This window comes from Cervus elaphus, chromosome 20 (genome assembly GCF_910594005.1).
Source record: "Cervus elaphus chromosome 20, mCerEla1.1, whole genome shotgun sequence".
NCBI classification, from domain to species: domain Eukaryota; kingdom Metazoa; phylum Chordata; class Mammalia; order Artiodactyla; family Cervidae; genus Cervus; species Cervus elaphus.
This window is the reverse complement of record NC_057834.1, coordinates 29,663,610-29,735,698: the sequence shown is the minus strand read 5'-3', so window position 1 is coordinate 29,735,698 and position 72,089 is coordinate 29,663,610. Positions and strand designations below refer to the sequence as shown.

General features: G+C 39.9%; 1 non-coding gene across 1 annotated transcript; it reads right to left on the bottom strand.

Annotated features, from left to right (window-relative positions):
* Window positions 1-48,139: 48,139 nt before the first annotated feature.
* LOC122678418 lies at window positions 48,140-48,246 on the bottom strand. The gene has a single exon (XR_006336093.1). It is a non-coding gene; the product is annotated as a U6 spliceosomal RNA (small nuclear RNA).
* Between the last annotated feature and the right edge of the window lie 23,843 nt (window positions 48,247-72,089).

The window sequence follows — 72,089 nt, the reverse complement described above, 5'->3', positions numbered from 1 at the left end:
CTGAGAATTGACCATTAGGTTTAGAAACATGTGTTTTCATGACCTTGATGAGAATTGCTATGGAGTGCTGATGAAGAAAGCCTTTTTAGAACAAGTTCAAGAGAAAATGGGAAGAGTATGTAGAGATAGCAAGCATAGATAATGAAATAGCCCAAAGGGACAGTGGGGTCAAAAGAGGTTTTCTTTCTTCTTCTTCTTTTTTTTTTTTTAATAGGTGGAAACATAGCAGCATCTTTATCTACTGATGCAATGATTAGAAGAAGTTAATCCCATCTCCTTTTCTGATTATCTCTTTGCTATCCTGATTCTTCCACATCCCCTTACTGAGGCATCCTTGCTTTATCCTTATCTCTTAGGTTGACTATCTGGATAAATGGCCCATGCATTAGACTACCACTTCCTTTTATTTGTTTTTTCAGTTTCTTCTGAGCATTCTCTCTAAATTAGCATCATTAGATAATTTCTCTGCCTATCTCAAAAAGTTTAAGAATGACTGACATCAAATTTTTTCCAAACCAAACTTGGGTCCCCTCAGCCAATGTGCAGTAAAGTTGGCTTACTGATGTTTGGTTTTGATGAAGGAAAGTATAGAATTTATTGCAGAATCTGGAGAGGAGAATGGGTGGTTTATGTTCAAAAGACCTGTTCTCCTCAATAGCTTTCAGGGAATGGTTTTTAAAGGCAACATTTGGGGTGAGGGCTGCAGGGTGTATGGCTTTCTTCTGATTGGTTGGTGGTGAGGTAACAAGGTGATGTTTTAGGACTTTTAATCTTCAGTCTCCTGATTCCAACCAGCCTGGGGTCTAGCATTTGTACTCAGCACATAGTCATTATCCTCCACCTGGGTAGAGGATCTTAGTTCCTGCAGAACAAGTCAAAGATGTGCCAATTGTATGTATATCCTTTGAGGAGGAAGTAGGTGGCTGAACTATAATTTCTTGATATTTTCCCGTGTTTCTGCATTCCCTCACTTCCCTAATTCGTGACTACTTGAGTCTGCTCTTTGGAACTCAGAGAAGGCTTAGCAGACTAAAGGTTCTTTTCCTACAAAAAAAGAAACAGGAGACACAGAGGAGCTTTTGTATCTGGAAGGGCCCTTCAGGGTCTTGTTTAGCTTCACAATCATGAAGGTGAACTGCTTTGTAAACTTTGAAACCATAATACATTTAGTTCATTTTTAAAATGTGATTTAAAAAAATCTATCCAAAGAATCCGGTGTCTACAGCAGACAGTTCTCTCCTCTTATCCCCATGGCCTTTGTCCTGGTGCAGGCTTCATCTCCTCTCATCCAGCCTATTGGAGCAATTTTCTGAATAGACACCCCTGGCTCATATGCTAACTTCTTCTAACCCACTTCCCTCCCACACTACCATCAGAATCCCCTTCCTAAAACCTAGTCTTTGTTGGCTGAAGCTATTAGCAGAGTGCTCATTATCTTCCAAGTATGTACTTTTGCATCTTTTTGCCTTTGTTCATACTTTTCCTTTGTTTGATCTGCCTTTCCTGTTGTTCTTCTGTGCCTGGAATGAGTTTATATTCATTTCTAAATGCCATGTTCCAATGACCCTCTATTGGCGAAGACTTTCTGACTTCTCCATCCAACCCCACATAGAAATCGATTGCTCTTGGCTTTGTACTCCCAGAGCATTTTATAAATAACATTAAAATAAGTTTTGGAAGTATATATCTAATTTTTCCCTTAGACCATTCCACCTATGAAGATAGAGGCTGTGACCAATTGTTTTTGCTTTCACGCTCCCTACTAGAGGGTCCCTTGGACTGCAAGGAGATCAAATGAGTCAGTCCTAAAGGAAATCAACCCTGAATATTCATTGGAAGTTCTGATGCTGAAGCTCCAATTCTTTATCCACCTGATGGAAAGAGCTGTCTCATTAGAAAAGACCCTGATGTTGTTAAATATAGAAGGCAAAAAGAGAAGGGGATGGCAGAGGATGAGATAGTTAGCATCACCAATTCAATGGACATGAATTTGAACAAACTCCAGGAGATAGTGAAAGACAGAGGAGCCTGGTGTGCTGTAGTCCATGGGGACCCAAAGAGTCAGACACGATGTAGCAACTGAACAACAACAACTACAGTTTCTGCCATACAAGGGAGGTTTAGCAAAATGTGTTAAACAGATTCTTATCATGGCCTGAGTTGGCTCTCTTCAGGGGTATTTATTTTACTGTGCTGCTGGTGACTGTTGTGGATACTTCCCTTCTGTTCGCTGTATGTTCCCTCCCTGGAAAGTCTCTTTATATAGAGGTATCTTAGTATATATAGGTTCTTTTCTTCTAGTAGAGACTTTCCCACCACTAACATTCTGGCTTCTTATGTTGTAGCAGCCCCGTCAAAATGCATGAAGATCATTGTTGTCCTTGGGTCCATAGAGAAATGTTTTCAAAGGTTGCAAAGACCAGAGGTAGAATGCCAGTGACTAATGTGAAGGTAAGGAAGATACTTTTAGTGTGATAGACTGCCTGCCCCTTTGCAGGGCAGCAGATACTCATTTACCCTTTCTGCAATTAAGAAAGAGGTTTTCTTTGTCCTTGAAAAGGTCAGCAAATGAAACATCTTTGTCAGAGCTCAGACAGAAAGACATAGAGAGATTCCATCTGTTAGTAAACATGCAATTTCCAAATACAATTCATTATTTGAGCTTGAGTTATTTTTACTACCCTGCCCTTGTTACATTCCAGATAATGGGACTGACTACTCTGGGAGACCTTTAAGACAATGCTGATAATTAGCAAAAAGTCATAGACCCAGCAACCAAAACAGAAACACTTTAGACCCCCAGAATGCCCACTATCCTGGGAAAATCTAAAATTAGGTCTTGTATTTGTGTATTTGAGTTATTATAGATCCCTGGTGCCTCAGTCATTTAGCCACTGTCTGTGTAATTCCTGGGAACTGGGGGAAGTAAGGAAAAGGGAGATGCGCATTAGATGGAACAAAAGGATTTAGAAACCTGAAGAATAATGTGAGTTTTCCAGGAAGACTGTGTTAGAATGTGGTCCAGTCACAGTTTTTCCAGAGTGTTTTTAGCTAGGAATTTGGAAGTTGTTGGCGTCTATTTATCTTTAGAAATGGAAAATTCTTTTGCTGATTTCCTCTTATATCTGGATCATGCATCACTGAATTCTTTTGTGCGACGAGGCAGCCACGTGATGTAACAGAAAACACTGGGTGTGAGTAAGGGGATTTGGGTTTGATAACTAATTCTGCCTCTTTCTTTTTTTAGAACATTTTTAAGGATTTTTCTTTTTTAATGTGGATCATTTTAAAGGTCTTTATTGAATTTGTTACAATATTGCTTCTGCTGTTTATGTTTTGCTTTTTGGCCATGAGGTATGTGGGATCTTAGCTCCCTGGCCAGGGATCAAACCCACACCCCCTGCATTGGAAGGTGCAGTCTTCACCACTCGACTATCAGGAAAGTCCCTCTGCGTTTTTCTTAATGAGTGACTCAAACAAATTACTTAAATGCCATGAAATTCCATTTCGTTTTCTATAAGTGGTAAATGACATGTTTGCCCTCTACAAAAAGTTGTTTTAAGGATCAAAATGCTTCCCTCTTTGGGGTTGTGAAGCACTCTTCTCTCCTGTCATGCTTTTTCTCGTGGGATACCCTCTGTGCATACGAGGTAGCAAGGCCTTGGGCATTACTGTGCCCATCAAATGATAAAGTGCCGGGGTCCAGCCTCGGCAGGCTCCAGGGGGTACCCTCAGGATGAACGGCGTTGGCAAGAGAGAGAGAGAGAGAGAGAAGACACGTGAGACCAGCCTTGATAGAGCCAAGTCTGCGAGGGAGAGAAAGAGAAAGAGAGAGAGAGAGAGAGAGAGAGAGAATGACCAGACGAGGGTGTTTTCAGGGTCTGGCAGAGTCTGGCAATCCTTTATTTTTTACCGTGGCTTTTATACCCTAAGTTAGTACATTTCTAAGGGGAAGATAGTTTGACATTACGTCAGCTTGTCCTTCATGAAACCAGGGTGTTTACTGCATACTTTTTTGTTTATGAGGGTCTTGTACATTATCTTCTGGCCTTGGGGCCTATTAACATTTTATGCAGGTCAGGTGAATGCAAAGCTGTTTTCCTTAATCTATTCTTTAATGAACACAAAGGTCAGTCCTTTTGCAGAAGTTATCAGTTAAATTTATCTAAAAGGTTTACCACACAAAGACTGCAGCTCCAGTGAGGCAGCCCCTGTTTAGCATTCCTGGTTAAAATTAACAATTCTAAACTCTTATTTTTCTAAATCTTTAACTATAACCACTTTTAGAAGAATATTTTTATGTTCTCTAATAGGGCTTCCTCACCCCCGAAGGGCTCTGTGCCTATTAGGGCCTTTATGTGATCAGGTTCTTTATGCTGCTTATGATTAAGGTGTTGTGAGCAGTCATGTACATTAGTACACATTTGCCAAGCAAGGCTAGAATGCCAGCAAAGGGGTCTAAATTGAAACACTCCTTTCATCCTGGATAATCTTATAGGATACCACTGTCTGGCAGACATATTAATTAAAGTTCTAAGTTGATTCTGTTTGGAGAGAAGTTGGGGAAGGCCTTCTACCCGTGTCAGAGAAATTAGGGAGTAGTCTAATATAGCAAGTATCAGAAAGACAGAGATCATCTTTAAGGTGAGCGCCGGGGCAGCTTTTTGAAATTCCTGAAGTCCTGATCTGCCTTGCTTGTCAGGTCTTCTCCTCATGACCTTGTCATGGGTGGGATCTCCTGTGCTGGCTCCCAGAAATAAAGCTTGAGTCACTGATCAGAGAGGCCCCCCTGGGGGTTAGTCTTTCCTTCTGAACACCATATCATTCTGCTTCCCAATTCATCCAGGGGTGCATGAGGGTAGAATGAATTAACCAACACCACTTCCTATGAATCTATTCTCTGTTTTTCATAGGAATCAGCATGATCTTGTTTTGGAAAGGTACTTGTCCTTGGGGATGGGACCCATAAGGACTGAGACACAGATAGTAAAAGCACCTGAAGCACTGAGGCCATAAAGTTGCAGCATAGTCTGAGCACAGGGGGCGTGCATTAAAGTATTAATTGAGAAAGCCTTCACCTGAGAGGTGGACTTTAGGCTAAGTTTGAAAAGAGGTTGTGGAAACTCATAAGCTATGTGACCTAGGGCAAATTACTCAACTTCTCTGAGTATTGAGTTCTTCATAGGAAAAGTTAAAATATGAATATATTCTGATCAGTGTTATCAAGCGGCTTGAAGAGGATAATGTTGGTAACATACTTAGTAAGGAGCATGTATTAAAAGCACAAATGCACAAAGAACATCTACACATAAATTAAGTAGTACAAATAAAATATTAAATTAAGAAGCACAATACACGGGAGCCCTTATAATAATGAGCATCAAACAGCCTAAGTACACTGGGGTAGGTGGCGTGTGCAGGTTGAGCAGGAACTTGGGGCCTAGAAGATCAGTCTACAGAGAGCAGAGCTTTAGGTATTAGTTGAAGTTGAGGAATAGGGAAAAATGAGGGGTGGCAAAACCTTGTGAGCAGGATGACTCAGCCAGATCCTAAGAGCAAGGACCAAGACAAATGATCAATTCTAGGGATGGGATCAATATGGCAGTTAAGAAGCTGTGATGTGTGGGCAGACCCACCAGCCCACATCAGAGAGTGCACTTCTGGGATTTATGTGGGGAGGGAGGAGTGGGATAGAGCTGTTTCAATATTGTCTTGCCTCACTGTGAGCACCTTCCCTTCTGGTGTGGAGCTAAGTGGGCCCAATTGAAGAGAGAGACTGAGGCAAGGAAGTGGGCCCAGTAGGGAGATATTTGTAGCTGGAAGGAATGCTAAGAGCAAAGGGGAGTGTTGCAGCGAGCCATGTAGGAGGGACGAACAAGTCAGTTAGCTTGGCTGGAGAGGAGAAGAGTGTCTCAAGGTGGAGACGTTTGGATTTTATTAAACAGAGTTGGGCAGCATTGTAGTTATAGAGAAAATAGGAAAGAGAGAGACAATGAAAAACCAGGCTTGATGAAAACTATTTTAATGATTATAAGATGGATTAGAATTGTAGGGATGATGAACAATAAGAGACTGCAAACGGTAAGATAAGGGAAGATACTGCCATTAGTTCTAAAGCATGAAAATAAAGCAGCCAGAACCCTGGCTGGATTTGGGGCAGGACTGGTCGTTGGGAGTTAGACTGAGATTCCTTCCTGGCCTATGTTGGTTTTTATTCCATTCCAAGAATATTGTGCAAACAGAGGTTTCCAGAAAGGTCTCCTTTGTATCTATCAATGAATCTGAGGTTTGCAGAACTAGGTAAGCAACATAATGAAGAATCAGAATGAAAGCTCCAGGGATCCTTTGTGGCTCAAGAGGAGAGAGGCCTGAATCAAGCATGAACCCTTCAACTGCTTTGAAACAGGCAGGACTCTCTTAATCAGGATTTCTGCTTAGTAAGATGCTTGAAAATGCAATGGGGGAAAAGAGAAAATTTGGAAAGAAAATGGTATATACAAAGGGGTCCCCATCAGCAAAAGTTAGACAGCGAGGAGATAATTGTGGAATGGGAATGGAAATATGCTTTGGAGTGAAAGATAACAAGGATTACAGCCTCCCTCAGATCATAGGCATCTTGGAAAACTTCTGAGATGCTCTCAACTCCCACACATCACTATTTGTTTTTCCCTAGATGTGGGACAGCTGAAAGCAAGTCAATAATAAATTCTACACACTCATCACATAGAAAAATTCTATTGAAGCAGAACATGACAAAATGTCAGATTCTCAGTAAAGTTAGCTCAGTGTAATAGAAAAGGCAGACAATAATGACTTGAAAATTACTTGAGTTCTAATTTCACCTGTGTCCTTGGTCATGTCACATCACCTTTCTGAATACTAGCCTTTACTTGATCTGTAAAATTAAGTTAGAAGATTTCTAATTTTAACATTTTATAATTCTGAGATTTATAATATTATAGAAGGAAAATATAATGCATTGATATTTTGCTTTCAACATAAAAAAATGAGTGACTTTGTCTTGTTTTACTAAAAAAAAAAGAAAAAAAGGTTTGAGACTCATCACAAGTCCATTAAATGAAAGGATTTTAGCCTATGTCTTTGGGCTCTGGAGTACTATTTTCCTATGACTCACAAGAATATTAAATGAACCAAAGAGATAGGATAATTTAATTATTTTCTTGTTTTCAATTTTTAACTCTGTCTTCTTTATGGAGATATATCTTGATTTAATTTGATTCCAAACTATCCTCAAGAATCTTGGTCAAGTCTAAAGTAGCTGTGGTTTCAGTCTAATTATTTCCAAATTGATTTCTCTTCTTTTTAGCTGCTATGACCCAAGTTCAAGTTATTGGCCTTGATGTTACCATGGTAACGAGAGATGATATCACTGAATCCAGTCCCTGGCAATAACCCCTGTACTAAGGGTTGGAGAGTATTCAAAGAAGATGTGAGCTTCAGGACTAAACACTAGAAGATAAATGTTTTTCCTCTATAATTTTCTACTTTAAAATCAAATGTATTAAATCTATTGCCATGACATCTTTCTTTAAGCAATGTATTTTACAGAAACTCAGTCTTGGTTCTTGCCCTTATCAAAGGGAAGCTGTCTCTGCTTTTTTTTTTTTTTTTTTTACATTTAAAGTGAAACAAGCTATTGACTTGAGAGCCAGAATCTGTACACAGTGCCTACATAACTTGGGTTATCTTATTTAATCCTTACAACAGTCCTAGAAGACAGGCTGTTTTAAAAAGTCATTCTTATTTGCAGATAAAAAATTAAAGTACAGATATTTTAGGTAACATGTCCAAAGTCATATCTAGTAACTTGTGATGCTGAAATTTGAAACCAGGCATTTTGTTTCCACTGACCATAACCCATGTGCTTAGCCACCTATGGTACTGTCTCTGGTGAAGGGAGATGCCCAGCAAGATGGTCTTCAATTCAGCTGTGATTCACCAAGAACTCATACTCCTTTGCACCTTCTTGCTATGTGATATAGTATAGGAGTGACTTAGCAATAGAGAAATATTTTTAAATGCACTCAGAAAACTTCCAAAGAAGTCAAAGAGCCCAGTAATTTGTGTTTTGTGTATAGATTAATGCTTTCCCCAATCAGAAAGCTCTTACCCTAAAACTCTTTGCAAGCAGAAAATAACTGGCAGTCTTCATGGTGTGAGTGTGCGTGAATGTGTGTGTGTGTGCGTGTGTGTGTGTGTGTGTGTGTGTGTGTGTGTGTTATATGAGGAACTGCAACATGAAGAGGGAAGAGAGACTGAGTCTCTTTGGGGGAAATTGAATGCCAGTCACATTTAGAGTAGCCCAATGTGCTTCTCTTCCTCATGCATCAGACAGGAAAAGAGGAGTATAGAATGCACGTGCAGATAGAATGTTGGTATGGGCTTCTAGAGGCATAAGTACAATTCTCAGCTCTGCTATAAGCTATGTGCATAACCAAGGTTAATTCTCTTTGAACCTCAGTAGAGAATGGAATTAGCTGGAATGCAAGTTCCTTTTTATGACTAACGCTCTCCTTTTTCCTTCTAGACACCCTCTCCCTTACAGCAAAGATGATGGGGTGCTTAGTCTTGAGTGAGGATAGGATTGAAAAACTGTGCCTTTTAACCAGCTTCTCTCCTGGCCTCTTCTAAAGTACCTCCCTTGTACTTTGTAGGTCAGGCTCACTCATCCGCTGGTTAATGTTGGTGTGGACCTATTTGCTTCTCAAAATTTTGGTGAAGAGAGCAATGAGCTTAAAAGAGAATTTTGGTTCCAATTTCTAAGTTTGAGTAAGTCCCTTCCTATAACAAGGCTTTTTCCTCTCAACTGTACATAACAGGTTTGACCATATGATACTGTGAATTCTGTAAAGTTTCTCTTGTGATAACTGAATCTGTATTAACAGTACAGGGAGCATGAGATGTATCATTACAAATCTTCCCTTTAGAAGTGTTGAAGAGATGGGTTCTGATACCTTAGCTAACCACCCCAATACTTGGATGTGGGGTGTCAGTGATCTCTTACCTAAGGATACATTTCAGAAAAAGATGCATAATGAGTCATTCTAGAGCCCAGTTATCTTGTATGTGTCTGGTTTGTTTAGGCTACTCACTTATCTTCTTGCCTTTAACTCTTTCAAACTTGTGTTCACCCTCTACATTGCCACCAATCCTCCCTCTGTAAATACTAGTCTCATCATGTTACTTTCATTATTAAAATCTTTCAGTAATTCACCATTATCTATAAGGTGGGCTTCCCTGGGGGCTCAGTCTGTAAAGAATCTGCCTGCAATGCAAGAGACTGCCTGAAATGCAGGAGACCCAGATTCAATCCTTGGGTCAAGAAGATTCCCTGGAGGAGGAAATGGCAATCTACTTCAGTATTCTTGTCTGGACAATCCCATGGACAGAGGAGACTGGTGGGCTACAGTCCATGGGGACACAAGAGTTGGACACAACTTAGTGGCTAAACCACCACCACTGTAAAGTAAATGTATTCATTTTCTTGGGCTGCCATAGGAAAATACCATAGACTGGGTAGCTTAAGGAATAGAAATTTGCTTTCTCACAGTTCTGGATACTGGGAGTCCTAGATCAGGGTGCCAGCATGGTCAACTTCTGGTGAGACCCCCTAAAAATCTTATGGTCACAACAGCCGCATTCCAGGTTAGAGCTTTAGCTTTAGCATACAAATTTTGGGGAGACACAATTCAGTCCTCAGCAGTAGGGTTCAAATTCTTTAACAAAAAAGAGGTGTTTTTTTTTTTTTTTTTTTTTTTTATCAAGAAAAGATCCTTAACTATCTACTTTAATTTAGCTTTATATCCTATCATTTTCTTTTTTGCACTGAAATACTCACCATTTTTGTAATCAACTATTATTTGTCACTTCTCTTGACATGTTACTTAGATTAGTTTTCTTATATGTAGAATGGGAACCCAAATACCCGCATTCCCTGATAGTTAAAAACTTAACAGGAATGTTAGTTGTTAATTTTCAGAGCTGAGTTTAAAGTTCCTTTTAGAGTAGGAATTCTCCTAACTTAAGAACCACATTATTATGGGTGGAATTATTCTGAGGATGAGCCCTAGACATAACTTGGATGGGCTTGAGTGAAACAAGTTTTGGGGGAGTGTGTAATTCCCTCAGTTCTGTCTCATTGCAGCAAAGATTTGAAATGGTGGGCCAGGGTTACAGCCTGGTTACAGCTCAGTTTTATTAAGCAAACACCTCGAGGCATGAGGATGGGCTGACCCCAAAGGAGAGGCCTCAGTCCGTCTTGGCTTCCTCCTTCTATTCCTCTGTCTCCTCCCCGCTGAGCCTGCCTGATGCAAATTGGGCCAACCAAGAAGGGGGTGTGCATGTTTCACCTGAAGTTCTCACTCCAGCCCATAGGTTTTCCTTTGTTTCATTTCTGCAGGCTTTTCCCTTTCTTTGTCTTTTAGCCACTGCCATTTTGGACTCCTTTTTCCTATTCTAACTACCTAACACAAGGATTGCTAAACCTTAAGAAATGAAAAGAATTCTGAGGCATTGAGGATAAAAAATAAAGGAAGAAAAAGGAATTAAAGGAGAGTGAAGAGGTATCAATAGCAGGTATGAAGACCAGTCCTGGGACTGAGGGATTTCCTAGGTTTTCTGTCCCTGATTTTCCAGATTTTCCCCAGATTTCACAGAAAGTTCCCAGATTTTCTGTCCCTACCAATATAGAAAAATCCCAGGCAACTGGGACAAGTTGGTCATCCTAGCACCATGGCAAGAGTTAGTACCTAAAGAGAATGTAGTGTAAGCTCTCACAGTTGGCTTTTTTGCTGTTGTTGTTTTGTAATGCAAGTGTCTTACATATGCTTTGATTGCTGAGGCACCCATTTGAAAGAGGCAACCAGACAACTAGATAAAGGGATGGGCTGTCTTCCCCCACTGAAGTTCCTCTGTTTCAGAGATCTTGATTGATTTCAATGGGTTTTCCAGGTGGCAGAGTGGTAAAGGATCTGCCTGACAATGTCAGGAGGTGAGGGTTGGATTGCTGGGTCAGGAAGATCTCCTGGAGCAGGAAATGGCAACCCGCTCCAGTGTTCTTGCCTGGAAAATTCCTTGGACAGAGGAGTGTGGTGGGCTACAGTCCATGGGGTCAAAAATAGTCAGATGTGACTGAGCATTGATGTGACTGAGCACATTGATTCAATAATTGACCATCTGGACTACTCAGTTTGTTTTTTCCTTCTCATGCTTGAAAAATCAAAGTTTAAAATTCACTAACTATGAACCCACCATCAACCCCAGTCCCAAATTCTCTCTCTCTTTCTCCATGACCTTGCTATGTGGCCTCAGATGTGCTCTGTAATACTCAGGTTTATAAGTAATAAAACTGCCTGTAAAAAAAAAAAAAAGTTTCCTGATGGTTATTGATGGAGAGCATCTTACAGTTATAGTAAGAACTACACAGCTGGCCCAATCACATCACTGATTGCTGATAGGCTGAGACTAGCACAAAACAATTAGCATAGTTGACAGGATTTCATGATTGCCCTTGCAGTTAGCTGAGGAGAATGCCCTTTACCTGTAACTTGCTTACTAACTGCCTAACCCAGGCAGGTAGCTCCATCTGGGAGAAGAGCACTGCTTACTGGGTGTCTGTTGTGCTCCTCTGTGCTTTGACATGTTTTATCTGTCATGTGTTGCCTGTGGTATCCAATCTGCAAAAGTCACAGCTGCCACAATAATCTAACAATCTCCCCAGATCAGCATGATCAAGACCATATGGTCTAAAACTCCTTGATTGACTATTAATGTACGTAAGTGTCCTCTGCCCCTCAGGGACAGGGAGCTAAGGAGGGTGGGTTGGATTGCAAAGCTATTGTCGCTGCCTATGGAGAGGATCTGGGCAAAAGGCATGAGGAGAAGATTCTTATAGGTAAGTAGGATGGGAGACCTCCACCTGCAATGACTGAGTCACATCATATGTCCTGGTGTTACTGAGTCCACTGCACGACAGGCTAATGGATCTGAGAGATGAGGTGTTGACACAAGGAATGTGACTTTATTTAGAAACCTGGCTTACCAAGAAGATGGCAGACTAATGTCTCAAAGTAACCATCTTGTTGGGGTCTGGATGCCAGCTTCTTTTATGATGCAGAGAGAGAAGCAATGAGAAACTAAAGTCAAGAGGGAGAATAGAGAGGGAGAGGCAGTGAGGAAGTAACATGAAAAGAATCTTCAGTCTTGCAAAACATCTCCAGGAAGGACAAGCCTTTGGAAGGAGTGTGTTAATATCTTTTTGTAGTCATTCATGGGTGGGCAAGGTCAGATTATCTCTCTATGAGCTGAAAAAAGGCTCTTTAATTTAATAGGCAAGTAGAGGGCAGGGTCCTTTGAGGTAGCCCATTATGTATGATGTAATAACAAAAGCAATGGAAAGGAAGTCAAAGAAACAGTTCCAACATGGAGTCAGAATTGGCTTCTTTGAGACACCAGCCCAGAACCTAAGGCAGCATGAAAATGTAACAGAGGTCTCTGGTTTCTGTGTCATGACTTCACTCTCCTTTCACTCTTCATCTCCTGATCCGATGGGATATGGTGGGCCCAATTCCCGGTGTGACATTACTGTATACCTCAGTAGTGCAGATAAGCCCCAATCCTGGGAATCCTGAGAAAGGAAACTGGCCACCTGTAAAGAGGGCTCATAGTGACATCATCCAAGATTTTCCAGTAACTATTTAAGGTAAAGGTAACAGGATAAAATCAGAAATCAGAAACTAATATCAAAATCTGCATTAATTGAAATTTGGACCTTTCTTAAAGATTTTATGTAGCAGGAAATAGAGGGGGAATTAGCTGGCTATTTTGGGGTAGTGGTGGTGGTGATTTGTTTGTTATGAGCTTTGAATTGTTATTCACAACTGCCAGAATGCATCAACTGGCCAGTATCTCTAAAGCCTCTAAATTTCATAACTTCAAAAAATCCACCTAGGCTACAGTCTCTGAGATACCAGAGATCTTTAGCGCCCACCACAAACCCCACCCCTTGCCACCCCCCAACCCTGGCCCGGCCTTCCCTTGAACTGTACAAAACTAAGAAACACACCTCAAGAGGCAAGCCTGATGCTAAGGGAAAAGCTGATGGTGTTATCAAGACCTCTAGGTGGAGGAGGAAGAAAAATGAAAGTCGCTCAGTCATGTCTAACTCTTTGTGACCCCATGGACTATAAGATCCATGGAATTCTCCAGGCCAGAATACTGGAGTGGGTAGCCTTCCCCTTCTCCAGGGGATCTTCCCAACCCAGGGACTGAAACCAGGTTTTCCACATTGCAGGCAGATTCTTTACCACCTGAGACACAAGGGAAGCCCAAATATACTGGAGTGGGTAGCCTTTCCCTTCTCCAGCAGATCTTCCTGACCCAGGAATCAAACCAGGGTCTTCTGCATTGCAGGAGGATTCTTTACCAAGTGAGCTATCAGGGGATGAGGGAAATGAGAAAGCAAAGCCCCTATGAGCCACTAATATTTGTGCCAGAGCCCTGCCTCTCCTCACTTGGATATTTATTGCCTGGCCTCTGCCGATCCTTTCATAACAGTAATCACTGCTAAAGCTCACAGGGAACGAAAAACTTAAAGATGAAGCCCATCTTCTATTGCACAAAATTGGCATGAACCAATGTGGTTCAATTTGGCTTATCATTTCTATATTCATAGTGACCCCTTCTTCGTTTCCAACCCTGAAGAGGCCCCAGTTGACCTTGTGTTCACAGAATCATTTTTACAGGGTACTCCCCTAATCACAGAGAAGCCCTAGTGTATTTTATTGGGACTGCCAAAACCACCCCAAAAGCACTAAAACTCCTAAGAGAAAGCTTACATTTTTTTCTCAGTTCCTTGAGAATGTAAATCTTATCATGTTTTTGAGATGTAAACACCCCAGGAAGTAATTAAAACTCTCTTGAAATTGAAGGGAAAAAGAGGGAAAGAGGTCTTTTAAAATACAAAATGCTAAAAGGGCTCTCTTGCCCAAATCCTAAACCAAAGTCTCCTTAAGATTGGTCAAGAACAGATAACAAATCTTAAAAGTCTTTTGCATTAACAGGACACCATTGAAAGCATTGATTATATTACCAAGACTTTGCTTGGATTATCATTTTTCAGGGAGACATGCATAGACCAAGATATGACCAGACAGCTTTAAGGATCTAAGGTTGACTTCATGGAGTCATAAAGCCCCTTGGAAAAGCAGCCTGGTTCATTGCTTACAGGGTTCCCAGCAGTCTTACCAGGTGAATGAGGAAGGTCACTTCCAGGCAGGTGCAAAAAACTCAGGATATTTGGGGGACCCTGAGAATAGAGAAATTTATCTGGGTATTGTGGATGAGTCTGATAGCAATCCTTATACTGGCTTTCTAGTCTCAAGAGGCATTTTAAAGTCTAATCTGAAAAATATCAACAAAGCAGAATAAAAGAGCCTATATGGTCAAAGGCTATTCTTGCTGTTCAGTTCCTTTCAGTTGCTCAGTCGTGTCCGACTCTTTGTGACCCCATGGACTGCAGCACGCCAGGCCTCCCTGTCCATCACCAACTCCCAGAGTTTACTCAAACTCATGTCCATTGAGTTGGTGATGCCATCCAACCATCTCTTCCTCTGTCGTCCCCTTCTCCTCTCACCTTCAGTCTTTCCCAGCATCAGGGTCTTTTCAAATGAGTCAGTTCTTTGCATCAGGTGGCCAAAGTATTAAAGATTCACCTTGCTGTACTTATGTAAATAAACAGGCCAATTTTATTGGAAGCTAAACTTATTTTGCAAACAAAGTAGTCCTACTATGGCTATCTTTGATAGAAATACATTTAGAGACAAAACTTGTGTTTCAATAGAAATTATAAGGCACATTTGTGGATATCAGATTCTACTTCTGGTCATTGTCTTAATGACAATGTTGTCTACCTATAAATGAGACTGGATCCTGAATTCTTCTAGTTCCCTGCAGTATTTCACTACCACTGTCCAAACTAATTTTTCTCATTTTTGACTTAGAATTATTAAAAAGCTAAAACTGTCTTTTCTCCAGAGTCATGCAAGGTAAACTTGAACAATGTGATATAAACTTCAGAGCACCCTCCACAATAGCGCATCTGTGAACAATATTTATGGCTATTGCCGTGTGGACCTCTCAGAAAAATCACCAGAGACATTCAAACTGCAAATCAGAAAAATCTATCAAGCTGTCATTTCTTGTCCTCACTCCATCTGAAAATTATTCAACTCAGACATCTAAAAATCTTCTTGACTCCCTGCCTTCAGAACTCAGAAGCTGGGATTATGTTCTGCTCCAATCATCTAACCATTGTTTTCCTTTTATTTCCATAGAAACCCCTCTTATTAAATAATCTGAAGCCGGGACTTCCTTGGTGATCCAGTGGCTAAGACTCTGAGCTCCCAATGCAGGGAGCCTGGGTTTAGTCCCTGGTCAGGGAACTGGATCCCACACGCTGCAATCAAGAGTTTGCATGCCTTAACTAAAGATCTTGCATACAGCGAGGAAGATCGAAGATCCTGTGTGCTGCAGCTAAGACCTGGCACAACCATATAAATAAATATTTTAAAATAACTTGAAGCAAATACATTGTGTGTCTAATTTTGGGAGGCCACCTGCATCACTGCCTCCTGAAATGAGATACAACCTTAACAAAACTAGTTATTCTTGTAACTAAGAGACTGGTTCAATGAAATAAGGAGTCATCCACCAACTCAGGACTGGTTCTGGTTCAGACCTACTTATACCAGAAGATCCAAGATGTTAAAATAGTCCACAATGTTACTCAAATCTTTGATAGATTTCTAGGGCCCCTAAAATCACTAAGTTAGTTTTCATGGCTGAATATTTTCAAGTTTGGAACAGACTGGATTTCAGGCTATTGCCTGTATAACTATTACAGAATTTGCTGTTGTAATCTATTTAGATGTGTATTTTCTGAGTTATAGCATACCTTACTCTTCTTGACTTTCAATGTATCAACTACCCAGGCAGTTAGTGTACTCACCATTGACCCTGATGTTTTGGCATCACAGGGTGAATTGTAGTTTAAGTCCTAACAGGTGTGTGTGTGCATGTGTGTGTAATGCAAGTGCCTGATTAAGCTTTAACTGCCTAGGCATTCATTTCAAAAAGGCATTCATTAAAAAAAAAAAAAAAAAGGCTATTTCAAATAAACACTTTGTCAACCACTGAGATTTTTTTTTTTTTAAAGAAATCTTGGTTGATTTCATTAACTGTTTAAACTACTTGTTTTTTCTCCTCACATGCTTTAATTCCCAACTTTCATGTTTTAAATTCACCAATAAAGAGTGAGCTGGACCATATTGTAGTTCTGTTTCTAATGTCTTGAGGAACTTCCATATTGCCTTCTGAAGTAGCTGCACCAGATCACATCCCACCAACAGTGTACTTGGGTCCCCTTTTCTCCACATCCTCACCAGCCTTATTAACTGTGGTCCGTTTGGTGATAGCCATTCTGGCAGGTGTGAGGTGGTATCTCAGTATGGTTTTGATTTACGTTTACCACATGATTAGTAATGTTGACCATCTTTTCATATGCTACTGGCCATCTGTGTCTCTTCTTTGGAAAGCATGTCTACTCAGGTCTTCTGCCCATTTTTAATTGGATTGTTTGTTTTTCTGTACTGACTGGTATGAGGTGTTTATATATTTTGGACGTAAATCCTTTCTCAGCCGTATCATTTTCAAACATTTTATCTCGTTCGGTAGGTTGCCCTTCATTTTGCTGATGGCTCCCTTTGCTGTGCAAACCTTTCAATTTTAATTACGTTCCATTTATGTACTTTTGCTTTGTTTCCTTTGCCTTAGGCATGCTTGCTGAGTCACTTCAGCCGTGTCTGACTCTTTGGACTAGATCCCACCAGGCTCCTCTATCCATGGGATTCTCTAGGTAAGAATACTGGAGTGGATTGCCATGCCCTCCTCCAGGAGATATTCCTGACCCAGGGATCAAACCTGAGTCTCTTGCATCTCCTGCTTTGGCGGGCAGGTTCTTTACCACTAGCACCAACTGGGAAGCCCTTAAGAGACAGATCCAAGAAGATTTTGATATGGCTTATGTCAAAGAGTGTTGTGCCTATGTTTGCTTCTAGGATTTTTAGGATTTCTGGTCTTATGTTTAGGTCTTTAATCCATTCTGAGTTTATATTTGTATATGACATGAAAAAATGTTCCAATTTCCTTATTTAACATGTAGTTATCCAGTTTTCCCAGCACCACTTATTGAAGAGACTGTCCTTTCCTGATCCAGGAATTCCACTCCAGGGCATATATCCAAAGAAAACAAAAACTCTAATTTGAAAAGAGGAACTTTTCAAATGTTCATAGCAGCAATATTTACAATAGCAAGTTATATAAGCAACCTGTGTTCACTGACCAGTGAATGGATATAGAGGATATGGTAAATGTATACCATGGATTATTGTAAGAGAAAGTGTTAGTCACTGAGTCATGTCTGACTCTGCAACCCCATGGACTGTAGCCCATCAGGGTCCTCCATCCATGGAATTCTCCAGGCAAGAATACTGGAGTGGGTAGCCATTCCCTTCTCCAGGGTCTCCTGCATTGCAGGCAGATTCTTTATTATCTGAGACGCCAGGGAAGCCCCAATGGATTATTACTCCTAGATAAAAAAGAGTGAAATATTGCCATTTGCAACTACAAAGATAGATCTGGAGGGTATTATGCTTAGTACAGTAAATCGGACACAGAAAGACAGATACTGTGTGGCATCACTTATACATGGAAACCAAAAAAGAAAACAAGTTATTGACTATAACAAAGCAGAAACAAATTCACAGATGGAGAGAATGGGCTTGTGGTTACCAAATAGAGAGAAGGGGAAACGACATCATAGGGGTAAGAAATTAAGAGGTACAAACTATAATATATAAAATAAATAAGCTACAAATATATATATATATATATATATATATATATTATACAGCACAGGAAATATAGTCAACTTTTATAATAATTCTAAATAGAGTACAATCTATAAAAACACTGAATTGCTATGTTGTGTACCTGAAACTAATATAATATTGTAAATCAAGTATACTTCAATTATTAATTAAAAAAGAATGAATCAATGAAACTTTAGGTCTCCAAAATCAACTCAAGTAGAAGCGGAACCCCAAGTCTATGTGCTCTATCTCTCTCTACCTGTGACCCTGTTGTGTGACCCCAAGTCTTGTAAGCAATAAACCTCTATTTTTTTCAATGCTTCCTGATGTTTATCACTTAACAGCATTTTTTCAATCATTATCAGAACCACAAGTGTTGGTCCAACCACAACACTGGTTATTGATAGATTGAGACAATAACTAAAGAGTGAAAAAGATAATAGAGAAGCCTTTAAGAAGAGAGATACCTAATTTCTAATTTTAAGCTCTTAGCTAAACTACAGTTTAACTCCTCTTCCACCAATATTGCCCCAAACTTTCAGTGAAATTTTATATACTCCCACCTTTGAGTCAATAGGATTATGGGAAATGAAAGCACTGGGTTGGTAGAGAAGGCAAAGCGATACAGAAAAGAGAAGTACATGAAAAAGCAATGGATGGACAGCAATAATTTATTTTATTATTGTGTGATCATAGTGAAATAATGAATCTAGGCAATGATTATTAATGGCAGCTAAACTTCTTACATAAAGGGTTGGTGAAAAATTTTGTAATGGATGGAAAAAGTTCACAACCTCCAAACCCAATGGATTTTCTTAGCATCACAAAAAGTAGATTCTAGACATGAGTTCCCAGGATGATGCAGTCAGACATACACAGCATTATGAAGGAAGTGATCCTACGCTTTCAAAAAATAATCAGAATCTAATCATACCTCTGAATCTTTCAACTTACTGGAAACACAGCGACTAAAAGACCTTGTTAACACCACTGAGAAGCAATTAGCTTTAGAGATTCCAAAAGCGGAAAACTGTAATGGGACAAATGACCCAGTTATTCAATAAATAAATGTCACTAAAAAGAAAAAAAAGTAACCCCTAAAACAAAAGAGATTTAAGAAACATTGTCATCAAAAGTGGGGCTTCCTAGGCAGCTCAGTGGCAAAGAATCCACTTGTCAATGCAGGAAATGCAGGAGATGAAGGTTCAATCCCTGGGTTGGGAAGATCCCCTGGAGGAGGAAATGGCAACCAACTCCAGTATTTTTTTTTTTCAAGTTGAAAGCTTACTTATTTATTTATTTTTTAATTGGAGAAAAATTGCTTTACAATGTTGTGATGGTTTCTGCCATACAACAATGCAAATCAGCCATAATTATACGTATATTGCCTCCCTCCCCTCCCCCTATTCCACCCCTCTAGATCATCAAAGTGCCAGGCTGGGCTCTCTGTGTTATATAGCAAATTCTCACTAGTTAGCTATTTTGCACATGGTTGTATGTATATGTTTATGCTACTTTCTCCTTTTGTCCCACTCTTGCCTTCCCCTACTGTGTCCACAAGTCCATTCTCTATATCCATGTCTCCATTCCTTCTTTGCAAATAGGTTCATCAATATCATTATTCTGGATTCTATATATATATATATGTTAATATACAATATCTTTTTTCTCTTTCTGAATTACTTCACTCTGTATAACAGGCTTTAGTGAGGTGGATGAACCATTCCAGTTTCATTATGTGGAAAGTTCATGGACAGAAGAGCCTGGAGGGCTACAGTCCATGGAGTCACAAATTGTTGGACACAGTTGAGCGACTGAGTATGCACACACATACCATCAAAAGTAATGTATGGGCTATTTAAATCTTGGTTGTCATAAACCAACTGTATAAGAAAATTATGATTAGGGAAATTTGGAGAGCACTGGGTACTTAATTACATCATCAAGAAATGTCATTAAGGAATTATCTTTTGATGTAATAATGTTAGTGTGGTATATAAAAGAGAAGTCTTTACCTTTTAGAAATGCTAAATGTTTTATTTAACTAGTACTACGTAACAAATCATCACACACTTAGAGGCTTAAAACAATACACACTTATGATCCCAAAATTTCTGTGGGTCAAATATGAATACAGTTTTGCTGTTTTCTCTGAAAGGCTACATTGAGGGTGTTCACCAGGACTGGAGTCTCACTTCAGTCTCTCCAGGGGTAAGGTCTTATTTCCAAGCTTATATAATTGTTGTCAAAATTCAGTTCCTGGCAAGGAATAAGACTGAGGGTCTTAGTGTCTTACTGGCGGTCAGCTGGAGGCCACCTTTGGTTCCTTGCCATATGGCTCTTTCCACAAAAAGGTTCATGACATGGCAGTTTGCTTCTTCAAAGCCAGCAAGGAATCTCCTAGAAGGATGGATATTGTAGTCTTAAATTATTTACTCATGTACAGTCTCTCACTGTTGCCATGTTCCATTGATTAGAAGTAAGTCATACAAATCCTGACCACACTCAAGGCAAAGGGATTGCATGAGCGTGTGAACACCAGGAAGTAGGAATCAGAGGAGCCACCTCAGAGTCTGTTCACCATGCACCCTGAATAAAAGAAGGTGGAAGGAGAAGGCGATGACAGAGGATGAGGTGGTTGGATGGCATCACCGACTCAATGGACATGAGTTGAGTCAACTCCGGGAGTTGGTGATGGACAGGGAGGCCTGGCGTGCTGCAGTCCATGGGTCGCAAAGAGTCAGACACGATTGAGCGACTGAACTGAACTGATATATATATATATATACACACACATATATATAATATATTTATATGCATGTCTATATTATATGTGCACATATATAATATTATTTCTAGGAATAATCTTACATCTGGGATTTGCTTTAATATGACTCAGTTATGGTAGGAAGTAGGGGATATTGATTACATCAATTTAATCAACAAATTGGCTATTGTTGAAGCTAGGTGATTGATCCCTGACATTCTGTTACTCTTTTCTCTTTCATATGTTTGCTAATTTTCATGATAAAATGCAAGACAATAGCATTATTTGGAAGGAAGAACTCAGAATCAGGAGGGATTAGAAAAAATATAAGTATCTCAAGAATTGTTAGAGATACCAAGGATTCTGAATTTCCTGATAGACTTAAGATAGATATGTCATTTTTTCATAAATGTTAAGACAAGCATTCAGCAAGCTGGAGAACTGAAGGATAATCAGGGGCTGACATTTAGGTTTACAGGCTTAGAGAAATCTATGAAAAGTACCTGGCATTTGAGAGGTGATAATAAAGTCACTCTTGTTACAAGATATTCTACAAGGCGAGCAATAAGGGGCACAGCTACAAAAAAACACAGATCCTCTTGTTCTTGACGGCTTTGTGCTTGTTCTTTTTTCTCTCTCTGTCTGCCAGTCCCCATACCATATGCGTCTTTTATACTCCCTAACACCACCAGGATCTACATGATATTAGACCTATTGTAAAAACTTAGTTTTAATTGAACAGTCCCCATACCATATGCGTCTTTTATACTCCCTAACACCACTAGGATCTACATGATGTTAGTTTAGACCTATTGTAAAAACGTAGTATTAATTGAATATATATAAAAATACCAGAAGGAGTACTCTACCACCCCATAAGTGATATTTAATAGTGCCCCCTCTATCTTTGACTTTCTTACTAAGATGCATGGTATCAGAGTAAAGGGAAGGAGTAAACTCTGGCCCCCACTCTGCCCTCTTGTTCTCTGGAAGAACAGCAGAGGGGATCCAGATGGCCAAGATAGCCTACAGTGCCTTCAGTAAAAATATCCTTTAATTAGTGGCAAAAACCTGGTAGTGGAGAAGGTAATGCTATAGATATTCCTTAGAAATTTGGAGTTAGGGAAGGAGAGTAAAAGTAATGGAACCTTGCTTCATCACAGAAACCGCTCTCAGATTGGCAAAAACACAAGCATGGATAATTAGAGGAAATGCACACCGGAGTGCTTGTTGTTTTTGCCGTGGCCGTCTCTTAACTTGCTGCACTCAGCTCATTAATGGGGTGATGAGAGAGAATACTTTGTCCCAGGGTCCTGCACATCCTGGAACTGATATGCTCCCGGAAATAAACTGATTGCTGAGAAGGTGAGCCAAACAAGAAGGAATCAGCTGCCTTCTGCATGTGACCAGAATCACAAGTGTTTTCCTAAGTTGCGTCACTACTCAACAGTAAGAGCCATAGAGTCACATGATGGGAAACAAACAGGCTGGGTCCCCATTTTCAGAAACAGACATTAAAAGAGCTCAAGGGGGGTGGAACCAGAGACTGTTATGCAGAGTGAAATAAGTCAGAAAGAGAAAAACAACATTGTAGATTAGCACCTATGTGTAGACCCTAGGAAAATGGTATAGCTGATCTTATTCGTAAAGAAGAAATAGAGACACAGACATAGAGAACAAATGTATGGATACTGAGGGGGAAAAGGGGGTGGGATGAATTAGGAGATTGGGAGTGACATATATACACTATTGATACTATGGAAAAAAAATAGATAACTAATGAGAACCAATGCCCTGTGCTGAACTAAATGGAAAGGAAGTCCAAAAAAGAGAATATATGTAATCATACAGCTGATTCACTTTGCTGTAGAGCAAAACCTAACACAACATTGTAAGGCAACTATACTACAACTGAAAAAAAAAAAACAAGGGATCTGGAAATTATTTAGATCCCATTGAAATCCTCATTTGGACTTTTAGATTGATTAATCACATGGGGGAAAAGTGGAAAGAATAGAAACAGAAGTATTTAGTGATTTACTAAAAGAATTATGTGGTGACTTACTGCTTCTGCCAACTAAATATTTCACCTGGGCATATAAGACAATTTGATGGCAATTCCACATAGTCTCATCCTTCATCACACACACACACACACACACACATGCCACACACAGGCACACTTTTAAGGGTGAAAAAATGTGTCCCACCAAAATAATGTCTATCACTTATTGTATGCCTACCACAGATAAAGACGTCACATGTTAGTTCATTTAATCCCTAGATGATACTGCAAAGTAGTAACATCATGATAAATGGTTTCCATTTTACATGAGAAAACAGATATGCTGATTTGGGCATGAGTACCAAGAAAAAATAACTGCCCTGGTGGCTCAGACAGTAAGGAATCTGCCTGCAATGCAGGAGACCTGGGTTTGATCCCTGGGTCAGGAAGATCCCCTGGAGAAGGGAAGGGCAACCCACTCCAGTCTTCTTGCCTGGAGAATTTCATGGACAGAGGAACCTGGTGGGTTACAGTCTATCGGGTTGCAAAAAGTCAGACATAACTCTTTTCACACTTTTACCAAGTGTGAATAACAATTTTCATCAAGAAAAATGACTCATATTTTAAGTGCTTATAAGAATTAACTGAAGGAATTTCAAGAGTGAGATCACTCAGCTAAGAAGCTGAAAATTCTGGACCTGAATACAGGTTTATCTTCCTATGCTATAAAAATGTCTGAGCACTCATGTACCTAGCAAATACAGTGCATAACCTTTTGGGGTGATATTCTGTGCAGTGACTTGATGGATTCTTTTTGCTATTGGTAACTGGATTCGGAGAGGCATCCAGCTGGGGAAAAGAAGAGTTAGCTAATTTGTAGTAAAATACAATTGAATTGTCTATAAACACCTTGGCCATCTCCCCCAGACTGCCCTTCTTCCATATCCCCAGATCATATTGCCCTGCAGTGACAGTGTTTTCCTTTGATATCTCTGGTAATAATTTAACCCGTTTTCACCCTAGGCTGAGTGTGAATACATGGGAGTAGAGTTATTTACAGTAAGCTCTGCTCAGTGGCTCTCCCATCCTGTGAGATTCCTGGGCTTGAACCAGGGAAGACCCGGTGAACCCCTACAGACATTGAAGGATCTGTTTTGACTCGGGTGCTGCTAACTCACTTCAGTTGTGTCTGGCTCTTTGTGACCCTACAGACTGTAGCCTGCTGGCTTCTCTGTGCATGGGATTTTCCAGGCAAGAATTCTGGAGTAGGTTGCCATGCCCTCCTCCAGGGGATCTTCCTGACCCAGGGATTGAAGCCTCATCTCTTATTTCTCCTGCATTGGTAGGCAGGTTCTTTACCACTAGCATTACCAGGGAAGCAAGCCCCACATATCTTTTTATTTGGCTCTCACTAGGAGGCTTCCCTGGTGGCTCAAATGGTAAAGAATCTACCTGCAATGCAGGAGACTCAGGCTTGATCCCTGGGTCAGGAAGATCCCCTGGGGAAGGGAATGGCAACCCAACTCCAGTATTCTTGCCTGGGAAATCCCATAGACAGAGGAACCTGGCAGGCTACAGTCCATGGGGTCACAAAGAGTCAGACAGGACTGAGTGACTAACACTTAGGCATCCCTCTTTGGCCCCAATTTTGTTCCTTCCGAGTCTTGCTCTTTAAGCTGGTGATTAACAGAAACTGAGGTAAGACTTGATAAGACTTAGCTTCCCCAGAGGTTTGGCATAGAGGGATATGAGAACAAAAGGCCTTGAGATCCCAAGGATAAAACTCCAGTGATGAACTAAAAAAGCATTAAGATAGATATTTGGGGCAAGGATTTCACCCAGCACTTCTTTAAGTTATATCATAAAGATATCTGTTTATTGATAAAATAGTCCTTCTCATGACTGGAAATAATCTTTCACATAGTCATTTTCAAGCCCAGAGGAAGAAAAGTGTTGAATTAGGAGTCAAGATAGCTAGGTCTAGTTCAGATTCTACTTCTAACTAGCCATATGCTTTAAATACTGTGAATTAATTTCTGTAAACCTTAGTTTTCTACTTTGTCAAAAGAGTGAATTTCACTACATGCCTTTAAATTGACCACATTCTTAAATCCTGATTATCAGAGACAACTGATGAAGACTGTGGAATATGGCTCTTTCTTAATTCATAACTGATGCTTTGAAATTGTGTCTGTTCCACCATGCCTCAGTTTTCCCATCTGCAAAGTTTGTGTCAGGCTCCTTTGCCCCTGTCTTTATCCCTGGACTATTACAAGGGGGCCTGTAAGATGAAGGCCTACATATCATTGTGAGCTAGCTAACAACTCTGTTAACAAGCAATCATTCAAGTCTGGCAGACTTCCTTGTCCTAGATGCCTACATAAAAGGGTGAAGAGTCCCCGCTTGAATAACTATCTGGCAGAACCCTATTCCCTAAACACAAAGGAACATTTAATAGTTATCTAAATGTTCTATTTGACAAAGACCAATCCACTTCCAGATGATTTTGACTACATAGGACTCCTCCCTATTGCATTAACAAGAGCATGTTCTGCCCAGAAACCCTTTAATATCTACCTGAATTCATCAGATTTCAAATCCAAGCTTGGACCAGAGCTCTGGCAGAGCTAATGGGAGAGACATGTTTTTGCATAAACAGGAGCTTATATTTGGAAGGAATACATTAACCTTTCCCAATGCAAATGATAAATACTTTCAACAATCTTGTGATAGTCTGAGCCCTTAAAGGGACAAGGGACAATAATTGCCCCCAAAGCATAATCTGTGCACTGCAAGATGACCATAAGCCTGAAAAGTCCCATAATGGGCATGTCACTGGGGCCATTTGTCTCCCTCCTTTTTGTTCATGAAGAGTCCACAAGCCTCTAACAAAACTTTCAGGAGACTTTTACATTCAAAGATAGGGATTTGTAAGCCCTAGTGTTAGAAGAATAAGAGCATGCTTACTAAGGAATAGAGAGACCCATCTCTTTCACAGAGTTGGTAATAAAATTGTTTCCAGGTGAACAAGTGTGTTTGGATGTAATCTTTAAGAAAATTAGCTCTTGATATATTTGGTTAAATTATCTTTAAGATCCAAATAATCTGATATAAGCATAATTCTACAATTCTGATGAAGTCAATCACTTCCTGTCAGAGACAGGCATAAGGTTTACACTCATTTCCCGATCCTTGAAGGTACACTCTATTGGCTTCTGCTGAACTCTCCCATCACAATGTTCTAATAGTAATGAAGAGTGGAGGGTTAATATGGCATTTGACTGCCAGGATTCTCTTCATTTTGGAGAAGAGAGGAATGTATAAGGGTGTTGTGCTTGTTTGGTTAGGACGGGGGAACAGGGTTCCTAACCTCTCTCTTCTGGGTAAAAAGTTCAGAACAGAAACGGATGACATCATACCTTGGATACTACTGAGCAGATTGGAAATGTGTAGGCTCATATAAATTTTTATGATCATATATGTCCATAGATTAGACCAGGGTCTCAAAATGTAGTCCCCAGACCACAGCAGCAGCATATGCACTTCCTATGAACTTACTAAAAATGCAAATCCACGGTCTCCACTTGCTGAATCAGACACTTTTGTAGTTTGTTGAACTACAATCTGTTATTTAATATCCCCTCCCCGCCAAGTAATCCTCATGATTTCTAAAGCTTGAGAGCTACTGACTTAGACCATATCAATTCCAAGTCCCTGAGAGAAGACTCTTTATATAGCAGAATTGAGATCCTAAAGAGAGGGCCGCATTTTAAATTACAAAGTTCAATGGGATGCATTAGTAACCATTGCTCAAATTCAAAAGTATGCTGATACCGAATCCAATGAATCTGGGAAGACATGAGATATCCAGTTTCTTTTCTTATCTTCTAGCAGATAAATTCTTTTGGTTTTGATTGAGGGTCCAAGGGGGTTAATTCAGAAACCCAATCAGTGGTTAAGGGAATTGGGAGGAGGGGAATCCACTGAAGAAAAAGACTGAAAGACCTCGACACTGTGTTTGGGCCTAAATTACAGGATTGGTTAGGTTTCCAGCCCTATAAGAATTAAAGTGGGAGATAGTGCATAGAAGTTCACTCAGGTAGACGTAGCCATGTAGTGAAAGTTAGAGACACGGTTATAAACTGATGTGCAGGAATCTAGAGACTAACCCCAGGATACCAAGGGAGGGCCTTTTAGGTGAAGCTTAGGGGATGTGTGGCAAATTTTCTGGGCCAAACGATCAGGATAGAGGACTGGGAATCTTGGCACTGATTGTTCATTAAGGGCATCTCATAGTCTCACCCATGATTCTTTCATTCCATTTATTACTTACCTCCTCTAAGACTCTAATGCTGGCACCCTTGTCCTACAGTTAATTAAGAAGCTATTTCATTAAATCAAACAAATATTCATTGAGTATCTACCTTGGGCCACACACTACAGTAGACCTCAAGGATACTGAATTAGTCAGGATTCTCCAGAGAAACAAAATCAACAGGATATGAGGATAAAGAGTTAAATAGATATATATTAAAGAATCGTGGAGACTTGGTAGGCCCAAAATAAAAGAAATGGTTATTAAAATGAACAGGCAAATCTCTGATGTAGATGTGAGGTAGCTGGATGAGTATAATTTTAAGAAGTTCCTTGGGTGATTCTGTTGCTCATTTAGAATGGGAACCACTATTCGAGTTCACCCCACTGGTGTGAAAATTGGGGCACAAAGAGGTGAAGTGACATCTCAAGACCTCATAGCCAAGATGGAGTAGAGAGGGGATGGGAAGTCAGCTCTGTCCGCACGCTGCCCCATCTCTGTTTTTTTTAGGAAGACTGAACTATATTCCACTTGTAAACCTTCTAAGTTACCTCTCTGTGCTCCAAACACCTGAATTCTTCCTTTTCTAGCTTTTCACATTGTCTCTCTTGTCTTTTCTGCTCCTCATCACAGAGGCTTATGCCCCACAGCTTGAGAGAGTGGAAATCAGGAAAGTTGGATTTCAACACTTGCTAGTTCTCTGCTGCTGCTGCTGCTAAGTCGCTTCAGTCGTGTCCGACTCCGTGCGATCCCATAGACGGCAGCCCACCAGGCTCCCCCGTCCCTGGGATTCTCCAGGCAAGAACACTGGAGTGGGTTGCCATTTCCTTCTCCAGTGCAGGAAAGTGAAAAGTGAAAGTGATGTCGTTCAGTCGTGTCTGACTCTTCGCGACCCCATGCACCGCAGCCCACCAGGCTCCTCTGTCCATGGGATTTTCCAGGCAAGAGTACTGGAGTGGGGTGCCATTGCCTTCTCCGGCTAGTTCTCTAACTAACTCTAAATTCTTGAGAAAGATTATGCAAGCTTCAGTTTCCTTATTATAATGCAAAATAGCATTATGATAACATCTGCTCCACTGAACCTGTAGAATCAAATTAGATAAGTATAAAATAAAAAATGAAAGCTTTCTACACTGAAAAGAATTACACAAGTGTTCAATAAGAAAGATGCTAGTGGTGGTTGGTGCTACATTTATTTATTTATTTATTTTCATTTATTTTTATTAGTTGGAGGCTAATTACTTTACAATATTGTAGTGGTTTTTGCCATACATTGACATGAATCAGCCATGGATTTACATGCGTTCCCCATCCTGATCCCCCCTCCCACCTCCCTCCCCATCCCATCCCTCTGGGTCTTCCCAGTTGGTGCTACATTTATGTTCTGCTTGCATCAAGATCTAGAAAGATGGTTCTAGATTCCTTCATAGGAAATCAACCTACATTGTTCACACAGTATCTATCTTTTAAAATGACTTTCTTAAGATCTAGGGATTCTGGAATAAGAGATATAACTCTCGTCTGGTAGAATTTCAACACTAGTTAGTGAGATACACTATGAACACACACAGTATATTTTCCAAAGGCTCACATCAAGACATAAATATTGAGCAGATGGTATGTGGAATTAGATGTGACTCACTCTGGGAAGGATATATAGGATTTCCTGTGATGTAGCCTTCTATGAATCATGAATCCCTTTGAGAATCTGATGTAAGTATGGGATCTTACCTCAGAGAAGTGTACATATGCATCAAGACTCAACATTTGTGTAAAACTATAATTTCTGGATATCTATAGGCTCTCTTGAAATTCACCTATAAAATCTTCTAGTTTTGAAGAAAGTAAGAGAGAATCATTGGCAAAAAGAAGGAAACTGGATATTCCCAGAAGGCTTTATGAGAAACCTGTGGTTGGTAGAGTCTGAACTTCTCTGTGATTCACTTAAATCAACAGAATATGGTGGAAGTAATGCTATGCCAGTTCAGGACCTGAGCCTTAAAAGATGTGGTGTCTTTAATTTCATGGTTTGGAGAGCTGTGGGTCACCAGGTAAAAAGCCTACTTTTCCAGCAAGAAGAATTGGAGAGGCCAGAGAGAGAGAGAGAGAAAGAGAGAGAGAAGTGGCTAGTTCTACCAACATCCCAGAAAAGTCCAGCTTTCTGTCCATACTTGCCAAGGCATATAAAATGCCCAATCTTGAATGTTCCTACCAGTCAAAATACTAGATGTCTACAGACTATATGGAAGTGAGAGTTGGACCATAAAGAAGGCTGAGTGCCAAAGAACTGATGCTTTCGAATTGTGGTTTGGAGAAGACTCTTGAGAGTCCCTTAGTCAGCATGGAAATCAAACCAGTCAATACTAAAGGAAATCAACTCTGAATATTCATTGGAAGGACTGATGCTGAAGCTGTACTATTTTGACCACCTGATACAAAGAGCTGACTCATTGGAAAAGATCCTGATGTTGGGAAAGATTGAAGGAAGGAGGAGAAGGGGATGACAGGATGAGATGGTTGGATGGCATCACCGACTCAATGGACATGAGTTTGAGCAAATTCTGGGAGATAGTCAAGGATAGGGAAGCCTGGTGTGCTGTAGTTCATGGGGTCACAAAGAATTGAACATGACTTAACAACTAAACAAGACCCTTCAGACTTGATGTGAAGCGCAAATGCCCAGTTACAAACCCAATGAATCCATAAAATCATGAGATGATAACACCATTCTTGTGTTAAGTCACTAAGTTTTGGGATGATTTGTTATGGATTAATAGGTATCAGAAGCAAGTGACTAGAAGAAAAGTAGGGAACTGGGGATTAATAAATTGTTTGCAGGGAATTGTATGATGAATAACCAGCCTAGAACAGTCAAGGCAGAAACCTGTGAGAACTGGGGCAATAAAAATAAGGAAGCCAAGCTTATGCCAGGCTTTGAGAATTACAGGAAATTATTTTCTCAGGCATCTGTTATATGTAGAAACAGGATACATGTCACTTTCTAATAGGCTTATCTTTGGGTGAGGTGAGTAGGGGTGGTTGGGGAGGGGTGGGAACAATGACAGTGTGTACCCACCAATGCCCAATTGATTCATACAGGAAACATGGAAAACCAGCCCAGACTGGCTCCAGCCTAGTGAGAGCATTTCTTTGTGAGCTCTGAGAAGGCAGAAAGCATTTGACATCTCTTTATGTGCTTGTCATTTTCACTTGTTTATTTGTATTATTACCTGGAAAAAGCTTTGCTTCCAGCTTTCAGAAAATGAGAGACGTGTTCCTGTTTGGAGTAATTCACAATGATTTATCAATTGTCCCCTGATACAGGCTTTGAGAGAGGAGAGAAGAAGGGCAAAGACTAGAGGACAGCCTCTCCTTTCAGTGTTAAATTAATTAAAAAAAATTTTTTTTTAACGTGGACCATTTTTAAAGTCTCTATTGAATTTGTTCCAATATCGTTTCTGCTTTATGTTTTGGTTTTTTGGCCATGAGTCATGTGGGATCTTAGCTTCCCAACTGTGTATTGAACCCACACCTCCTACATTGGAAGGTGAAGTCTTAACCATTGGACTGCTAGGGAAGTCCCTCAAATAGGACTTTTACTAGTTATTTTCACAGATCAATGGCTGTTGTTATTCAGTTACTAAGTCATGTCTGACTCTTTGCGACACCAGGACTTGCAGCACACCAGGCTCCCCTGTCCTTCATCATCTCCCAAAGTTTGCTCAAATTTATGTCCATTGGGTCTGTGATGCTATCTAAATCATCTCAGCCCCTGCTGCCCGCTTCTCCTTTTGCCCTCAATCTTTCCCAGCATCAGGATCTTTTGCAATGAGTCAGCTCTTCACAGCAGGTGCCTAAAGTATTGGAGCTTCTGCTTTTGCATCAGTTCTTCCAATGCATATTCAGGGTTTATTTCCTTTAGGATTGACTGGTTTGATGAAGTACTCCTAAAATTGGTGTTCAGACTGGCCAATTTGGGCACATCAGGGCCAACAACATGTACAAATTTAAGATTGGAAGGGACAGTACCTGGGATGGTATAAAACTAAGGACAAGACCAGAAATTCGTAGATGCCACTTCTAACATCCTGCCCTGTCCACAGCCTCTGAGACGCTACATGGAGAAGTGGCAAAATCTCACTCTTAGAGACATTGGAATTTTGTTCTGGTTCTGTTGCTCGTCCTCAGCAAGGCCTTGAGCAAATTGCTTCTCTTCTAAGGACTTTAGTCACTTTATCTGTAAAATTAAAAAGTTGGAGCAGACCAGTGCTTCTCAGATTTCAATATGCAAATGAATCACCTAGGAATCTTGTTAAAATGTATACTTTGATTCAGAAAGTCTGGGACAGTCTGAGATTCTACAGTTCTAACCTCCTCCTAGGTTATACTAATGCTGCTGGTTCATGGGTCTTTTTTTTTTTTTTCCGGTATTCTTCTTTTAAAAAATTTATTTATTTTCTTAATTGAAGGATAGTTGCTTTACAGAACATGGGCCATTTTTTGAAGAGCAAAGGACCAGTTGATCCCCAAAGGCTATCTTTCAGCCTTGTGCTTCTGATTCTGTTGGTTCTTTGAGCCCTGTATCCATGGGCACCACTTCCTCCACTATATCCTCTGAACGATAAGCATTTCACTGAGTAAAGATGCCTGTAGTTGGAGTTTCCAGTGTCTGTCAGTTGCCAATCAAGCACACAGAACCAAGCTAGACACTCTGATCATGTGCAAACATGTGACTCCTAGCTTGACCAAGACTGTGAGAATCATTGTCTGGAGAGAGGTGTGATGTTTGGATCCTCCAGGCTGCCCAATCATAAAGGACTGCAAAAAGAATTCAAATCCAGAAACATCTGTGGAAAATTTTTCCTTTTACACATCCTGCTCAGTAGGGCAACCCCCAACACTGCAAGCTTTCCTCTCAGCAATTTGCATGAGAATGGCTTTTGACACCCATTTGCTAACCCCAGCTTAATGCAAACATATGGAAAGATATTGAAGTAGAGAGCTGCCCTTTCAGATGACAGCAATTATTATTGCATTTCCAGGAACGTCTTTCTCTGTTCCCATAGCAACTCAGATCAAATTAGCTTTACCAACACTGAACAGGTTTGGTTTGGAGAGGGAGTGGTGAGACCATCCTCAAGAAGAAATAACTAGCTGGCTGCACAATCTGTTATTTCACCCCTACTCACTTTGCAGGAAATTTATTAGCATTTGTGGAGATCAAAAATGCTGTTTTCTAGTTCAGGCCATATATATTCTGGTTTTGTAAAAATACATATCTTGTTATCCATAGTCAATTAAACATGGGTGTGATTGGGTTCACCTTCCTTAATTCCCCTGTTGGCTAGGGACTATGAAAGAAAGGAATTTCTCCTCACACTAAACAGAGAATGAGTGGTGAGTGTGCAATACGTACCTACAGCCATCCACACCCAGGTGGTCCATACATGCCTACAGTCACACACCTGGAGGAGGGGTAAAGTGGAGATGGATAGAGACAGACCAATCTCTTCTAGAGAGTGTTGTTGCTATTTCACCAGAACAGTAGGAAGCTACTAAATTGCCTCAGTGTAGAGAGAATACAAATATCTCTGTCTTATTCTGTCACTAATAGAACTCTCATAGTTTTTACTTCATTTCTTTGGAGCTTGAACTCTCCAAGTCTCTTAGACTTTCTGGCCTATGAGACTCCCTATTCCTGTTGTAAATGTGCCTGAGAAGAAAGATGCTGCCTTAGAGATGGCTCACAAATAGAAGTCTGAAGATGGTTCTAACTTTAGTTTCTAACTGAGAAGCTGTCATGGAATCACTCTTTTTTCTAGGCCTCCTGCAAAATAGAAAGATAAGATTTTGCTGGAGTGCCTCCTTATAGGTAGTAATATCCTTTGGCTATAAAAGAGCAAATCTTAGCAATTGAGATGATGAGGTCAGAATAGTCCTTCTTATGAATGAAGAAATGAAGGAAAGATTCCACACCATCCCCCGTCTCTAGCTTTGCTCTGCTCCTCTTTCTCTAACTAAATTTTCTCCCTCTATTCTAATTATACAGCAAAAACTCCAAGGTCTACCCACAGAAACAGATTTCACTGAGAAGGAAATATGTGTGGGGGAGGGGTAACTAAGAGCACATGGACCCCAGCTGGAAATGCCCTGCTGCATTTAGACAATTGGAAAATCAATTACTCAAATGCTAATGTGGCTTGGGATCTTGAATGGTATGAATGTGGGGTATAGACCTCATCATTTGGGCTTCCTCGGCCATTCATCAAAACTGTAGGTTTCCTGTCTGTTTTATCCCTGGCTTGGCATGGATCTAGGAGGAACTGTTTAACTTTTCCCCTCAAATCTTAAATGGGTTTGTGCTTCCTCTGGAAACTCAGTTTTCCTGTTAGCCTATATTTGGGGTCTGTGATTTGAAACTGACATATGAATTGACATCGTCCCAGTGTTACTCACCCAAGCTTAGGTCCATTAACCCAGCGTCCAGCAAAGTCAATCTGCTGACACTGGGTTGTGGTGAAGGAAAGTAGAGTTTTTACTGCAAGGTGCTCAATGTGGGACCAAGCAAGGAGAAGAGGCAGCTCATACTCAGAAGGCGCAGACTCCTTCATGGCTTTCAGGAAAGGACTTTTAAGGCAACATTGGAGGGAGGGTTGTGCCTGATCAGCCCATGGACATTCTCCTCATTTCTTGGTGGTGGGGTAACTGGGTGGCATTTCAGGAGTTAACACCGTCAACCTTCTGATTCCAGCCATTGTGGGTTCTGTGTGCTGATGGTCATCAAGCAGGTAACTTTTTCTTCCTCACAGTGGTTCAGGATAGTATCCGTAGCCCTTGAGGAAGAATGAAAAGTCCTTGTTTTATGGCTAAACTATTACTATTTTGCTTTGTTTGACCGTTTTTGTTTGTTTCTGCATTTAGTCACCTCTCTGACTAAATTTGCTGTTTGGATCTGGAAGAAGGTCTAGGAGACTAAAGCTTTTCTACAAACAGGTGGTGAGGAAAGCCCAAAAGAATCCTGTTTAATTTCACTAACAAGGAACTCAGGGCACACGGAGACCAAAACGACCTGTCTCATAACAAAATAGACCAGTGCAATGACAGGCTTCAGCCGAATCTCTTGTATGCATGGTTCTTTGTGTTTTTGTGTATACCTAGGCTTGGATAGGGACAACTTCTGACCCTGCCTGCAGTGTTGCTCATAGGTATTGGGAAGGCTGTGAAGACAGCCCCCCAGAACCAGATTTCCTTTATTTGATCCTCATGGCTGCCTTTCAAGGCTGTATGCTTTTCTTCAGCCTCAAGGAAGTTCAGGGTACTCAAAAAACTAGGTCACAAATTGCTTCCATCTCTTCAGAAGAAAGGATTGAAATTACATTGTTGCTCTCCCTGCTCCAGAGATAACAGTGAGTACAGTGCTGCTTCAGAAGAGAAATTACGAATGTGTGAAAATCTACTGTGATTCAATACCAGTGCACATTAGTCAAAAACCCTTTAGTGGAGCTGAGGCTTATAGTCCACCTAAAGCCCCAAACTTCCAGAGCTGGAAACTGAACGGATAATGAAATTTAATCACAGTCATCTTGCGAGTCAGAGGCAAATAAGCTGGCAGCCACAGGAGTGAGCATAGTACTTTTGGTCACTCTTAGGCAAGGAGAAGAGACCTTTTCAATAGCTGTGGGATGGAGAATGGCTTCTCCAGCTTCTCCTACAACAAATTCTCACAAGTACCAGCCCCACCCAATGACAGTGATCTCTCTCCTGATACTGCAAATGAAGTATCTGCTAACCCTTGATATTTTTGACATGTCTTAAGAATATACCACTGGCCCACTTTAGAGCCCTAGTTTGAGAAAAATTGCCTGTATGAGAGAAGTTAAGTGACTTTTGTGTGTGAAGAAGGAAAGGAATGGTGATGTCTTAACCACCTTCTTTCCTCTACTCCTGCATGACAGAGCTGTACCTGCCTGCTGGGCAGAGAGCCCAAGATCCTCCAAATAGTTCACCCCTGGGCCTCAGCCACAGTTCCTCGTTACAGCCATCTTTGTGATTCACTTCAGTTCACTTCAGTTGCTCAGTCATGTCCGACTCTTTGTGACCCCATGAATCGCAGCACGCCAGGCCTCCCTGTCCATCACCAACTCCCGGAGTTTACTCAGACTCATGTCCATTGAGTCGGTGACGCCATCCAGCCATCTCATCCTCTGTCATCCCCTTCTCCTCCTGCCCCCAATTCCTCCCAGCATCAGGGTCTTTTCCAATGAGTCAGCTCTTTGCATCAGGTGGCCAGAGTGTTGGAGTTTCAGCTTCAGCATCAGTCCTTCCAATGAACACCCAAGACTGATCTCCTTCAGGATGGACTGGTTGGATCTCCTTGCAGTCCAAGGGACTCTCCAGAGTCTTCTCCAACTCCACAGTTCAAAAGCATTAATTTTTCGGTGCTCAGCTTTCCTCACAGTCCAACTCTTACATCAATACATGACCACTGGAAAAACCATAGCCTTGACCAGACGGACCTTTGTTGGCAAAGTAATGTCTCTGCTTTTTAATATGCTATCTAGGTTGATCATAACTTTCCTTCCAAGGAGTAAGCGTCTTTTAATTTCATGGCTGCAATCACCATCTGCAGTGATTTTGGAGCCCCCCAAAATAAAATTTGACACTATTTCCACTGTTTCCCCATCTATTTGCCATGAAGTGATGGGACCAGATACCATGATCTTAGTTTTCTGAATGTTGAGCTTTAAGCCAACTTTTTCACTCTCCTCTTTCACTTTCATCAAGAGGCTTTTTAGTTCCTCTTCACTTTCTGCCATAAGGGTGGTGTCATCTGCATATCTGAGGTTATTGATATTTCTCCCGGCAATCTTGATTCTAGCTTGTGCTTCTTCCAGCCCAGCGTTTCTCATGATGTACTCTGCATATAAGTTAAATAAGCAGGGTGACAATATACAGCCTGGATGTACTCCTTTTCCTATTTGGAACCAGTCTGAGATTAGCGCTGGACAACTACAATTATCATTCCTAAACTCCTAAAGGAAACCTGGAAAGTCAAGCAGGCTGGAGGAGCCATGTCTTGTGGAAGGATGTGTGTCCATGTCTGAGCACACTGAGCTATGATATCTGAAGAGCCAGCTTGCTGTCTGCAAACAGGAGCAGGGTGTAGCAGACTTGGCAGATGACACAGCCATGGCATTGGGCTTTGGAGAATCAGGTAGGGAAGACAAAGTGCCTTAAGAATGTAGAAGGGAGAAAAATGAGCAGGAATTCCAAGCTGCTTGGAAACTACATGGTCTTTAAACAGCTTCACTCCAGTACTCCAAAGATGAGAGGGGAGATGGATTGACCATTTTCCTCTACTCTTATGGGAGACATTTATGGGAAGCATAGTTCCTGATTTAACACCAACCAGGTGCATGAAGAAGGTTTTAGTTGGTCTTTTTCCAAGATAGAGCATCCCCTCTAAGGGATGAACTTGTAATGACATCTTTTTTTAGCATCAGCAGGGTAGTCCAGTCTGAAGTAGAGGTAACGGAGTGAGACAAAGGGATGCAAAGTCTGGCTTTGGAAACAACTACTTAAATGGGATAGAACAGGTCCCTTCTCCACATTCCTCAAAGCCATCTTGCTGTGGAATGCTCTAAGTCAGTATGAATTAAAGTTCTAATGCAAATCTCACAGGATACTGAATCTAAAAGATCTCCTGGCTGGTATAAGTGCAGCTGCTATTTACTCAGTAAATGTTGATGAGTCATATACTTTTCTGGAACCATTTATAAAGTGTAAAGGTGAAAAATTAGAACAGAGCTAAGACCTTTATCACTTATAATATCCTTTGTACCTTTTGCACCCCCCTACAAACTCCCACCACCCCCAAAATTCAACTAGGCAGAAGGAATTGGCCCATACTTAATATTTCTTCCTCCTTTGCTTTTTTATCCTGCTCTGCCATGCCCAGTCACTCAGTTGTGTCCATCACTTTGTGACCCCATGGACTGTAGCCCACCAGGCTCCTCTGGCCTTGAATTTTATAGGCAGGAATACTGGAGTGGGTCGCCATTTCCTACTCCAGAGGATCTCCCCAATCCAGCGATCAAGCCAGAGTCTCCAGCATTGGCAGGCACATTCTTAACCACTGAGCCAGCAGGGAAGCCCATTTTTACCTTAAAGAATCAAATTATAGAACTTGATGGTTAAAATGGGACCCAAGAGGAAAAATGGCCATGATAGTGGAGAAGATAATTTTCTATGTAAAGAAAAATTCTTTCCAAATAAAAAAGGTAAGGGAAGGGTTATCACTGCCAGTTTTCAAATAGGAAGTTGGAGGATGTTAGAGGAAAGTATGGGCCCTTTGCACCCTTAGGATCACTTACAACAGTTTCCTCTGATAACCCCAATCTTTGATTGAGCTTTTTGCCTAAATAGTATTTCTTTTTCTCTGGGCTATATTTGCTTGCTCTCTATCTAGAGTCTGCTCTTCAACTTTCCCTCTACAGATCTTTCCTTCAGACTAAAGTATGCATTAAAAGATCACTCCATGCAGCAGGCTTTGGAATTTAATTGTGTTTCAATTAAATTGTAGGACTAGATCTGCAAAGTGGGCATGGGTACCTTCACATGAATCCTCCTCATTCTAGCTAAATCCTTCCCATTTCAGCCATTTTCTCCTCCACTCTTATTTTGCCATGAGCCATGCAACCAAACATGAGTCCAATGTGGGGGCTATTTTTCATCAAGGATTCTATTAAAGAGATGGAAAGACCACATTGTCTTTTTGAGCAGTTCTCTTAAGCTGAGGGAAAACTCTTGGACCTCTGGTAAACATTTTTTCCTTGGCACTTTTCATACCAAAAGGGAAATGGATGACTTGGAGGCTCTCCATTTTCCAAAGACTGGAAATGTTCTTTTTAGTATCATTAAATGTGCATCTGAAGAACCCGAGGAATGCATGCCTTCGAAGAAATGGCCCTTGACCCAAATCCAGTCTTGCAAAGTTGTGCCCTCTGCCCACCTTTATTCCCTTTGTATGTCATCTCTCAGTGGACTTTTTGGAGCCAAGGCGAGGGCACTCTTTTTGAGCACTTGCCAAGCCTCCCTTCAAGAAAACTGCATCAATGCAAAGTCTGTCAGTAAAGCAAGAAAGGTGACTTCTGGAGAGAATCCAATACAGTTCATAGGCTGGCTTAGGATGGAGCCTCACTGAATTCCATAGAGCAAGGAACACCTTGCTTTTACCAGTGCCCCCAGAGGCATTATACTTTTTTCTGAATTAATCTCATGGTCTCACACTTTATAGTCATAAACTTTACAGCCATGAGTATTCAAGCAGTTGGTCACCATTCTGCCTAAACCTCATAACCATGCCTTCCACTATCCTTGCCCATTAATAGTCAGTCATAACTCTCTTGATCTCATCTCATCATCTTATTTTATGAGAGCAGAGTGGAATACATATCGAACTCAGATGTTCATTCATGTTAATACTTATTGGCCATGTTTGTCCCAAATTTATAAGACATCATTCTAGTTCTGCCCCCACTAGAAAATGCTCACACTCAGTTGGAGAAGGCTGACATTTAAATGACATGACAAAATAATGTGGTGAGTGCAAATGGAGGTAGGTACTATTATGTGGTATCCAGGAACAAATCAGTCAGCTGCATGTGTACAAAAGTGGAGAGAGAGCAGAGTTGGGGGAGGCAGAGAGTATATGCTGGTTAGAGAAAACCATTGGGAAAGTCAGAGTAAGAGATGAATTTTGAAGGTTAAAAAAGAACTTGTCAGGAAGGAAAGAGCATTCCAGTGAGAGGAAACAGCATGTGCAAAGAAGTTGAAATAGCATTGCAGATGTTCAGGAAACCACGAAAAGCACAGCGTAGCTAGAGGGTAGGGTTTGGCGTAGGATTGGATAGGGTAGTAGGAGGCCATCTGCCCAGAAATGCAAAGGTAGGCAGGAACCATACTGGGAAGGAATGTGTTGCTGTGGTAAGAAGATTTAAATATATCCAGAATCTTATGGGTCTGATAAGCAGGAGAAAGAGAGAGATTCTGAAAGAAGAATGAGCTGAAACATTTAAGCGCTGTAACAAGTTTCCTCTGAATCAGTGGTTTTCAAGGACTAGTCCCCTAGACCAGCGAAATTAATATCATTTGAAAACTTTATTTTTGTTGGAGTATAATTGCTTTACTGTGTTATGTTAGTTTCTGCTGTACAACGGAGTGAAATAGCTACATGTATACATATATCTCTCCCTCCTGGGCCTCCTTCCCATCCCATCCCCAAGCCCACTCCTCTAGGTCATCACAGACCACGGAACTGAGCTCCCTGCCCTATGCAGCAGCTTCCCACTATTTTACACATGGCAGTGTGTATGTGTTAGTCCTACTCTCCCAATTCAGCCCACCCCCCATTCCCACCATGTCCACACGTCTATTCTTCACATACGTGTCTCTACTGCTGCCCTACAGATAGGTTTTTCTGTACCATTTTTTAAGATGCCACATATATATTTTAATATACAATATTAATTTTTCTCTTTCTAGCTTATTTCACTCTGTATGACAGACTCTAGGTCCATTCATGGCTCTACAAATGGCTCAATTTTGTTTCTCTTTATGGTTGAATAATATTCCATTGTATATATGTATCACATCTTTGTACCACACATATGTACCACACATTCATCTGTTGATGAACATTTAGGTTGCTTCCATGTCCTGACTATTATAAATATTCTGGCAATGAACATTACGGTATATGTGTCTTTTTTAATTATGGCTTTTATTTATTCACTTTTTTTACTTTTAAAATTTATTTTTAATTGGAGGATAATTGCTTTACAATGTTCTGTTCATTTCTGCTACAGCAACAGGAACCAGCTCCCACCCATCCACCCCCATCCTACCCCTCTAGGTTGTCACAGAGCACCGAGTTGAATTATGGTTTTTAGAAAGGCAAATTTTCATGCCCCACAACAAACTTGCTGAATCAGAAACTCTGGGGTTGGCATATTCTCCAGGTGATTACAATATGCAGTCAAGTTTGAGAACCACTGGTCCAAATCAGTCATTTATTCTTTTTTTTTTTTTTTCAGTCATTTATTCTTAAAGTTTGGATGCAACAGGCAGATAAATGAGGCAACTAGAGAGATCAAGCAGAACACAAACCTTATTCTATTTGCCCAGTTAAGGACTGAGTTATAGAATTTCTTCCATAAGTGATTTAAGAATCAGGCAAAAGGATTTCATGAAGAAGGAGTAATATGAATGATGTGTACAATTTAGACAGGAAAAGAAGGGGAATATTTAATAGATAAATCGACAAGTCAGTAGGGAAATAAATGTTCAAAAAACAAAAATATCAACACTTAAAAAAAAAAAAAGCTCTATGGAGCCCCTGTCATAAGCAATGTTCTCTCCCAGGTGCAAGAGAAGAAGAGAATAAAACCTACCTTGAAGGAAATAAGCCAGTGAATGGTTACTCATACTCTTGTGATTCTCTCTTGCTAAGACTTATCCAGGTACAGTGGAAAATTTCTGGTTATTGCCCTCATCCTTCTTTAGAATAAAATAGCACAGATTTAGGCCATGGAATCTCTGGGTGCTTGTTCTTTCACCAGGAAATGGAGAGTGTGTGGGGGGAACTGGTGAAGGAGGTGTGGGCCATTCTCCATGTGAGAGTCCTTGCACGTGTGGATTGCTGGTTGGCAGCAGCTGCTGCAAAGAAAATCATTATTTTACAGAAATGGAAACCTATTTCCTCCAGGGTTTAATCAAGACAAAAGCAGCCTAAATCCCATTCAGACACATTTGATCAAGCCTGCCCTCTGTGTTCTCTGATCACGGGGAAGGCAGATTACCTCAGTCGCCTGCCATCACTTCTTGCTGGATCCATGCCATTTCTTCTTCTCTGCTTATACTGAGCTATGGGGAAAGATTTTCTCAAGAAATCAGGAGTTGCCAGTTACTTGGTGATCTTGGTGAGATGAGAGCTGGAGTTCAAACTGGTGAAGGAAAAAATATTGCATGGGTGAAATCCTGTGGCCACAGGAGGTAGTTATGAAAGCAACTATACAGGAAGCTGTTCCCATAATCCAACAGATGATTCATGTTCTCCTGTGTTTTTGTTTTTTTGCAAGGCATTCTGTAAGATAATTGACCTCTATAAATCCTTCTCTTTTTTCTTGGGCAAATATAATTCAAGTTCGTATAGCACTTACTAAGGCATTGTGGAGGTGCTGTGAGGAATATAAAGTTCAAATAAAAGAGAAAGAAACTTGCCTCTATAAAGATTACCATGGAATACAATGAAGGTACTTATAAATGTGCTAAACATAAACTGAAGCCAGATGCAATAAATACTTAAGCAGAAGTTTAAAAGCAATGCTATTGGGGCAAAAAGCATTTAATAGCATTACATGCTATTACAAGGCATGTAATACTGGGAAAATTTAAGGAAGACTTCCTGGAAGAGGTGGCATTTGAGCTGGTTTTTAAAAGGAGAGATGGGGAAATAAAAATGGAGCATAAGAAGAAGAAGGAAAGAATGAATTCAAGTGGAAGGGAATGAAAAAGTTACAAAGTTGTAAAATCTATAGAAATCTACAGAAAGTAAGTAGACAGATAGGATGACACAGTGGGTGGAAGCATGGAATGGCAGATAGACTCAGATTCAGGTCAATGTTGAAAGCTCTGGGTTTGTACTAAACAGAGCAAGAGTTTGTACTACACTTACAATTTGCTCAAGAGAATATAAATCCATTTTATATGTATTTTTGCAGTGATGTCAATAGATTGGACTCTAGAACAGTACTGCTTGGTTCTGCAGAATTCCTTGTAGTCTTATGTACCCCATTCCAGCCTCCAGTGTATCATTTATCTCAGTAATAACAGCTAGCTGTTCTCCCCTTCAAAAAGCTAAGGGGGAGGAAAGCTTAGCCATGGGGGCTTCTGTTTATCATTTTCATTTTCTACTTGCTATAGGAAGAATACTCCTTTTGGCTCACTAATTCACTTCAGAGAAATAGATTGGTCCCCAGCTGTTGCAAAACAAGGGCGTGATTCCTAGAAATGTAACCATTAAAACAAGATTTTATTATATGGAGTTTGAGCAGCATCCGGCCTTCCTCCCGGTTTCTGTGAGCTGAGCCTCCGAGCTCCGGGATTCACAGTCTCCATGTGATGCTCCCCGCACGTGTGCCCAGTCTGGTTGCTAAGCCACAGGGAGAGCACAGCCTAATGCTGTTCTCAAAAGATCAATTATTGTTTATCCAGCCTTGTATCTCTGCCCTTCTAAAATATAATACAAACAAATCCTGGTCTACTGGGATCTGTAGGAGGGCCAGTTGGCCCTGACTGCCAAACTCTAGGACAGCTGAGAGTTAACTTTAGATGGCAGACCAAGGGGCTGCTTGAACTTCCTAGAAAATTTACACTGTGTCTGGACCTAAGTCTAAAAAGATTTGAGGGGAAACTGATGAAACAGGGTGGATATAATAAAATATAAACGGAAGTGGAAATCCTTAGAGATGTTAAAGTCAAGAAATACATTACATTTTTCTGCTTTTAAAAATGTATCGCTCCTTGGTGGTGGTGGTTATGGTGACTGTACTGTATGCTTGCATGTGGCAAATGTCAAAGAGTGGCTATATGGAAACCAGGCTTGGAAATGCCAAGAGTTAATGTAAAAAATTTCAGGAATTTCTTGAGAAACAGTATAAATCTGGAGAATCTGGATCAATAAGTTGAGGTTCTGGGAAGCTCTTAAAACAGTATTTCTCAAACTCGGCTGAACACTAGATGTCTGGGAAGTTTTCATGAAGCTTTATGTCCAACTGCACCCTAAAGGGGCAAGTGTAAATTGGTACAACTTCTTTTGAAAAACTTTTGGCAGTATCTATTGGAGAGGTGGGTTCAATTGCTGGGTCAGAAAGATGCCCTGGGGAAGGAAATGGCAACCTACTCCAGTATTCTTGCCTGGAAAATCCCATGGACAGAGGAGCCTGGTGGGCTGCATTCCATAGAGTCTCAAAGAGTTGGACACAACTGAGCATGCATGCACACATTGGAGCTATACATACACCTTCTTTATGAATCAGCAGTTCCATTCCTAGGTATGTACTCAATAGATATGCATACCTCTACTTACCAAGATGTATAGGAATGTTGATAGCAGCATTATTGTAATAGGTCAAAACTGAAATCTAATCAGATACCATTGCCATAATACTAAACAGCAATGAGAATGATTTAAAATGATATACATGGATATGGGTGACTCCTGCAAATATAATGCAGAGCAGAAGATGCCAGACACACATAAAACTACATATTATGTGATTCCTACTTATACAAAATTTGAAACCTATGCTATCAGAACTGTATAGGAAAAGAATAGTGCTTTTCCTAGGAAGGTGTAGTAGCTTGAAGGAGGAACTTAAGGAGCTTCTTTTGTTGTTCAGTCACTAAGTCGAGTCTGACTCTTTGCAACCTCATGAGCTGCAGCATGCCAGGGTTCCCTGAAAGGAAAGGAAAAGAGCTTCTAAGATGCTCATAACACACAGTTTTTTGATTTGGGAACAGATTACACAGATGTGTTCACTTAGTGGAAATTCATTGAACTGCACACTTATGATTTGTTTATTCTCAGTGTATGGTATACTGGAATTTAAAGTTAAAAATAATCCTCAACTGCATGATATTGGTAAAAGAACAGACAAAAGTCCCAATGGGACAGAATAGAGAGCCCAGATAGAGATCCACACGGGTATATAATTGATTAATTTCCAAAGAGTGAGCAAAAACAATTCATGGAGAAAGGATAATCTTTTTAACAAATGTTGCTGGAACAAATGAAAATCTACAGATAAAAATAAATGAATGGGGAATACGTGTAAATCTATTGCTGATTCATGTCAATGTATGACAAAACCCACTGAAAAAATAAATTAATTAAAAAAAATAAAAATAAAATAACCAGTCTAAAAAAAAAATAAATAAAATAAATGAATGAATTTACACAAACCTCATGTCATTCACAAAAATTAACTCTAATTCATAGTGTTTCATGTTCATATAAAGTGCAAAACTCTAAAATTTTTAGCAGATAGCATAGGAAAAATAAATCTAAGTCTCTTTGGGTTTGGTTATGAAATTTTAGATTCAACACCAAAAACATGATCCTTGAAAGAAAAACAGGTTAAGTGGGGCTTTATTTAAATTAAAGTATTTTGTTTTGTGAAAAACACTGTTAAGAAAATGAGAACAAAAGCAATACACTGAGATAAAATATTTGCAAAACAGATATCTGATAAAGGACTTGCATCTAAAATCATAATGGACTCTTAAAACTCAACAATAAGAAAACCAAAACCCTATGGACAAAAGATCTGAACAGATATCTCACCTAAGAACATATGCAGATAACAAGCAATCATATGAAAAGATGTTCAACACAAGTTTTCATCTGTTGTTGTTCAGTCACTCAGTCATGTCTGACTCTTTGAGACCCAATGAACACCAGGCCTCCCTGTCCTTCACTGTATTCTGGGGCCTGCTCAAACTCATGCCCATTGAGTCTGTGATGCCATCCAACCATCTCATCCTCTGTCGTCCCCTTCTCCTCCCGTCTTCAATCTTTCCCAATGTTAGGGTCTTTTCTCATGAGTCAGCTCTTCACATCAGGTAGCCAAAGTATTGGAGCTTCAGCATCAGTCCTTCCTATGAATATTCAGAGTTGATTTCCTTTAGGATGGACTGGTTGGATCTCCTTGCTGACCAAGGGACTCTCAAGAGTCTTCTCCAGCACCATAGTTCAAAAGCATCAGTTCTTCAGCACTTACCCTTCTTTATGGTCCAACTCTCACATCCATATATGACTACTGGAAAAACTATAGCTTTGACTATACTGGCCTTTGTTGGCAAAGTGATGTCTCTGTTTTTGAATATGCTGCCTAGGTTTGTCACAGCTTTTCTCCCAAGAAGCAAACATCTTTTAATTTCATGAGTGAAGTTACCATCTGCAGTGACTTTTGGAGCCCAAGAAAATAAAGTTTGTCACTGTTTCCACTTTTTTCCCCATCTATTTGCCATGAAATGATAGGATTGGATGCCATGATCTTACTTTTTGAATGTTGAGTTTTAAGCCAGCTTTTTCACTCTCCTCTTTCACCTTCATCAAAAGGTCTTTAGGCTCTTCACTTTCTACCATTAGAGGGTGTCATCTGCATATCTGAGGTTATTGATATTTCCCCCAGCAATCTTGATTCCAGCTGTGATTCATCCAGTCCAGCATTTCACATGTTGTACTCTGCATAGAAGTTAAATAAGCAAGGTAACAATATATAGCCTTGACGTACTCCTTGTCCAGTTTTGAGCCAGTCATTTATCCCTTGTCTGGTTCTAACCTTTGCTTCTTGACTAGCATACCGATTTCTCAGGAGGCAGGTAAGGTGGTCTGGTATTCCTCTCTCTTTAAGAATTTTCCATAATTTGTGGTGATCCAAACAGTCAAAGACTTTAGCATAGTCAATGAAGACGTAGATGTTTTCCTTGAATTCTCTTGCTTTTTCTATGATCCAGTGAATGTTGGTAATTTGATCTCTGGTTCCTCTGCCTTTTCTAAATCCAGCTTGTATTTCATGTTCTCAGATCATGTACTGCTGAAGCCTAGCTTGAAGGATTTTGATCATTACCTTGCTAGCATGTGAAATGAGTGCAATTTTGCAGTAGTTCACACATTCTTTGGCATTGCCCTTCATTGGGATTGGAATGAAAAGTGACCTTTTCCAATCGTGTAGCCACTGCTGAGTTTTCCAAATTTGCTGGCATATTAAATGCAGCATTTAACTGCATCATCTTTTAGGATTTTAAATAGCTCAGCCAGAATTCCATCACCTCCACTAGCTTTGTTCATAGAAATGGTTCCTAAGGCCCACTTAACTGCACACTCCAAGATATCTGGCTCCAAGTGGGTGACCACACCATTGTGGTGACCTTTTTTGTATAGCTCTTCTGTGCATTCTTGCCACATATTCCTAATCTCTTCTACTTTTGTTAGGTTCTTACCATTTCTGTCTTTTATTTTGCCCATCTTTGCATGAAATATTCTGTTGGTATCTCTAATTTTCTTGAAGATATCTCTAGTCTTTCCCATTCTATTACTTTCCTATATTTCTTTGCATCATTCACTTAAGAAGACTTTCTTATCAAACATAGATATATATGTTGGGGATAAAATTAGTAGAACTTGGTATTCCTAAATGAACATGTCATTTACTGAGAGGGAAAGCATTAGAAGATAATCAAGCTTGGGGGATATAAGTAAACACAACTTTCATATAATTACTAATATTTCCTTGAGGAATTTTAATTAAGGATGCCTTTAAAAAAATTTTTTTTTCATTTATTTTTATTAGTTGGAGGCCAACCATTTTACAACATTGCAGTGGGTTTTGTCGTATATTGACACGAATCAGCCATGGAGTTACATGTATTCCCCATCACTATCCCCCCTCCCAGCTCCCTCTCCACCCTATTCCTCTGGGTCTTCCCAGTGCACCAGGGCCGGGCACTTGTCTCATGCATCCCACCTGGGCTGGTGATCTGCTTCACTATAGATAATGTTCATGCTGTTCTCTCGAAACATCCCACCCTCACCTTCTCCCACAGAGTCCAAAAGTCTGTTCTGTACATCTGTATCTCTTTTTCTACTTTGCACATAGGGTTATCATTACCATCTTTCTAAATTCCGTATATATGTGTTAGTATACTGTAATGTTCTTTATCTTTCTGGCTTACTTCACTCTGTATAATGGGCTCCAGTTTCATCCATCTCATTAGAACTGATTCAAATGAATTCTTTTTAACGGCTGAGTAATATTCCATGGTGTATATGTACCACAGCTTCCTTATCCATTCATCTGCTGATGGGCATCTAGGTTGCTTCCATGTCTTGGCTATTATAAACAGTGCTGCGATGAACATTGGAGTGAACGTGTCTCTTTCAGATCTGGTTTCCTCAGTGTGTATGCCCAGAAGTGGGATTGCTGGGTCATATGGCAGTTCTATTTCCAGTTTTTTAAGAAATCTCCACACTGTTCTCCATAGCGGCTGTACTAGTTTGCATTCCCACCAACAGTGTAAGAGGGTTCCCTTTTCTCCACACCCTCTCCAGCATTTATTGCTTGTAGACTTTTGGATAGCAGCCATCCTGACTGGGGTGTAATGGCACCTCATTGTGGTTTTGATTTGCATTTCTCTAACAATGAGTGATGTTGAGCATCTTTTCATGTGTTTGTTAGCCATCTGTATGTCTTCTTTGGAGAAATGTCTGTTTAGTTCTTTGGCCCATTTTTTTTGATTGGGTCATTTATTTTTCTGGAATTGAGCTTCAGGAGTTGCTTGTATATTTTTGAGATTAATCCTTTGTCTGTCGCTTCATTTGCTATTATTTTCTTCCATTCTAAGGGCTGTCTTTTCACCTTGCTTATATAGTTTCCTTTGTTGTGCAAAAGCTTTTAAGTTTAATTAGGTCCCATTTATTTATTTTGCTTTTATTTCCAATATTCTGGGAGGTGGGTCATAGAGAATCCTGCTGTGATTCATGTCGGAGAGTGTTTTGCCTATATTCTTCTCTAGGAGTTTTATAGTTTCTGGTCTTACATTTAGATCTTTAATCCATTTTGAGTTTATTTTTGTGTATGGTGTTAGAAAGTGTTCTAGTTTCGTTCTTTTACAAGTGGTTGACCAGTTTTCCCAGCACCACTTGTTAAAGAGGTTGTCTTTTTTCCATCATATATCCTTGCCTCCTTTGCCAAAGATAAGGTGTCCATAGGTTCGTGGATTTATCTCTGGGCTTTCTATTCTGTTCCATTGATCTATATTTCTGTCTTTGTGCCAGTACCTACCATACTGTCTTGATGACTGTGGCTTTGTAGTAGAGTCTGAAGTCAGGCAGGTTGATTCCTCCAGTTCCATTCTTCTTTCTCAAGATTACTTTGGCTATTCGAGGTTTTTTGAATTTCCATACAAATTGTGAAATTATTTGTTCTAGTTCTGTGAAAAATATTGTTGGTAGCTTGATAGGGATTGCATTTAATCTATAGAAAAATATGGAACACTTCACGAATTTGCGTGTCATCCTTGCGCAGGGGCCATGCTAATCTTCTCTGTATCGTTCCAATTTTAGTATATGTGCTGCCAAAGCGAGCACAAGGATGCCTTTTATTTACAACTATTAAACAAACAGGAGTGGGTACTAGCATACCACCAGCTTAAATAAAAGCTTGAGCTTATTTTTCTCATTACTTTGTGAAAGTCATTCTAGAAAATTACTTTTTAATATGTATTTTGAAATCAGTTAATATAAATAGCTTAGACTAGTTTAATCAATTGTTGAGTTTGTATCATGAGCTAGAGTCTTGTGTTATATAACAGATTCAACCAAATGATCCTATTCAAAGGGTTCTATAAAAGATGATAACATGACTGGAAAATACCGTCGTGAGGTTCCAGGGCAATAAACCTCACATATGATCATTAACGCCAGATCTTTACAATGAATTATTCTCAGCTGTTTCTATGACAGCCATTGAAACATTTATAAGAAAATACTTTAAGGTAGTTATGTGTCATAAATCATATCTATTACTTAAAAGGCTGGTAGAAAAATAGAAACGTGAAAAGCGCTAAAAGAGAAGAAATGAAGTTTCACAAATCACATGCACTGTCCACGTGCTTTCCTTGAAAAACTACGTGACTTCTCTTTTTTCCTTGTTTAGGGACTTTAAGAGATGTTGTCTATTCAATAGAAATGGAATCATTCTTCCTAGTTTAAATCCTGCTAATAATACATGCTTTCCACTGACATATTTTCATAAATATTCAACTTTAAGATCTTCAAGTAAATTATGCATCTCCATTTTTAGAAAGTGAACACCCAAGAGAAGTTTCCATGCATAAAAATTAAAGAAGGGATAGATAAGTGGGTAGATTTCAGTGCAGTGTGGGTGGGGAAACTGCCTGGCAATTGATTAGCAGGCAACTAGCTCTTAATATTCTATTTTAAAGAGGTTGGAAGTCATAATTGAAAACAATAAATAAATTCATATTTAGTTAAGGAGCATATTTATATATGCAACTTTCAGAATGTCTTACTCTGAAATTTTTGAAATCCAAGGTATTTTCAACAGCATAATAAAGCCACACCAGGATGAACTGACTTTGGATAAAGAAGAAGCTTCCTAGCTCTTCTCTCTTGTCCTAAGTGTCTGTAGCAGTCATGGTGAAATGCCACTCAGATCTGTTTTTGAGACAGGGCCTGTTAAATAAAGGGCAGTCAGTTGACAGCTTATTGCTGCATTGCCTTCTGGATCCAGTGAAGCACTGGAGCCAAACACCATCTCCCTACACAGCACTAGCCAATGCCTAAGTGTGGTGAAGGTTAAGGGTCTGCATTTCTGTGCAATGTGGAAATCTTCTAATATTAATAGATTATTTGCTCTGGGTCTCCCTGTTGGATTGGCTGAGATGCCAGAGCTGCACTTTAGTCTGGGCTGTTCCTGCCTGGCGTTCTTCCCTACTATCTGTTTTCACAGGCATTTCTCTTTCTTTGTGATCTAAACATTTCCCTGCCTGCTTCTGCTCCTTCTCCCCTATCTTTTGCAAGCATTGTCCCTCCAGTACATCTACTGTGCTTGTTTTGACATCTGCTTTCCAGAGGGCCCGATCTGGAGCAGTCTTTGATCCCTTTGGTGTCCAAATCCCTCGTGTTAATTATTGTTACTTTTCAAGACCTGCCTTAAGCCTGCATTTGTTTGAGTTTGATTCATTTTAAAGATATATGAGTGGCAACCATGGGCTTCCCACGTGGCTCAGTGGTAAAGAATCTGCCTGCCAAGGCAGAAGACAGAGTTTGATCCCTGGAGAAGGAAATGACAACTCATTCCAGTACTCTTGCCTGGGAAATCCCAAGGACAGAGTAGCCTGGCAGGCTATAGTCCATAGGGTCACAGAGAGTCAGACACGATTGAGTGACTGAGAGTGCACACACAAGTGGCAACTATAAATCAGACACAGTGCTAGACATACTAGAGGTGCCAAGACGAGTAAGACACCGTATTCACTTCTAAAAGGTTGTGGTGGGTTGAAGGGAGGGTAGGAACAAAGGGATGAATAGGTGAAGCACAAGGGATTTGAGGGGTGGTGAAATTTTTTTAACATGAAACTGTGATGATGGATTTAGGTTATTATGCTTTCATCAAAATCCAAAAAATATTTAACACAGAAGTGAACCTTAATGTAAATGATGGACTATAAGAGACATTACTTTGCCAACAAAGGTTCGTCTAGTCAAGGCTATGGTTTTTCCAGTGGTCATGTATGGATGTGAAAGTTGGACTATAAAGAAAGCTGAGTGCAGAAGAATTGATGCTTTTGAACTGTGGTGCTGGAGAGACTCTTGAGAGTCCCTTGGACTGCAAGGAGATCCAACCAGGCCATCCTAAAGGAGATCAGTCCTGGGTGTTCATTGGAATGACTGATGCTGAAGCTGAAACTCCAATACTTTGGCCACTTGATGTGAAGAGCTGACTCATTTGAAAAGAGCCTGATGCTGGGAAAGATTGAGGGCAGGAGGAGAACGGGACGACAGAGGATGAGATGGTTGGATGGCATCACCGACTTGATGGACATGGGCTTCGGTGGTGATGGACAGGGAGGCCTAACGTGCTGCGGTTCATGGGGTCGCAAAGAGTCGAACATGGCTGAGTGACTGAACTGAACTGAACTGATAGTTAGCAATATTGTACCAATACGTTTTCATTAATGATAAAGACTACAAATGTCAAGCATTATTCTAATGCAAGATATTGGTAATAAGGGAAACTATGCTGAGGTGAGGGGTGAATGTATCTTGAAGTCTAAAACTATACTGAAGCAATAAATTCTACTGTTGTTGAGTCACTAAGGTGTGTCTGACTCTTTTGCAACCTGATGGACTGTAGCCCACCAGGCTCCTCTGTCCATGGGATTTCCCAGGCACAAATACTAGAGTGGGTTGCCATTTCCTTCTCCGGGGAATCTACCTACCCACATATTGAACCTGTCTCTCTTGCATTGGCAGGCTGGATTCTTTACCATCTGAGCCACCTGGGAAATTCAATAAAATTTATTAATTATTCTCAAAAATAATCTACTGGCTTTTTCTGATCACAGACTTTTGACCATTTCTCTTGTTCCTGAATTTTTTTTTACTGTTTATTCTTAAAAACAGTTTAAGTATATACTTTGACTTTTTATCTTTTAGTAAGCTTTGACTCAAGATTTTTAGCTTTTTGCCCCAATGTTTACCAGAGCATTTTTTAAACCAAGACTGTGGCCTTTCTAAGAAACGTTGGTTCCAGATGGAAAAAAATTCCCCCCTGCTACATTTCTATGTTAATTGTCTTTCATTACAGATTGATAAAGTGTGATCGTGTCTTATTTAGGATTAAATAATACTGATCTTGTCATCAAATGTGCAAAATGAGGAGCTCTGATGACTATATATCATTTACCTATTTGAATATTTGTTACATGTTAAAAGTTTTCTGCCTCTCATTTTTTTTTTCCCTTCCAGGTAACTCTTCTTTGTGTTTTCTTCTTTATTGCAAAGAACATTCATGCACACACAGGTACACACACACGAACAGAACACACAGAGAATCACACTTATGCACCCCTCTAATAATTCTTAAAACGTTTACAATGTATTAATTATTCTTAAACTATAGGCAGTGAACCTAGAGGGGGACAAGTCTCTTGGACCACCTTCTAATGGAGGATGCATTTTGCTGTAATTTCATTTGCAATCTTATGCAAAATCTATTTTCTCTAAAGTTTGTCTTTTAAACCATCATGTTTACATCATGTTTATAAACATGTAAATCTTTTTGCTTCTACTATTTACCATAGTCTTGAATTCTTAAATCTTCTCAGCATTTTGAATTCCTTTTGGTTGGTGTTCTATTCATCTTGAAAGAATACACTTTTAATATGAGTTTGACATGTTCAATGTTGCATATTCCAGTTTCAATAAGCTTGGCTGAAGTCAGAAGCTGTTGGGGATATTGTGTATCTTCTTTGTTCACTCAATATACCACAATGGCACTTAAAATTTTCAGATAGGGCCTAATTTGGTCCAGTATACAATAATGATAACACCTGGAATGCTTATGGACTCATGATTTTGCAATGGAAATGATAGAGAAAGACAAACCCACTCCAGGGAATGACAACAAAGGAATTTTGGTAAGTATAACAATATCCAACAACCTACAGGTAATATACAATGGGGCTCCAATTTGAAATGCATTAATATGCACAGCCAATTGCACATAAAGGAAAACACTCTGCTTTGTCATGTCATTGGTGTATGAAATTTTCTATATCATTCTTTTCCACTCCTCATAGGTCCTAGGGTAGCTATTTTCAATAAATCTATATACTGTCCATTACAGATAACTATTTCTTTCTGCATCTCAAATTTACCTGACTTTCCAACTTTGAATAAAGTGTCCCCTATCAGCTCAGTTTTTGTTATGGGCTAAATATTTGTACCCACAAAGCCCTACCCTTCAAAATGATGCTCTTAGGAGTTGTGGCCTTTTGGAAGTATTAAGTTAAAATGATGTCATGTGGGTGGTGCCCTCCTGATGAGATTAGTGCTATGAATTACTTACTGTCTTGAATGGTTTCTCCTCCCATTTACAAGAACCTAAAACTTGCCATTTTCCTCTAAGTTTAAGAGGATTCCTACCTTTATATTTTGCCTAGCTGTTTTTTTTTTTTTCTTCTTCTTATGGTTCTGGAGGGATGATTTCTAAATTGATTGAAAGTGGAAAGGCTTCCTTAGATCTAATTTCCTCAAATTTAAAGCAAAATTGCAAGTCTCCGATCTCTTACCCTACTTTAATGTTCCTCAGTTTTTATGAGATGTTACAATCACTCTTTCTGGTTCTGATTCAGTAAAAATCTGGTCCTTAGCTTCCCTGTAGCTCAGACAGTAAAGAATCTGCCTGCAATGCAGGAGACCCAGGTTCAATCCCTGGGTCTGGAAGATCCTCTGGATAAGGGAATGGCAATCCACTCCAGTATTCTTGCCTGGAGAATCCCATGGAGAGTGTAGCCTGGCAGGCTGCAGTCTATGGGGTTGCAAAGAGTCAGACACGACTGAGTAACTAACACTACTACTACTATTCCTGTTACCTTCTTGAGCCCCTGGTGAGCCAGGGTGGAATCTTTGTGGCAAGTTGTGTTTGTATCAATTGAGACACTGAACTCATCTCTCATGGTACAATTGATTTTTGATTCTGCCCTGGGCTGAGTGATAAGGAGTGAGAGGCCAGCCTCTGGGCCTATAGGATCCTAGCATTGCTTTCTATGACCACCCTGCAGCTTGACCCTTTGTCTCTGCACCAGACCTTGTTTTGCTTATCAGAAGATCTGAGCACACTAAACCCATCCTGGTCCTGGGGGAAGTAAATGGATTTTCTGAGAACAGGAAGTACCTGTTAATTTTCTGGCAAAGAGACTTAGAAATCTCTCTCTCTCTCTTTTTTGAAAACAGTACTATCCCTCCTTAATAAGTAATTAATATTCTACTTACAAATTAATATCTTTACTTTGATTCACTGCAGGTTTACCACAGCATCATCATTACCCTTCCCAAAATTCCTGTAACTCAAGTGCCAAAAAATTGTATGAGTTTTCTCATGTTATAAAGGAGGATTTAAGACAGTGAGTCACCCAAGAGCACATAGGAAGTCTGCATCTTCCACCCCTTGGAGCAGCCGGCAGAAACCTCAGGGGAATTGAGTACAGTGTTGAAAAAGAAAGAAAGTGAAAGTGAAGTACATCATTTGTTGAACTCCTACTAAATACCATTATGAGTGCCTGGCCCTTTGGGATGGTCAGAAAACTAAAGGAGAGTCTGTGGTTGTAGAATGTAGAGTTAAGGGTATATTTAATATGTGGAAATTAGTTAGTAAATAATGCACCATGTAGTTGCTTCAGTTGTGTCGGACCCTTTGTGACCCCACGGACTAGTCCACCAGACTCCTCTGTCCATTGGATTCTCTAGACAAGAATACTGGAGTGGGTTGTCATGTCCTACTCCAGGGGATCTTGCTGACCCAAGGATAGAACCTGCATCTCTTAAATCTCCTGCCCTGGCCGGCAGCTCTTTACCACGAGCGCCACCTGGGAAGCCCAGATGCACCGTAGTACATGTTAAATAGTGCTGAAATCTGTGGCGTTTAAGCTTTTTTAAAAAGGAAGCAACTCACCAGTAAGGCTTTATGGAGGAAGTGCCATGCCACAGTGGAAAGGGTGCAAGTCTTGGAATCAGATAGTGAAAGAATGATTCTCTATTATTACTGATTAATTCAAGGATCTCGGGTATGCTATCGAAAGTCTCTGAGCTCAGTTCCTTTCTCTTCAGAATGTAGCAAATACCTACCTTTCATGGCTGTGAGAGTTAAATGTGACAATTAATGCAAAGTCTGCTCAATAGATGCTAATTAAACATAAGGAAGGTGTATAAGAAGTGGGCCAGAAAGTTTTGATAAATTAGCAGGATACAGACTGATGGGGAGGAGTCACACATCATGCTGCAGATGATCAACCTTCAGCCATTATTATCAATTTCAGTTTTGTCTAAATCAACATTTCCCTGAATATGGTCCGTGAACTACCAGCATCAAAATCACCTAAAAGTACTCTCTCATTTCAGTTGCTCAGTTGTAGCCAACTCTTTGCAGCCCCATGGACTGCAGCATGCCAGGCTTCCCTGTCCATCACCAACGCCTGGAGCTTGCTCAAACTCATGTCCATTAAGTCTGTGATGCCATCCAACCATCTCATCTGTAGTCATCCCCTTCTCCTCCTGCCTTCAATCTTTCCCAGCATCAGGGTCTTTTCAAATGAATTAGCTCTTTGCATCAGGTGGTCAAAGTACTGCAGCATCAGCATCAGTCTTTCCTATGAATATTCAGGGTTGATTTCCTTTAGGATTGATTGGTTTGATCTCCTTGCAGTCCATGGGGCTCTCAAAAGTCTCTAGCACCATGGTTCAAAAGCATCAATTCATTGGTGCTAAGCTTTTTTTATGGTTCAACTCTCACATCCATACATGACTACTAGAGAAACCATAGCTTTGAATAGATGGGACTCTGTCAGCAAAGTAATGCCTCTGCTTTTTAATATGCTGTCTAGATTGTTCATAGCTTTTCTTTCAAGGAGCAAGCATCTTTTAATTTCATGACTGCAATCACTACCTGCAGTGATTTTGGAGCCCAAGAAAATAAAGTCTGTCACTGTTTCCATGTTTCCCCACCTATTTGCTATGAAGTGATGGGACTGGATGCTGTAATCCTAGTTTTGTGAATGCTGAGTTTTAAGTCAGCTTTTTCACTCCCCTTTTTCATCTTCATCAAGAGGCTCTTTATTTCTTCTTCACTTTCTGCCATAAGGGTGATGTCATCTACATATCTGATTGCTGATATTCCTCATGGCAATCTTGATTTCAACTTATGCTTCATCCAGTCTGACATTTTGCTTGATGTACACCACATATAAGTTAAACATGCAGAGTGACAATATTCAGCCTTGAATTACTCCTTTTCCAGGTTGGAACCAGACATTTGTTCTATGTAAGGTTCTAACTGTTGCTTCTTAACCTGCACACAGATTTCTCAGGAGGCAGATAAGGTGGTCTGGTATTCCCATTTCTTTAATAATTTTCCACAGTTTGTTCTGATCCACACAGTCAAAGGCTTTAGTGTAGTCAATGAAGAAGTAGATGTTTTTCTGGAATTCTCTTGCCTTTTCTATGATCCAACAGATGTTGGCAATTTGATCTCTAATTCCTCTGCCTTTTCTAAATCCAGTGTGAACATTTGGAAGTTCTTAGTTCATGTACCGTTGAAGCCTGGCTTGGAGAATTTTGAGCATTACTTTGCTAGTGTGTGAGATGAGTGCACTTGTGTGGTAGTTTGAACATTCTTTGGCATTGTCTTTCTTTGGGATTGGAATGAAAACTGAACTTTTCCAGTACTCTGGCCACTGCTGAGTTTTCCAAATTTGCTGGTATATTGAGTGCAGCACTTTAATAGCATCATCTTTTAGGATTTGAAATAGCTCAACTTGAATTCCAGCACCTCCACTAGATTTGTTCATAGAGATGCTTCCTAAGGCCCACTTGACTTCATATTCAAGTGAAGTAATCACACCATTGTGGTTATCTGAGTCATCAAGATCTTTTTTATATAGTTCTTCTGTGTATTCTTGCGACCTCTTCTTAATATCTTCTGCTTCTGTTAGGTCCATACCATTTCTGTCCATAATTGTGCCCATCTTCGTAAGAAATGTTCCCTTAATATCTTTAATTTTTTTGAAAAGATCTCTAGTCTTTTCCATTCTACTGCTTTCCTCTATTTCTTTGCATTGATCATTTAGGAAGGCTTTCTTATCTTGCCTTGCTATTCTTTGGAACTCTGCATTCAGATGGATATATCTTTCCTATTCTCCTTTGCCTTTCACTTCTCTTCTTTTCTCAGCTCTTTGTAAGACCTCCTCAGAAAACCACTTTGCCTTTTTGCATTTCTTTTTCTTGGGGATGGTCGTGATCACCATCTCCTGTACAATGTTAAGAATCTCTGCCCATAGTTCTTCAGACATTCTGTCTATCAGGTCTAATCCCTTGAATCTGTTTGTCACTTTCACTGTGTAATCAGAAGGGATTTGGTTTAGGTCATACCTGAATGGTCTGGTGGTTTTCCCTACTTTTTACAATTTAAGTCTGAATTTGGCAATGAGGAGTTCATAATCTGAGCCACAGTCAGCTCATGGTATTGTTTTTGCTGACTTTATAGAGCTTCTTCTTCTTTGACTACAAATAATATAAGCAATCATTTTTTGGTATTGACTGCCTGGTGATGTCCATGTGTAGAGTCTTCTCTTGTGTTTTTGGAAGAAGGTGTTTGCTATGACCAGTGTGTTCTCTTGGCAAAACTCTATTAGCATTTGCCCTGCTTCATTTTGTACTCCAAGGCCGAACTTGCCTGTTACTTCAGGTATTTCTTGGCTTCCTAATTTTGTATTCTAGTTTCCTATAATGAAAAGGACATCTTTTTCTAGATCTTGTAGGTCATCACAGAACCATTCAACTTCATCTTCTTCAGCATTAGTGTTTGAACATAGGCTTGGATTACTGTGATATTGAATGGTTTGCCTTGGAAATGAATGAGAATGTTCTGTCATTTTTGAGATTGCACCCAAGTAAGAGTCTGCATTTCAGACTCTTGTTGACTGTGAGGGCTACTCCATTTTTTCTAAGGGATTCTTGCCCACAGTAGTAGATATAATGGTCATTTGAATTAAAGTCACCCATTCCAGTCCATTTTACTTCACTTATTCCTAAAATATCTATGTTCACTCTTGCCATTTCCAATTTTCCTTGATTCATGGACCTAACATTCCAGGTTCCTATGCAATATTGTTCTTTACAGCATCGGACTTTACTCCCATCACCAGTCATGTCCACAACTTGGCATTGTTTTTGCTTTGACTCAGCCACTTCATTCTTTCTGGAGCTATTTCTCCACTCTTCTCCAGTAGCTTATTGGGCACCTACGGACCTGGGTATTTCATCCTTCAGTGTCATATATTTTTGCACTTTCATACTGTTCATGTGGTTCTCAAGGCAAGAATACTGAAGTGGTTTGCCATTCCTTTCTCATTGGACCACGTTTTGTCAGAACTCTGCATCATGACCTGTCCATCTTGGGTGGCCCTATATGGCATGGATCATAAAACTGCTTGTTAATAATGCCAATTCAAAGCTAGACCTATGGAATCTGCATCACTAGCAAGCATCTCTGGTGATTATAATGTAGGTTTACTAGATACAGTAAAACTGAAAGTCTTCCAAAATGGGCTTAGGCAATTCTCACATTAGTGCAAGATGAATTAATGGAGCTGCATTATTTGTAGTGGGTCTCAGTTCATTCCAGATTAATCAGAAAACTATTCAACTCTTTTTGTCCTACCCAGTGATCCTCTGAATATAATACAAGTACTTTCAATGCAACATGACTCATTCAGAACTAATTATGCCTAGCTTACTCTTTTCCTCTTCTCTCTAGATCCATCAGGTTATCAAGCCTAAGATCTGGGCATTACCTTTAGACTCCCCTTTTTCCTAACACTCCTTACACAATCTCCTTGCTGATTGATCATGATTTCATGAATGTTCTCTATTTTCAATGGCAATCAAATCCATTCCTTTCACTCGATTTCCAGTCATTGTCCTAGTTCACATTGTAAGTGCTAAAATATATGTTGTTTTGTTTATTCTTAAGCTGTGTCAATATCTCTTCATTTACTATATTTTAGAAAACTATATTTAGTTTCTTTGTGTCTCAGACTGTAAGGAATCTGCCTGCAATGCAGGAAACCTGGCTTTGATTCCTGAGTTGAGAAGATCTCATGGAGAAGGGAATGGCTACCCACTCCAGTATTCTTGCCTGGAGAATTCTATGGATAGAGGACGCTGGTGGGCTACAGTCCATGGGGTTGCAAAGAGTCGGACACAACTGAGCGACTAACATTTTCACTTTTTCACTTTCATATTTCAAAAAAAAAAATAGGTTGTACCTTGTGACATATAAAGATCATATCAAGTCACTCTCATGATTACAACTCATCAGCAATGTCATGTCACCACAATAATGATGTTCCTATCCATCACGTATATGGCCTTCTCTTTCTCTCACTTCAGTTCCTACCATTCCACATTCAAATCTAGTCATGACATATTACTTACAGTCCCCTAAGTCAGTCGTGTTATTTATTTATGTAGTTTTTGTATCTTCCATCTATATTTATTAATGTGTTTTATAAAGACATACATGTCATAGATGGGTTCCTTATATGTATTATATGTACTAAGTGTCCTTCCATTGTCTTTTTTAAAATTTATTTTTAATTGAAGGGTAATTGCTTTACAGTATTGTGTTTGTTTCTACCAAACATCAACATGAATCAGCCATAGGTTTACTCATGTACCCTCCCTCTTGAACCTCTATCCCACCTCCCTCCCCATCCCACCCCTCGAGGAGGCTGTTACCAAGCCCCGGTTTGAATTCCCTGAGTTATACAGCGAATTTTCATTGGCTCTCTATTTTACATATGATTATGAATTTGGACTGCAAGGAGATCCAACCAGTCCATCCTAAAGGAGATCAGTCCTGGGTGTTCGTTGGAAGGACTGATGCTGAAGCTGAAACTCCAATACTTTGGCCACCTCATGCGAAGAGCTGACTTTTTGGAAAAGACCCTGATGCTGGGAGGGATTGTGGGCAGGAGGAGAAGGGGACAACAGAGTATGAGATGGCTGGATGGCATCACTGACTCGATGGGCATGAATTTGAGTAAACTCCGGGAGTTGGTGATGGACAGGGAGGCCTGGCGTGCTGTGATTCATGGGGTCGCATGGAGTCGGACATGACTGAGCGACTGAACTGAACTGAACTCAATGAATGTTTCCATGTTACTCTCTCCACACAACCCACCCTCTCCTTCCGTCCCTACCCCTTCGAGTCCACAAGTCTGTTCTCTATGTCTGTGTCTTCCTGTCTTTATATAAATGCTTCCTCCTCACCCTTATCTAGTCAACAGATTGCTTACTCATTATTCAACAATCAATTCAAATGTCTCCATCTCTGTGAGGAATTTTCCAAGTATTTCTGTTTCCTTTCCTCCCCTATTAAATATTTTTTCATGAATAAAATAAATAATTTAGTAAACGACCATATGGCAAACATTATTCTAGGTGTTAGGGATGCATAAGCACACAAAACAGATAAAAATCCCTTTGCTATTTAAGGGATTTTAAAATAGAATATATAGAATATAATTATTTTATGGGAATGGGTTGGGTTGGATGATGACAAGATGCAAAGTAAATAATGTAATAAATGCAAAGTAAATAATGACTTCCATGGTGGTCAGTGCTGTATAGGACAACAAAGCAGCAAAGTGTAGGGTGGAGTTCGGCTTCAAATTGGGTCATCAGAAGGGGCCTCACTGAGAAGTTGATATTGGAGCAAAGGCCTAAAAAGAAAGAAGGGAATAAACCAGGCAGATGTGTTTGGGAGAAGGGCATTTCAGAGAAGAGCAAGGGCAAAGAGGCTAACATCAAAGCAGGCTTCACAAGTACAAGGAATATCGAGGTGGCCAGTGTGGCTGAAGCAGCAAGAGTTACATAAAATGGAATAATGAGGTTCAGATCTTACAAGACTTTGCAGCTACTGAAGAATTTTGGCTTCTGCTCTAAGTGATATCTGAAGGCTTTGGACAATTTGGAAGAGAGGAAGTGACATGATCTGACTTAGCATTTTGACAGACTAGTTCTTGCCTCTATTCTGGGAATAAAACATGACTTGATGTGGGAGGACAAAAAAGCAGGAAATCAGATGATAGTTCCAGTTTTGCCCATGCATGTGTATGATGTATCTATGGATATATATTTCTGTATTTGTATTTATGACACTCATTTTTTTTCTTTTTCTTTTTTTGTAAATTAATTTATTTTAATTGGAGGTTAATTATTTACAATATTGTAGTGGTTTTTGCCATACATTCACATGAATCAGCCATGGGTGTACATGTGTCCCCATCCTTCACCCCCTTCCCACCTTCCTCCCCATCCCATCCCTCAAGGTTGTCCTAGTGCACTGGCCCTGAGCGCCCTGTGTCATGCATAGAACCTGGACTGGCGATCTATTTCACATTTGGCAATATACATGTTTCAATGCTATTCTCTCAAATTATCCCACCCTCACCTTCTCCTACAGAGTCCAAAAGTCTGTTATTTACATCTGTTTCTCTTTTGCTGTCTCGCATATAGGGTCATCGTTACCATCATCTAAATTCCATATATATGTGCTATTATACTGTATTGGTGGTTTTCTTTCTGACTTACTTCACTCTGTATAATAGGCTCCAGTTTCATCCACCTCATTTGAACTGATTCAAATGCATTCTTTTTAATAGCTGAGTAATATTCCATAGTGTATATGCACCACAGCTTTCTTATCCATTCATCTGTCAATGGACATCTAGGTTGCTTCCATGTCCTAGCTATTGTGAACAGTGCTGTGATGAACATTGGGGTACACGGGTCTCTTTCAATTCTGGCTTCCTCAGTGCATACGCCCAGCAGTGGGATTGCTGAGTTGTATGGCAGTTCTATTTCCAGTTTTTAAAAGAATCTCCACACTGTTCTCCATAGTGGCTGTACTAGTTTGCATTCCCATCAACAGTGTAAGAAAGTTCCCTTTTCTCCACACCCTCTCCAGTATTTATTGTTTGTAGACTTTTTAATAGCAGCCATTCTGACTGGTGTGAGATGGTACCTCATTGTGGTTTTGATTTGCATTTCTCTGATAATGAGTGATATTGAGCATCTTTTCATGTGTTTGTTATCCATCTGTATGTCTTCTTTGGAGAAGTGTCTAGTTCTTTGGCCCACTTTTTAATTGGGTTGTTTATTTTTCTGGAATTGAGCTGCATGAGCTGCTTATATATTTTTGAGATTAATTCTTGGTCAGTTCCTTCATTTGCTATTATTTTCTCCCAGTATGAAGGCTGTCTTTTCATCTTGCTTATAATATCCTACATTGTGCAAAAACTTTTAAGCTTAATTAGGTTCCATTTATTTACTTTTGCTTTTATTTCCATTACTCTGGGTCATAGAGGATCCTGCTGTGTTTTATGTCAGAGAGTGTTTTGCCTATGTTTTCCTGTAGGAGTTTTATGGTTTCTGATCTTACATTTAGATCTTTAATCCATTTGAGCTTATTTTTGTGTACGGTGTTAGAAAGTGTTTGAGTTTCATTCTTCTACAAGTGGTTGACCAGTTTTCCCAGCACCACTTGTTAAAGAGATTGTCTTTTCTCCATTGTATATTCTTGCCTCCTTTGTCAAAGATAAGGCATCCATAGGTGCATGGATTTATCTCTGGGCTTTCTATTTTGCTCCATTGATCTATATTTCTGTCTTTGTGCCAGTACTGTCTTGATGATTCAAGCTTTGTAGTAGAGCCTGAAGTCAGGCAGGTTGATTCCTCCAGTTCCATTCTTCCTTCTCAAGATTGCTTTGTCTATTTGAGGTTTTTTGTATTTCCATACAAATTATGAAATTATTTGTTCTAGTTCTCTGAAAATATCGTTAGTACATTGATAGGGATTGCATTGAATCTATAGATTGCTTTGGGTAGTATACTCATTTTCACTGTATTGATTCTTCCGATCCATGATCACGGTATATTTCTCCATCTATTTGTGTCATCTTTGATTTCTTTCATCAGTGTTTTATAGTTTTATACATATCTTTTGTTTCTTTAGGTAGATTTATTCCTAAGTATTTTATTCTTTTTGTTGCAATGGTGAATGGAATTGTTTCCTTAATTTCTCTCTCTGTTTTCTCATTGTTAGTGTATAGGAATGCAAGGGATTTCTATGTGTTAATTTTATATCCTGCAACATTACTGTATTCATTGATTAGCTCTAGTAAGTTTCTGGTGGTGTCTTTAGGGTTTTCTATGTAGAGGATCATATCATCTGCAAACAGTGAGAGTTTTATTTCTTCTTTTCCAATCTAGATTTCTTTTATTCATTTTTCTTCTCTGATTGCTGTGGCTAAAACTTCCAAAACTATGTTGAATAGTAGCAGTGAGAGCTGGCACCCTTGTCTTAAAATGATAGTTATGTGTCTCCCCCTCTTGGTTCTTTAACCTTATGTCATTCATCTTATGAATGACAATCTCTTGCACATTGTAGATATTCAGTGAATGTTTGGAGGAAAAATTAAGAGAGAGGGAAAGAAAGCAGGATGTAAGAGAGGAGTGAGGGAAGAAAAGAATAGAAAAGGATAAATGGAAAGGTGCTATGTACTGTACTTAGACACATTTGACTGTTTGTGACCCCATGGATTGTAGCCCTCCAGGCTCCTCTATCCATGGGGATTCTCCAGGCAAGAATACTGGAGTGGGTTGCCATGCCCTCCTCCAGGGTATCTTCCCAATCCAGGTCTCCTGCATTGCAGGCAGATTCTTTACCGTCTGAGCCACCATGGAAGTCCAAGAATACTGGAGTGGGTAGCCCATCCCTTCTCCAGGGGATTTTCCTGGCCCAGGAATCAAACCAGGGTCTCCTGCATTGCAGGTGGATTCTTTACCAGCTCACATACCAGGGAAGCCCTAGTATGGAAAATAATAGAATGGAACAGAGCAAAATGGAAGAAAATTAAGTGAGGTGCTATGGCCTAATGGTGAAAAATTCATGCTCTGGAGCCAGAGTATCTGGTTTTAAATCATGGTGCAGCTGTCATGTAAAAGCCAATTGGGGTCATATTATTTAACTACCCTGTGCCTTGGTTTCCTCAATTGCAAAAGGAGAAAATAATAGTACTAACCTCATGGGGGTGGTTAAGAAGATGAAAGGAACTGAACATGCAAAGCACTTAAAATAGTGCCTAGACTGTAAGAAGTGCCCAATAACTATTACAATTTGAACCTACAGACTTGATCTAGGAGGCATCAGGGTTTAGAAGAGAGAACATGACATTTTCAATAAAATAAACTTAGTGTTGAGTCTCCTCTTTGTCCTTCACCAATTTAGGGACAATTCTTCCTTTCCCTGATTTTTTACTAAAAATTTTAAAAGTGAAGTGTTACAATTAAAAACCTACCACTAAGATTTGGAGTGAATGTTAAATGAGATATGGCATGTGAAAATACTTCCAGAACCTGGCATGCTGTGCTGCTTCATAGTCTTCACATACCTTTGTTTCTTTGCTTATTCAGTTCTTGCATTAATGAACACAGACCACCAAAATTGCAGTAATGAATTTCCTTGTCTTGTCCACTCCCAGTGATGTAGTTAGTTTTTATGCATCATTGATAGATACATTATTTTTCCACCTCAACAAAGAGGAACTAGCATGATATTATATGTTTTCATTTATATTCTTTAAGGCCCTTCAGTACTTAACAATTTGTGGCAGGGGAATTCATGATGCAGTAATGAGAAATGATTCATGTAAAGTCTATTCATTATATTCTTGTTTTTACCTATATTGTCTAGGAAGTCAGTCTCCAAACTATTCGAAAAGTTGATGCCTATAAACTTTCAACGTCATGCCTATATGCTTACAATGTCATCCTCCCATCATTGTGGAAAAATCTCTAAAAATCTCTAGGTAAGCAGTCACTCTTGAATTGGAAGTATTTACATATTATCTTGATTTGATGGGATTGGGGCATGAGATTAGGGGGAGAAAGATTAGGAGGTAGAAGGTGAAATTAAGTTAAAATGGAAATGACTATTAAGGGCAACTCTGCAAGTCACAAGAAGTGATAGAGAAATAGCTTGTGGAAGGGGTTATGAGAGTGGAGGAAGAGAAAATTTTGCCAGCAGAACTTTATAGACTGTGTATATTTAAAGAAGTCTCAGCATTTTTCATATGATCCCAAGGATCCACATCTTCTACTCCCAGCATCCTGTCAACTGCTAGCCACTGAGTATGGAAAGCACTTCTGACATCCTGCTTTGGGCAGTATGTGGAGTGATGAATAATTTTAAACATAAGAGTGACATAATCTGGAAATAAAGAAACTTCATGTTATAGTTCTGGTTCTGTAATAAATTAATATTGGACTTTGGGCAAGTTGTTTAATCTTCTTAACTGAGTTTCATTATCCCTAGAATGAAAAGTTGGAAGCTGATGACCTTTAACATTTCTTCCAAGCTGGAGGGTCTTTGTTTCCAACACATCTCTCTTATCCATCTGCCAAAACTACCTTCTGAATTTAAGACATATGGCAGTTCCAACTTAATGGAGGGAATTCTTTGTCAGGACTCTAGACCCCAAGACCCTGGACCCCAAGCTCAGAAGGTTCCAGGTTCCTCTGGGAAGGAAAGAGTCCTATTAATATCAACTATTCATTTCAGAAGCTTACTCAAGGTCAGGCTTCAGTAGTCTTAAAACAAAACAAAACAATAAAAACAAAATAAAAAATTAAATTGCTGTTTGTTTTAAACTGTTGGTTGGAATGAAATCCACCAAATCTTACTTCTTATTTTGTAACCAGCTTAAGGGAATGTGAGTGTGACTTATTAAAAGAAGATTTTCATGTTGGATACTTAAAAAAAACAAACAAACATTTTTTTCCTTCTTTTTTCCTCCCTATAGAAATGTGGTTTTGATTTTTTTTTTTATGTGATGCAGATGGAATCTTTCCCAAAATATTTCCAAAAACTGCCTTGGATCTGAGATTACCCTTCAGAAATTGAGATCATAAGTAACTGTGAGCAGCCAAAAGTGAGAACTGTAATGGAAAATGTTTTGCATCCATAATTGCAGCATCTGCTAAGTCAGACTGTAGGCTGCAGAGATTCTTTACCCAGTGCAGTCATAACTTCTACTTTCCCACCACCTCTACCTGGATAGAGACTCTCATCCTCTCACTTCACTTAAGGGAACAGACTTTGGTGGGTTTCCTGTCTCTCCTCTCCCTTGCTCCCATCCATTCTCTCTGATATCCCAGGTCACCTACCAATGCATGACTCCTATTAGTGAGTATAAAGGCTGGAGAAAGCAACTAAGTAAGCATAGCATACAGCCGCTGCTCAAAACCTGACAGTAACTACACTGATTAACAAAGCCTAGGGTCCTTATCATAACTTAGATTTCTTCAAGATCAAGTATGAAGCTAATTTTCCAGACACCTCCTTCAATTTCTTTCCAAGTGCCCTCATGCCCAAACACACAGAGAATTCTTAAAACCAAAACCTACCATGTGTGTGCATGTGTGTGCTTAGTCACTTCAGTCATGTCCAACTCTTTGTGATGCCATGGACTGTAACCCATCAGGCTTCTCTGTCCATAGCATTCTCCAGGCAAGAATACTGGAGTGGGGTACCATGCCCTCCTCCAGGGGATCTTTCTGACCTAGGGTTCCAACTCGCATCTCGCATGTTTCCTGTATTTCAGGTAGATTCTTTACCACTGAGCCACTGGGAAGCCTAAAGCCTACCATACACTGTCTTACATGTTCACATTTTTCATTCCCAGTGTTTAGAATATTTTTCTGCACCTGTATTTAAATTCTTCCTGCTTCAAAGCTCAGCTCAAATTCTTTCTTTTCCAGAAAGCTTTCTTGATAGCAACAGACAAAACAATTACACTGTTTTTCATTTCCAAACCTCATTGCTTTATTTAACACATACACATTTCAAATTATCTTAGAATTATTTTTATCCATATTTTCCTTATTAAAAAGTCAATAAATTTCATACAATAAAGGTAAGACTATTTCATGAGCATTTTCACATTCTATAAGACTTTTCACAATGCCTAGATGAGAGGAAAATTCAAAGATATGCATAAAAAGTTATCTATGCCTCAATTCCAACTCATGAGGATAAGAAGCAATAATGAATGGAGATTAGCATCCTTAGCTGATTAGCATTCATTAGTCTTGAGGAAACTCAGGGAACAAATTGAGGAAATTTCTGGAGAGGGTCACTGAGGAGAGAGCTAATCATTAGGGTAAGGAATATCAGGACAATAGAGGGTCTTGACAAGTGGTCTCCAAGTCAGGGAAATTAAAAATCAGGTGTTAGAGCAATCTGGTAAGGCTAAGAGTCATATCTTGAGGTGTGTTGGTACTGTGTGAACTTTCTAAAAGGAATACCAGTCATGTAGTGAATCTTTGCAGGCAAGAGATGACAGAAGACAATATTTGCTGACTGTGGTGGCTGAGAAGAGGCTAGAGAGATAGTCAAGCTTCAACCAAGTTGGAGTTGAAGGAAATCCTAGAAAAGAATCTGAATTTGAGAAATAAAAGCAAGTCAGAATTGAACCTCACAAATTCGACTTGAGGCAGGAGACAGATGGGGCCCCGTCACTCTGAACAGCTGGAGTTTGTCTCCTGTGGACAGATACTTCAAGATGAAGAGCAGGAGGAGTTAAATCCTGCCCGGATATTTCTCATTCTCCAGGTCAAGGAGACTTTCCCAACTATATGTGTGCAGATAGGCTCTTTGGAAGTCAAAAAGGGAGTGATGTCAACCTACCCTCTTCCTTAAAATCTGTCTTGGCTATGAGATGTGCATGCACATATGGGAGGACCCAGAGATAAACCAAATACAGACTCAGAACCAGGTAAAGCAGGATGATTGGCCAAAGGAAATCTGGAAGGAAGCCCTGTATAAATGATTCAGATGACCACAAGGCACAACTCACTCTTTGAGCCTGCCCACTGTGACTATTCTTCCTTTCCCTTTTAACAAACACTTTACTTCTTTCACTACTTTCTTTGTGGGAATTAATTTCTACAAAGCCCGAAGGGTCAGGAGTCTTGTCACTGGTGACTTGTCTAGTGTCTAGGATTCAGTGCTCCCACTGCCACAGCCTAACCTCAATCTCGGCCAGGAATTAAAACCCTGCTTCAAGCCACTGCAGGCCAAGGTCACCTGTGATCAGATTGGACCTATACCATTTGGAGATGGAGGATAAAGAGGACCAATTTAGTGGTCATGTGCATGACTCACAGTTGTCAGGCTGGATAGCACCTCTCACTGGTGACCTGAGGTTGCTGTTCGTTGTTTGCTGGCCATCATATGCTTAAATGACTGAGTGGGACAGAGCTTAATGTAAGTGATTAGAGCTGGAATTCTGAAGAAGGTAAGAATTGGTAGCAGTAATCAACCCTGGCTCATTCCAAGGTGAATTATAAGCTAAAGTTTCAACCTATGAAGTTTCAAATAGTCTTTTAAAAATGGCTTGAAACATCTGTGGTGCTAGTAGAATGCTTTTCATTTAAAAAAATGCTAGGGAGCTCCCAAGGATTAGTAAAAACATTAGACAGACCTTCCTGCTCCTTACTCCACACTGCTCTAGAGAATAGATTTCTCAGCTCAGTTGGTGCCATTGCATAATGGAAGGAAGAAGTTAAAAAAAAAAAAAGAAAGAAAGGAAGGAAGATATAAGGGATGTGCTTTTGTCTGAAATTTTGGCCCATATGACATTCCTAGACCTTTTGCTTTTCCCCTATTGCAAATAATCTGACATTTCCTCCAGTGTAACTACTTAGTTAAAGGAAAAGTGTGACAGAAAGGACAAATGTGTATTTGTCTATCGATTATCTGTGGATCTGGATAAACATCTTAATCACCACAACACTAAGTTTCCTTGTCTGAAACATGTGGACAGTATTCAACTCACAGAATTGCTGTGAGGACAAAAAAATTAAGGGGCTAGTTGCTGTGAAGTGAAAGTTGTTCAGTCATGTCTGACGCTTTGGAACCACATGGACTATACAGTCCATGAAGTTCTCTAGGCCAGAATACTGAAATGGGTAGCTGTTCCCTTCTCCAGGGGATCTTCCCAACCCAGGGACCAAACCCAGGTCTCCCACACTATAGATGGATTCTTTACCGGCTAAGCTGCCAGGGAAGCCCAATAATACTGTAGTGGGTAGTCTATCCCTTCTCCAGGGGATCTTCCTGGCCCAGGAATTGAACCAGGGTCTCCTGCATTGCAGACAGATTCTTTACCAGCTGAGATACCAGGGAAGCTCTAGTTGCTGTAATTGTGATTATTAATGACAAAGGCTCCATAAAGTCCTACTTTTAAATAGCCTATGCAAATAAGCACTTGCCTATAGGACACTTTTAAAATAAAAACATTTAATACTTTGCACAACAAAGTTTCCATACTCAAATTTTACATACGATAATTATTATCTTGTCAGCTTCTTGGGATAAAACCTAGCAGGTATCTAGAATGTTAAAACTGGTTCTTGTAATTATTTCCTAATCCCAGATTTTAATAATTTTCTTTTCTCAGCCAATGGTTTTAAAAAATAAATTTCTGCATAAGAAAGTAATACATGTTCATTACATACAGTGTAGAAAATATAGAAAAGTAAAAAAATATATATATATTCCATGTTATTGTTTTGGTATACTTTTTACTGTTCTATTTTATGTTCTTATATTCTGCTTTCTCCAGTCTCTAAACAACTTTTCTACCTTATGACAGTCAATAGATGCACATATTATATCATAAGAATATGTGTGCCGTGTGCGTAGTCACTCAGTCATGTCCGACTCTTTGTGACCCCATGGACTGTAGCCCACCAGGTTCCCCTGTCCATGGGATTCTCCAGGCAAGAGTACTAGAGCGGCTTGCCATGCCATGCTCCAAGGGCTCTTCCTGACTCAGGGATTAAACCCAGGTCTCCAGCATTGCAGGAAGAATCTTTACCACCTAAGCCACCAGGGAAGCCCATAAGAATATATCCTTTAATTAATCATTACTTTGTGTCTTCTGGAGAAGTTTTGCATCCTTATAAATGAAATCCAAATGATACTTGAGGTAATTTAAATATGTTTTAAACTTTATTTTACATTGTATGGAAGTTTCCTCCACTGTTGGACACATTTCCATGGAGATCACATTCTCATAGCAGTCCAGCTCTGGTTCTCTGCTCCTTCTTGTACCAAATTAGTTTAATTTTGGATAGTTTTATTTCTCTCACTCTTTTTCATACCTCCCTTCCCCATGCGTTGACTCTGGCGTAGAACACAGGCCCTTTCTGGGGTGCATATGCAGACAAGATAAACTCCTTCACACCATTCCGTATCACCATGTGTAAAATGCAGCTATACTGGATTCCCTTTAGTGTTCTTCCAGAGACGTAGTTAAGATTGGGGCCAATTTCAAATACATTTGGTTGCCAGACTATATTTCTTTTTATCACAACATTGTGGTGAGATGCAGCTGCCATATGAGGGCTGGGTCTCTTTTTGAGTTACACTTAAGATAGCCTCCTATAAGCAAAATTGTTTGGCCAAAGGCTGTGAATATTTTTAAGTCTATGGAAACATATTGTCAACTTCCTTTCCAGAAATTTTATATGAATTTAGACTCCCATCAGCAGGATATGAGAAGGACCATCTCACAGTCACTCTGCACACTTACTGTGCTATGTGTATACTGCTATTATGGAACTAATTACATGGTATCAAAATTATTTGTATAGGTGTCTGACTTCTTACTTAAACTGATTCTCTTAAGGTCAAAGTTCAAGCTTCCTCTTCTTTGGCTTTAGCACAGAATGTGCTGGCCCCAAGCAGAGAGTCAATGGACGTCACGGCTAGATGTGGAAATCGTGCTAATGAATGTGAACTGACTGTTTCTATTATAATAGGGTATCCAGTAAGTTTAGGTTTTTTCATGGTATGGTTGTCCTTTGCCTGATGTGCAAACTCAGACTAAAGCTAGCATTCTTCCCTTGTCCTCTTTTGCTTGGCTTTTTACCATTTCCTCTCACACCTATATACGGTGTTTTATTTGCTTGGATCATCCCCCCTCCCATTTTCCACCAATTTTCTTATCCCTCAAGGGATGAACTGAGGCTCAGAGTTTGTGCTAGTGTTACCTGCCCTAACAACCCCTAGGATGAATTGGTTTCTTTCTTTCATCTCCAAGAGTTCATTGTCTAGATAGCTCTTAGAGTATTCCCATATTATATTGAACTTGCCCTCTTAACTGCTTTTCTCAGGTGACTCAGTGGTAAAACATGCACCTGCCAATGTAGGAGATGCAAGGTTGATCCCTGGGTTGTGAAGATCCCCTGGAGTAGGAAACAGCAACCCACTCCAGTATTCTTGCCTGGGAAATCCTATGGACAGAGGAGCCTGGCAGGCTTCAGTCCATGGGGTTGCAAAAGAATCAGACACAACTTAGGGACTAAACAACAACTCTTTCCATAGACTAGTATTTTTCAAATTACATGTCACAATCCATTACTATCTTGAAATAATTTAGGGCATTCAACATGTGAAAAACAGAATAGACTAGAATAAAATGGAGTGGAATAACATAGAACAAAAAGAAAATATCACAGTACATTGCATATAGTAAGATTATTTTATGAAATGTAACCATACTGTACATATTATATGTGCATTTGTGTAGGTGTGTATGTTGTACAAAGTTCAATGTAAAATGCATTTCTTACTTTGGGTTGTGGTTGAGCTACTTGAAATCCATGGCTCTAACTGTGAGCTTTGAGGGTAGTAGCGACTCTGTTTTACTCAGTTTTGTATTCCCAGGGGCTTGAATAGAACCTAGTTTTAGCACATAGTGGGCAACCCAAAAACTTAATATACAGTGCATAATGACCATGCAATTCAAGGAATATATATATATAGCCACCTTTAGGCCAGAAAGACCTTTCTTCCTTAAGGGCAAAATATCAATGAGATGAAGCCTTGAGGCTATATCTGATGGGGTTTTGGTGAATGAAATGCTACCCAACAATTCAATTCCTTTAGTAAAATCTCTGTTTTTAAACACACAACTGATGGTATCAACATTCCATTTTTGGTATTTGGAAAATTCATCAAAATTCAGTTCAGTTCAGTCACTCAGTAGAGTCCGACTCTTTGCAAGCCCATGAACTGCAGCATGCCAGGCTTCCCTGTCCATCACCAACTCTTGGAACTTGCTCAAACTCATGTCCATCAAGTCGGTGATGCCAACAAACTGTCTCATCATCTGTCATCCTCTTCTCCCATCTTCAATTTTCCCAGCTTCAGGGTCTTTTCAAATGAGTCATTTGACTCTTTCACATAAAGTGGCCAAAGTATTGGAGTTTCAGCTTCAGCATCAGTCCTTCCAATGAATACCCAGGACTGATCTCCTTTAGGATGGACTGGTTGGATCTCCTTGCAGTCCAAGGGACTCTTAAGAGTCTTCTTCAACACCACAGTTCAAAAGCATCAATTCTTCAGTGCTCAGCTTTCTTTGTGGTCCAACTCTCACATCCATATATGACTACTGGAAAAACCATAAGCTTGACAAGACAGTTCTTTGTTAGCAAAGCAATGTCTCCACTTTTTAATATGCTGTCTAAGTTGGTCATCAAAATTATGTGTGACA